The sequence below is a fragment of the Schistocerca nitens genome, chromosome 1, assembly GCF_023898315.1.
Source record: "Schistocerca nitens isolate TAMUIC-IGC-003100 chromosome 1, iqSchNite1.1, whole genome shotgun sequence".
In the NCBI taxonomy this organism is placed as follows: domain Eukaryota; kingdom Metazoa; phylum Arthropoda; class Insecta; order Orthoptera; family Acrididae; genus Schistocerca; species Schistocerca nitens.
The window spans coordinates 1,252,832,292-1,252,904,380 of record NC_064614.1 but is presented as its reverse complement, the minus strand read 5'-3'; positions in this window follow the sequence as shown (position 1 = coordinate 1,252,904,380).

Here is a 72,089-nt window from a genome sequence, read left to right as displayed (position 1 = left end):
TGCTCACATGGTAGACGCTCATTCCATATTACACTCCTGGAAATTGAAATAAGAACACCGTGAATTCATTCTCCCGGGAAGGGGAAACTTTATTGACACATTCCTGGGGTCAGATACATCACATGATCACACTGACAGAACCACAGGCACATAGACACAGGCAACAGAGCATGCACAATGTCGGCACTAGTACAGTGTATATCCACCTTTCGCAGCAATTCAGGCTGCTATTCTCCCATGGAGACGATCGTAGAGATGCTGGATGTAGTCCTGTGGAACGGCTTGCCATGCCATTTCCACCTGGCGCCTCAGTTGGACCAGCGTTCGTGCTGGACGTGCAGACCGCGTGAGACGACGCTTCATCCAGTCCCAAACATGCTCAATGGGGGAGAGATCCGGAGATCTTGCTGGCCAGGGTAGTTGACTTACACCTTCTAGAGCACGTTGGGTGGCACGGGATACATGCGGACGTGCATTGTCCCGGTGGAACAGCAAGTTCCCTTGCCGGTCTAGGAATGGTAGAACGATGGGTTCGATGACGGTTTGGATGTACCGTGCACTATTCAGTGTCCCCTCGACGATCACCAGTGGTGTACGGCCAGTGTAGGAGATCGCTCCCCACACCATGATGCCGGGTGTTGGCCCTGTGTGCCTCAGTCGTATGCAGTCCTGATTGTGGCGCTTACCTGCACGGCGCCAAACACGCATACGACCATCATTGGCACCAAGGCAGAAGCGACTCTCATCGCTGAAGACGACACGTCTCCATTCGTCCCTCCATTCGCGCCTGTCGCGACACCACTGGAGGCGGGCTGCACGATGTTGGGGCGTGAGCGGAAGACGGCCTAACGGTGTGCGGGACCGTAGCCCAGCTTCATGGAGACGGTTGCGAATGGTCCTCGCCGATACCCCAGGAGCAACAGTGTCCCTAATTTGCTGGGAAGTGGCGGTGCGGTCCCCTACGGCACTGCGTAGGATCCTACGGTCTTGGCGTGCATCCGTGCGTCGCTGCGGTCCGGTCCCAGGTCGACGGGCACGTGCACCTTCCGCCGACCACTGGCGACAACATCGATGTACTGTGGAGACCTCACGCCCCACGTGTTGAGCAATTCGGCGGTACGTCCACCCGGCCTCCCGCATGCCCACTATACGCCCTCGCTCAATGTCCGTCAGCTGCACATACGGTTCACGTCCACGCTGTCGCGGCATGCTACCAGTGTTAAAGACTGCGATGGAGCTCCGTATGCCACGGCAAACTGGCTGACACTGACGACGGCGGTGCACAAATGCTGCGCAGCTAGCGCCATTCGACGGCCAACACCGCGGTTCCTGGTGTGTCCGCTGTGCCGTGCGTGTGATCATTGCTTGTACAGCCCTCTCGCAGTGTCCGGAGCAAGTATGGTGGGTCTGACACACCGGTGTCAATGTGTTCTTTTTTCCATTTCCAGGAGTGTATTTTGACTATCAAATTGACTTGATCTGACTAGGGTTGTCTGATTTTCATAAATACATCATTTAATATCAGCTGCAAGAAGAAAATAAAAAAAATTAAAGCACAAACAATTATTAAATTCTGAACACGAAGTCTAAGATATTATCTCACCCTTCTTGTCAATTTTTTTATATACATGTGGAGGAGAAAAAGTGACAACAGAGCGACAAGGGAGGGGACTCAAGCACAACGAAGAGACAGGGATCACAGGGGAAATTAACACCCTGACGGTTAAACACAAGAAAAAGCATATTCACAAATGCGTTCGGTATCGTGGCAACCCGCTGCCATTTCCAATGCGCAGTTGTCAGATAATGGTGAAAAACAGGGAGATCTGGGTCACTCACGCCTTCAACGACACAGTGAACAAAGTTTTCGCCTGAGGAAAAAAGGACATGTTCGGATGTAGGAAAAATGTCGTCTGGAAAGGCGATTCCAGGCCTTCGAGTAAGGAAAGCTAATCGACTGTGGACCCAGAGCCAATGATGCCGTCTGCAAGCAACAAGCCTGTGAAGTAAGGTTTCCGTTTGACGACATGCGCCACACTGATCAGTCGGACGAAGGCCAATACGGAAAAGACGATCACCAGTAGATATCAGACGATGAATAACCTTATACCACATTGAATCAATCTCCATCGGCAGTATAGGAAGACTAAGGGAAGGCCAGATCGTTTTCCAAGACGTTGACGGCGAAGCAAGTTCAACAGAAGAAAGGGTACATGGTGCACCCCAAGGTGTTGGAAACATTATGGTAGTAGTATGTCTCATAAGAAGTATATCAGCACCTAGGATACCGATAACTACAAAGTGTTCACGAATGTGCCGCAATTTAGGATTAATGCGTCCAACATCGAGGGGTAAGACTGACCGGTCGGAGTCGGGAAAGCAAACGAGAGGTAACTGAATGCGGAGCCCGAGTGCAGGTTAACACATTGCTGTGGGCAAATAAGATGGATGTCTTCACTTTGATATCGGAAAGACCCAATCCTCCAAGCTTTCGAGGGCTGACCACTACTTCATACCCGACACGAAAGATATGACGGCGCCACAGGAATCGACCAGACAGCTGTTTCCGTCTACGGGCCATCATCGCGGGAAGACCTGCCCAACGTAATATACTTTACTGAAGTAACTTGAGAAGGAGGCTATGGGAACGACGTTCATGTTCAAGGATAGCCCCGTGAACACGACTCGTAACCTCACGCCAATTTAGTGTCGCCATTTCGATCGTACTGCGATCCACTAAGGTCACTTAGGTCTTATGGCAGTAGACGACCGTCACACAAGGAATGACGACATGTTCGAAGCCTCTCAACGGTAGGAACGTGCGTTTACGATCATTAATGCGAGCACCAGCAAGACTACAAAATTAATGGTTCAAATGGTTCAAATGGCTCTGAGCACTATGGGACTCAACTGCGGAGGTCATTAGTCCCCTAGAACCTGGAACTAGTTAAACCTAACTAACCTAAGGACAACACAAACATCCATGCCCGAGGCAGGATTTGAACCTGCGACCGTAGCGGTCTCGCGGTTCCAGACTGCAGCGCCTTTAACCGCACGGCCACTTCGGCCGGCACAAAATTAATCCAAGATATCTTTAAGCCTTGGTATGTCCGTATGAACGGACCGAAAAAAGTTCCCCCAGTATAGTCTAGCCTCGCAATTGCGTGGTGAGGCGGTGAAGTAAGGGCTCTAGGAACAAGACAGAGTGACATGGATAAGAGGCTTCGCTGGGGTAAACCCGTCGGATTGATCTCCAGAAGGGGAGGGAGGGGTGTATGTTCACAATGACACTGATACCGGTAAATTTGGTTCAGCCCTTTAATTACTTATAAGACTAACAAGGGCAACATGTGCAGAACGAACTTTTCTTAGTCATTAGTTTTTCCATTGGCTTGCACCTGTCCTTCATACTTCCCTGGCGAGTAATAAGATTCATATCTACGCTATTTCTAAACTCAGTTTCTTCTACAAATTATTTTACGTATTTTGCGCTCTGCTGTTTTTCCCCTGTACTATTCCTTCTAGGGTCAAGTTATTTGTAGAAGACGTAATAGATGTTCCACTAACCCGTGCTTACTCTTTTGTAATGTCTGTTTTCACCCACTGTAATTTTAAAACGGTAGTCAGTAAGGGGAGATCATGTAGGGTGACATGATTAACAATTTATTTCACTCTTCAAAAGAAATTAGAAAATTAGAAAGTTTTAAAGAATGGTTTTTGGTGTACCTACGCCACAAATAAGCAGATTTAACGTATAACAGAAGTGACATCGTAGAGTATTACGTGGAAGATACCAGTAGCCTACATTTTCTCGAATGCTGGTTTGTCAAATAACACGTGGGTTTTTCTTTTGTTTTTTGCCGTAATCTCACGACAACCATTAAAATTTCCAGTGTCTGAGCTAATGATATTTATATTAGTTTTCTGAAGCTGTTGGTAACAGAAAATTTAAGTAGCATACCCATGACGTTGTTGTTATATCTGAAAAATAAACGCACGGAACAACTCTTAAGATTAATTTCTTGTAACATGGGTCTGCAGCTTCCACCAATGAAGTCGTTTTGTTGCTACTGTTAGTATGTTGTTTTACTTTTTCATTTTAAAATATTTTTGATTGATAAATTTACAAGAATGTGTTTGCAATTACAGAAAAAGTTTAGAAAAGTTGTGAACCCGAGGGAGAAAATAAATAACTTGCTTCGATGAGGCTATATCTGGTAATTCTACAGGCATTTGCTTAGAGTTCAGTGTCAAAGTACGCGGAAATTACCGCCCACGGTAATTGCGATGCTGCTTTCACCATTAAAGGGCTTGCAGAATATGAGCGAAGCCTTTCATCTCTTATCACAGCTTTTCGCGAATATAGACGGCAGTTTTTGTAACACTACAACTAGCAGCGCTGTGACGTCAGTAAGCTGCGACGGACGTCATAAAATAATATAGATAAATCTCGCTAGTCAGCAACTTCAATATTCAGCAACACTTCCAGTCTTTGAGCTACCTTTCATGACTGAAAATTGTCAGATTTGGTTATATCACTGTTATGCAGCCATCGTTAACAGAGTTTATAAAGGATCACTAGAAATTTTCTCTCGTCGAATCAAAAAATGTAAGCTGCGAAACTGCCCGTACGATTGGTATGTAATTTGCAGCACATAAGAAGAGAAAACAGAGTGGGACTATTTTCACCACTTTTTGTAACATATTGGTTGAAATAAGCCTGCATGATAGCTCTGACTTTTCACTCAGGGGACTGGCCACCCTCTTTCAAAAATAAAAAAAAAATGAATGAATTTTCCGTCGGTGATGTTCAGGAGGAATCATGTGACATTCACACAAAGCAGTTGACAGAAAACGACGACGAAACTGAGAGATAACGAAAGGAAAAAAATCCGATTAGCAGCAAGTATGATTATTTTGGTTTCATCATTGGTCGAAGGTTCTCAAAATTTCTTTGTGTTTGTAATGTCGGCATATTGTAGAATATTTTGTATATGTTCGAATATCTGCTGCCTGTACGTTGGTGTCAGTAATAAATGTGTTTTCAGCACTTCGACGATCCTGCCTTCGCATTCTGAACTGACTGATTACGACGTGACATTCTTATGGGGGGATATCGGATTCTTTAGTATACAATATGTAGAAGAGCCAAGAGGGAACAATGAGAGTGGACGACCATGAACTAAATGCTCGGATTAAAAAGTGTGTAAGACCGGGATGTAGTCTTTCGCCCCTACTTTTCAATCTGTACGTCGAAGAAACAGTTATGAAAATGAAAGAATCGTTCCGGATTGGGATTAAAATTAAAGGTGAAACGATATCAGCTACACGATTCGCTGATGACATTGCTATCCAAAGTGAAAGTGAAGAAAAATTAAAAGATCTTCTGAATGGAATGTACAGTGTAACGACTACAGAATATCGATCGAGAATAAATCGAAGTAGCAGAAATGAGAACAGCGAGGAACTTAATGTCAGGACTGATGATGACGAAGCCAGACGGAGGAAAGAGGACATCAAAAGGATACTAGCTCTGATAAAAAGGGCATTAATGGTAAAGAGAAGTCTACTAGTATCAAACATAGCCTTCAATTTGAGGGAGAAATTTCTATGTACGTTTGGAGCAGAGCTTTATGTGGTACTGAAATATTGACTATGGGAAAACAACAGAAGAGAATCGAAGCAATTGGGATGTGGTGTCACAGACAAATGTGAAAATTCGGTGTACTGATAAGGTAAGGAATGAGAAGGTTCTGCGCAGAATCCGAAAGGAAAGGAATATATGGAAAACATTGTCAAAGCATAGAATGATATAACATATGCTAAGATATTGTGGAATGACTTTCATGATACTAGAGGAGCTTTAGAGGTCAAAAACTGTAGAGGAAGACAGACTGGAATACATCGAACAAATAAGTGAGGATGTAGGTTGCAAGTACTGCTCTGAGATGAAGAGGTTGGCACAGGAGAGGAATTGTAACGGGCCGCATCAAGCAATTCAGAAGACTGATGACTGAAATAAATCGGTTTCTTTAAATCATCTTAGTCACCGTGGCGTCAACAGTCCAACGTAAAAAGCATTGCCCACATGGAAAGATAACGTACGACAAGCAGTACATCATGCCCAAAGTCCGTATATTCAGGAGACCAGTGGATTCTGAAACAGGTAAGTCAGTTGAAAATCAGGCAGCCACGAGAGTTTTCCGGAGACGTTGATGAAGATCCGAAGATATAGCTGAAGGAAATAGATCGAGCCACCAAATACTATTGGTGGAATGACTAGAAGTGTGCAGTAAATGCCTTCCAGTGTTTCGAGAAGAATGAAGGTAACGCCGAAAGCTGGGACAAATGTCAAGCCGAGCCGAAGAAAATATTTGACAACCAGCAGAACGTCGGCTTAGCGGAAGAGCAATTGAAGAGTAGGGCCCAGCATCATCGGGAAACGACAAACTCTTACCTAAATACTGTTTGTCCTACGCCACGTTTTGATCCGAACATCGAATGTGCCGACAAGATCTCAAGCTTCTTGAAGAGAGTCACAAATACAATCAATCAAGGTTTTTTGGTAAAAGATGTCATTGTAAGAAATTAATTCATGAAGTAGTGTTACGAAGAAATGCAGTAGAAGACAGTCGGACAGGAGAAGTTTAACCGACTCCATAATGTGATCATTTTGGCAGTCGTGAAGACAGCCATCTCTGTCACATGGTAGGTAGTAAGGGATTAGGTAACTGCAGTTTGTGGCACCCGGAAATGTCGGTCCGAGTACACACGAGGGAGAAGCCTTTAATGTCGACGCAACGTGCCAGGAATTAGTAGAGAATCTTGAATAAGAAATGTATCCTTCAGCAGCAATGTCCTCCACCAATTGACTGTGCCGTGAAGAATGTACTCAGACTTCTCGGACAACGTCGTAGCCGTGAAACGAAAACCCAACATCCGAGCAACGCCGTTAAACCAACTCCTTCGCCAAGTATAGCGCCTCACAAATAGACGTTTGGAAGACAGTAGAAACACATCGGCGTGTTGCCCTCTGTGGACGCCCTGGATACGTTGTACGCTACTGCAGAGAAAGGAGAAGAGTTACCTAAGACGTCAACCACGAAAACAATCGTAGCTGTGGAAGATGTGACTGACGAAGATGTTATAGCACGCATGCGTAACAGAGATTGTCCTGGGCAGTTGTTTGTAGTTGCTGACGTTGTTCTCCCACCTTCATCAACAAGAGGAGGTCCTGTCGTCAATCTAGTCGCTCAGATAAAATATCAAAATTTTGTCGCCTGCAAAAAGCTACTCAGACTTACAAAATAAATCCACGCATCAGAGACCATTACAAACATCAAGGGTAGTCAAGCAGAACTTTGTATTTCTGTCACGAGAGATTGTATCTCATCCCTAAAGCTATGAGCAAAGAAACGGCTGAACCAGTCCGGGATTGACAACTCAGTGTAATCGACGAAGTAGTATGGTCCATTACTGCTAGAAACAACACAGTGGAAGAAGCTACTATCATAATGCGAGTAGAATCATCCCGGACCAAGGAACAACGTGGCAGTACGTTAGGTCTCTTGTGCCAACTGATGCTTTCAAATTGGAGTTGAGAAAAAGCGTACCAGATTTTCCATGGTAAAGCACTGTAACAAGACTGAGGATCATGCACCAATTAGCCACCAATCGTAAATAGTGCCGCCGGTTGAATACAGTTCCAAGACGACATCCTCTGGTGTTCGTGAAGATGAAGAATGGAACGTCGTTTTGACGACAGTCGACAACTTAAGAAAATCACAACAAAATATCTACTCATACCCTCGCACTGTTGATACCCTAGACCGCTTCAACAGTGAGAACTGTTTCTCAACTGTTGACACCACGACAGGCAAATCGGAATTGACAAGGCTCACCGAGAAAAGCCTGCCTTAGAGCGTATTACGGGCAACCTGATACGGCACCTTGAATGGTAGACGTGTCCTCGCTATCTGGATGACACAGACGTTCTTAAATCGTCTTCGAGAAAACGGAGAAGCCCCATAACAACTATGTTAAAATATTATAAATAATGTAGTAAACAGTCGCGGAAACATAATTTATTTTATCTTGTTGCAAATATACACTCCTGGAAATTGAAATAAGAACACCGTGAATTCATTGTCCCAGGAAGGGGAAACTTTATTGACACATTCCTGGGGTCAGATACATCACATGATCACACTGACAGAACCACAGGCACATAGACACAGGCAACAGAGCATGCACAATGTCGGCACTAGTACAGTGTATATCCACCTTTCGCAGCAATGCAGGCTGCTATTCTCCCATGGAGACGATCGTAGAGATGCTGGATGTAGTCCTGTGGAACGGCTTGCCATGCCATTTCCACCTGGCGCCTCAGCTGGACCAGCGTTCGTGCTGGACGTGCAGACCGCGTGAGACGACGCTTCATCCAGTCCCAAACATGCTCAATGGGGGACAGATCCGGAGATCTTGCTGGCCAGGGTAGTTGACTTACACCTTCTAGAGCACGTTGGATGGCACGGGATACATGCGGACGTGCATTGTCCTGTTGGAACAGTAAGTTCCCTTGCCCGTCTAGGAATGGTAGAACGATGGGTTCGATGACGGTTTGGATGTACCGTACACTATTCAGTGTCCCCTCGACGATCACCAGTGGTGTACGGCCAGTGTAGGAGATCGCTCCCCACACCATGATGCCGGGTGTTGGCCCTGTGTGCCTCGTTCGTATGCAGTCCTGATTGTGGCGCTCACCTGCACGGCGCCAAACACGCATACGACCATCATTGGCACCAAGGCAGAAGCGACTCTCATCGCTGAAGACGACACGTCTCCATTCGTCCCTCCATTCACGCCTGTCGCGACACCACTGGAGGCGGGCTGCACGATGTTGGGGCGTGAGCGGAAGAAGGCCTAACGGTGTGGGGGACCGTAGCCCAGCTTCATGGAGACGGTTGCGAATGGTCCTCGCCGATACCCCAGGAGCAACAGTGTCCCTAATTTGCTGGGAAGTGGCGGTGCGGTCCCCTACGGCACTGCGTAGGATCCTACGGTCTTGGCGTGCATCCGTGCGTCGCTGCGGTTCGGTCCAAGGTCGACGGGCACGTGCACCTTCCGCCGACCACTGGCGACAACATCGATGTACTGTGGAGACCTCACGCCCCACGTGTTGAGCAATTCGGCGGTACGTCCACCCGGCCTCCCGCATGCCCACTATAAGCCCTCGCTCAAAGTCTGTCAAATGCACATACGGTTCACGTCCACGCTGTCGCGGCATGCTACCAGTGTTAAAGACTGCGATGGAGCTCCGTATGCCACGGCAAACTGGCTGACACTGACGGCGGCAGTGCACAAATGCTGCGCAGCTAGCGCCATTCGACGGCCAACACCGCGGTTCCTGGTGTGTCCGCTGTGCCGTGCGTGTGATCATTGCTTGTACAGCCCTCTCGCAGTGTCCGGAGCAAGTATGGTGGGTCTGACACACCGGTGTCAATGTGTTCTTTTTTCCATTTCCAGGAGTGTATTTTGACTATCAAATTGACTTGATCTGACTAGGGTTGTCTGATTTTCATAAATACATCATTTAATATCAGCTGCAAGAAGAAAATAAAAAAAATTAAAGCACAAACAATTATTAAATTCTGAACACGAAGTCTAAGATATTATCTCACCCTTCTTGTCAATTTTTTTATATACATGTGGAGGAGAAAAAGTGACAACAGAGCGACAAGGGAGGGGACTCAAGCACAACGAAGAGACAGGGATCACAGGGGAAATTAACACCCTGACGGTTAAACACAAGAAAAAGCATATTCACAAATGCGTTCGGTATCGTGGCAACCCGCTGCCATTTCCAATGCGCAGTTGTCAGATAATGGTGAAAAACAGGGAGATCTGGGTCACTCACGCCTTCAACGACACAGTGAACAAAGTTTTCGCCTGAGGAAAAAAGGACATGTTCGGATGTAGGAAAAATGTCGTCTGGAAAGGCGATTCCAGGCCTTCGAGTAAGGAAAGCTAATCGACTGTGGACCCAGAGCCAATGATGCCGTCTGCAAGCAACAAGCCTGTGAAGTAAGGTTTCCGTTTGACGACATGCGCCACACTGATCAGTCGGACGAAGGCCAATACGGAAAAGACGATCACCAGTAGATATCAGACGATGAATAACCTTATACCACATTGAATCAATCTCCATCGGCAGTATAGGAAGACTAAGGGAAGGCCAGATCGTTTTCCAAGACGTTGACGGCGAAGCAAGTTCAACAGAAGAAAGGGTACATGGTGCACCCCAAGGTGTTGGAAACATTATGGTAGTAGTATGTCTCATAAGAAGTATATCAGCACCTAGGATACCGATAACTACAAAGTGTTCACGAATGTGCCGCAATTTAGGATTAATGCGTCCAACATCGAGGGGTAAGACTGACCGGTCGGAGTCGGGAAAGTAAACGAGAGGTAACTGAATGCGGAGCCCGAGTGCAGGTTAACACATTGCTGTGGGCAAATAAGATGGATGTCTTCACTTTGATATCGGAAAGACCCAATCCTCCAAGCTTTCGAGGGCTGACCACTACTTCATACCCGACACGAAAGATATGACGGCGCCACAGGAATCGACCAGACAGCTGTTTCCGTCTACGGGCCATCATCGCGGGAAGACCTGCCCAACGTAATATACTTTACTGAAGTAACTTGAGAAGGAGGCTATGGGAACGACGTTCATGTTCAAGGATAGCCCCGTGAACACGACTCGTAACCTCACGCCAATTTAGTGTCGCCATTTCGATCGTACTGCGATCCACTAAGGTCACTTAGGTCTTATGGCAGTAGACGACCGTCACACAAGGAATGACGACATGATCGAAGCCTCTCAACGGTAGGAACGTGCGTTTACGATCATTAATGCGAGCACCAGCAAGACTACAAAATTAATGGTTCAAATGGTTCAAATGGCTCTGAGCACTATGGGACTCAACTGCGGAGGTCATTAGTCCCCTAGAACCTGGAACTAGTTAAACCTAACTAACCTAAGGACAACACAAACATCCATGCCCGAGGCAGGATTTGAACCTGCGACCGTAGCGGTCTCGCGGTTCCAGACTGCAGCGCCTTTAACCGCACGGCCACTTCGGCCGGCACAAAATTAATCCAAGATATCTTTAAGCCTTGGTATGTCCGTATGAACGGACCGAAAAAAGTTCCCCCAGTATAGTCTAGCCTCGCAATTGCGTGGTGAGGCGGTGAAGTAAGGGCTCTAGGAACAAGACAGAGTGACATGGATAAGAGGCTTCGCTGGGGTAAACCCGTCGGATTGATCTCCAGAAGGGGAGGGAGGGGTGTATGTTCACAATGACACTGATACCGGTAAATTTGGTTCAGCCCTTTAATTACTTATAAGACTAACAAGGGCAACATGTGCAGAACGAACTTTTCTTAGTCATTAGTTTTTCCATTGGCTTGCACCTGTCCTTCATACTTCCCTGGCGAGTAATAAGATTCATATCTACGCTATTTCTAAACTCAGTTTCTTCTACAAATTATTTTACGTATTTTGCGCTCTGCTGTTTTTCCCCTGTACTATTCCTTCTAGGGTCAAGTTATTTGTAGAAGACGTAATAGATGTTCCACTAACCCGTGCTTACTCTTTTGTAATGTCTGTTTTCACCCACTGTAATTTTAAAACGGTAGTCAGTAAGGGGAGATCATGTAGGGTGACATGATTAACAATTTATTTCACTCTTCAAAAGAAATTAGAAAATTAGAAAGTTTTAAAGAATGGTTTTTGGTGTACCTACGCCACAAATAAGCAGATTTAACGTATAACAGAAGTGACATCGTAGAGTATTACGTGGAAGATACCAGTAGCCTACATTTTCTCGAATGCTGGTTTGTCAAATAACACGTGGGTTTTTCTTTTGTTTTTTGCCGTAATCTCACGACAACCATTAAAATTTCCAGTGTCTGAGCTAATGATATTTATATTAGTTTTCTGAAGCTGTTGGTAACAGAAAATTTAAGTAGCATACCCATGACGTTGTTGTTATATCTGAAAAATAAACGCACGGAACAACTCTTAAGATTAATTTCTTGTAACATGGGTCTGCAGCTTCCACCAATGAAGTCGTTTTGTTGCTACTGTTAGTATGTTGTTTTACTTTTTCATTTTAAAATATTTTTGATTGATAAATTTACAAGAATGTGTTTGCAATTACAGAAAAAGTTTAGAAAAGTTGTGAACCCGAGGGAGAAAATAAATAACTTGCTTCGATGAGGCTATATCTGGTAATTCTACAGGCATTTGCTTAGAGTTCAGTGTCAAAGTACGCGGAAATTACCGCCCACGGTAATTGCGATGCTGCTTTCACCATTAAAGGGCTTGCAGAATATGAGCGAAGCCTTTCATCTCTTATCACAGCTTTTCGCGAATATAGACGGCAGTTTTTGTAACACTACAACTAGCAGCGCTGTGACGTCAGTAAGCTGCGACGGACGTCATAAAATAATATAGATAAATCTCGCTAGTCAGCAACTTCAATATTCAGCAACACTTCCAGTCTTTGAGCTACCTTTCATGACTGAAAATTGTCAGATTTGGTTATATCACTGTTATGCAGCCATCGTTAACAGAGTTTATAAAGGATCACTAGAAATTTTCTCTCGTCGAATCAAAAAATGTAAGCTGCGAAACTGCCCGTACGATTGGTATGTAATTTGCAGCACATAAGAAGAGAAAACAGAGTGGGACTATTTTCACCACTTTTTGTAACATATTGGTTGAAATAAGCCTGCATGATAGCTCTGACTTTTCACTCAGGGGACTGGCCACCCTCTTTCAAAAATAAAAAAAAAATGAATGAATTTTCCGTCGGTGATGTTCAGGAGGAATCATGTGACATTCACACAAAGCAGTTGACAGAAAACGACGACGAAACTGAGAGATAACGAAAGGAAAAAAATCCGATTAGCAGCAAGTATGATTATTTTGGTTTCATCATTGGTCGAAGGTTCTCAAAATTTCTTTGTGTTTGTAATGTCGGCATATTGTAGAATATTTTGTATATGTTCGAATATCTGCTGCCTGTACGTTGGTGTCAGTAATAAATGTGTTTTCAGCACTTCGACGATCCTGCCTTCGCATTCTGAACTGACTGATTACGACGTGACATTCTTATGGGGGGATATCGGATTCTTTAGTATACAATATGTAGAAGAGCCAAGAGGGAACAATGAGAGTGGACGACCATGAACTAAATGCTCGGATTAAAAAGTGTGTAAGACCGGGATGTAGTCTTTCGCCCCTACTTTTCAATCTGTACGTCGAAGAAACAGTTATGAAAATGAAAGAATCGTTCCGGATTGGGATTAAAATTAAAGGTGAAACGATATCAGCTACACGATTCGCTGATGACATTGCTATCCAAAGTGAAAGTGAAGAAAAATTAAAAGATCTTCTGAATGGAATGTACAGTGTAACGACTACAGAATATCGATCGAGAATAAATCGAAGTAGCAGAAATGAGAACAGCGAGGAACTTAATGTCAGGACTGATGATGACGAAGCCAGACGGAGGAAAGAGGACATCAAAAGGATACTAGCTCTGATAAAAAGGGCATTAATGGTAAAGAGAAGTCTACTAGTATCAAACATAGCCTTCAATTTGAGGGAGAAATTTCTATGTACGTTTGGAGCAGAGCTTTATGTGGTACTGAAATATTGACTATGGGAAAACAACAGAAGAGAATCGAAGCAATTGGGATGTGGTGTCACAGACAAATGTGAAAATTCGGTGTACTGATAAGGTAAGGAATGAGAAGGTTCTGCGCAGAATCCGAAAGGAAAGGAATATATGGAAAACATTGTCAAAGCATAGAATGATATAACATATGCTAAGATATTGTGGAATGACTTTCATGATACTAGAGGAGCTTTAGAGGTCAAAAACTGTAGAGGAAGACAGACTGGAATACATCGAACAAATAAGTGAGGATGTAGGTTGCAAGTACTGCTCTGAGATGAAGAGGTTGGCACAGGAGAGGAATTGTAACGGGCCGCATCAAGCAATTCAGAAGACTGATGACTGAAATAAATCGGTTTCTTTAAATCATCTTAGTCACCGTGGCGTCAACAGTCCAACGTAAAAAGCATTGCCCACATGGAAAGATAACGTACGACAAGCAGTACATCATGCCCAAAGTCCGTATATTCAGGAGACCAGTGGATTCTGAAACAGGTAAGTCAGTTGAAAATCAGGCAGCCACGAGAGTTTTCCGGAGACGTTGATGAAGATCCGAAGATATAGCTGAAGGAAATAGATCGAGCCACCAAATACTATTGGTGGAATGACTAGAAGTGTGCAGTAAATGCCTTCCAGTGTTTCGAGAAGAATGAAGGTAACGCCGAAAGCTGGGACAAATGTCAAGCCGAGCCGAAGAAAATATTTGACAACCAGCAGAACGTCGGCTTAGCGGAAGAGCAATTGAAGAGTAGGGCCCAGCATCATCGGGAAACGACAAACTCTTACCTAAATACTGTTTGTCCTACGCCACGTTTTGATCCGAACATCGAATGTGCCGACAAGATCTCAAGCTTCTTGAAGAGAGTCACAAATACAATCAATCAAGGTTTTTTGGTAAAAGATGTCATTGTAAGAAATTAATTCATGAAGTAGTGTTACGAAGAAATGCAGTAGAAGACAGTCGGACAGGAGAAGTTTAACCGACTCCATAATGTGATCATTTTGGCAGTCGTGAAGACAGCCATCTCTGTCACATGGTAGGTAGTAAGGGATTAGGTAACTGCAGTTTGTGGCACCCGGAAATGTCGGTCCGAGTACACACGAGGGAGAAGCCTTTAATGTCGACGCAACGTGCCAGGAATTAGTAGAGAATCTTGAATAAGAAATGTATCCTTCAGCAGCAATGTCCTCCACCAATTGACTGTGCCGTGAAGAATGTACTCAGACTTCTCGGACAACGTCGTAGCCGTGAAACGAAAACCCAACATCCGAGCAACGCCGTTAAACCAACTCCTTCGCCAAGTATAGCGCCTCACAAATAGACGTTTGGAAGACAGTAGAAACACATCGGCGTGTTGCCCTCTGTGGACGCCCTGGATACGTTGTACGCTACTGCAGAGAAAGGAGAAGAGTTACCTAAGACGTCAACCACGAAAACAATCGTAGCTGTGGAAGATGTGACTGACGAAGATGTTATAGCACGCATGCGTAACAGAGATTGTCCTGGGCAGTTGTTTGTAGTTGCTGACGTTGTTCTCCCACCTTCATCAACAAGAGGAGGTCCTGTCGTCAATCTAGTCGCTCAGATAAAATATCAAAATTTTGTCGCCTGCAAAAAGCTACTCAGACTTACAAAATAAATCCACGCATCAGAGACCATTACAAACATCAAGGGTAGTCAAGCAGAACTTTGTATTTCTGTCACGAGAGATTGTATCTCATCCCTAAAGCTATGAGCAAAGAAACGGCTGAACCAGTCCGGGATTGACAACTCAGTGTAATCGACGAAGTAGTATGGTCCATTACTGCTAGAAACAACACAGTGGAAGAAGCTACTATCATAATGCGAGTAGAATCATCCCGGACCAAGGAACAACGTGGCAGTACGTTAGGTCTCTTGTGCCAACTGATGCTTTCAAATTGGAGTTGAGAAAAAGCGTACCAGATTTTCCATGGTAAAGCACTGTAACAAGACTGAGGATCATGCACCAATTAGCCACCAATCGTAAATAGTGCCGCCGGTTGAATACAGTTCCAAGACGACATCCTCTGGTGTTCGTGAAGATGAAGAATGGAACGTCGTTTTGACGACAGTCGACAACTTAAGAAAATCACAACAAAATATCTACTCATACCCTCGCACTGTTGATACCCTAGACCGCTTCAACAGTGAGAACTGTTTCTCAACTGTTGACACCACGACAGGCAAATCGGAATTGACAAGGCTCACCGAGAAAAGCCTGCCTTAGAGCGTATTACGGGCAACCTGATACGGCACCTTGAATGGTAGACGTGTCCTCGCTATCTGGATGACACAGACGTTCTTAAATCGTCTTCGAGAAAACGGAGAAGCCCCATAACAACTATGTTAAAATATTATAAATAATGTAGTAAACAGTCGCGGAAACATAATTTATTTTATCTTGTTGCAAATATACACTCCTGGAAATTGAAATAAGAACACCGTGAATTCATTGTCCCAGGAAGGGGAAACTTTATTGACACATTCCTGGGGTCAGATACATCACATGATCACACTGACAGAACCACAGGCACATAGACACAGGCAACAGAGCATGCACAATGTCGGCACTAGTACAGTGTATATCCACCTTTCGCAGCAATGCAGGCTGCTATTCTCCCATGGAGACGATCGTAGAGATGCTGGATGTAGTCCTGTGGAACGGCTTGCCATGCCATTTCCACCTGGCGCCTCAGCTGGACCAGCGTTCGTGCTGGACGTGCAGACCGCGTGAGACGACGCTTCATCCAGTCCCAAACATGCTCAATGGGGGACAGATCCGGAGATCTTGCTGGCCAGGGTAGTTGACTTACACCTTCTAGAGCACGTTGGATGGCACGGGATACATGCGGACGTGCATTGTCCTGTTGGAACAGTAAGTTCCCTTGCCCGTCTAGGAATGGTAGAACGATGGGTTCGATGACGGTTTGGATGTACCGTACACTATTCAGTGTCCCCTCGACGATCACCAGTGGTGTACGGCCAGTGTAGGAGATCGCTCCCCACACCATGATGCCGGGTGTTGGCCCTGTGTGCCTCGTTCGTATGCAGTCCTGATTGTGGCGCTCACCTGCACGGCGCCAAACACGCATACGACCATCATTGGCACCAAGGCAGAAGCGACTCTCATCGCTGAAGACGACACGTCTCCATTCGTCCCTCCATTCACGCCTGTCGCGACACCACTGGAGGCGGGCTGCACGATGTTGGGGCGTGAGCGGAAGAAGGCCTAACGGTGTGGGGGACCGTAGCCCAGCTTCATGGAGACGGTTGCGAATGGTCCTCGCCGATACCCCAGGAGCAACAGTGTCCCTAATTTGCTGGGAAGTGGCGGTGCGGTCCCCTACGGCACTGCGTAGGATCCTACGGTCTTGGCGTGCATCCGTGCGTCGCTGCGGTTCGGTCCAAGGTCGACGGGCACGTGCACCTTCCGCCGACCACTGGCGACAACATCGATGTACTGTGGAGACCTCACGCCCCACGTGTTGAGCAATTCGGCGGTACGTCCACCCGGCCTCCCGCATGCCCACTATAAGCCCTCGCTCAAAGTCTGTCAAATGCACATACGGTTCACGTCCACGCTGTCGCGGCATGCTACCAGTGTTAAAGACTGCGATGGAGCTCCGTATGCCACGGCAAACTGGCTGACACTGACGGCGGCAGTGCACAAATGCTGCGCAGCTAGCGCCATTCGACGGCCAACACCGCGGTTCCTGGTGTGTCCGCTGTGCCGTGCGTGTGATCATTGCTTGTACAGCCCTCTCGCAGTGTCCGGAGCAAGTATGGTGGGTCTGACACACCGGTGTCAATGTGTTCTTTTTTCCATTTCCAGGAGTGTATTTCGATTCATATTAGTCATCATCGGTGCTAAAACAAATACAAGAGAGAAGGCATAAACAACTGCTTTAACAAACGAAAGAAACTGACAATAAAACATAAATACATCAATTACAACATATAAGAATGTCTGAAATTAAAATTCAGAGCCATACCATTTTTCTAACTAATAAATGCCATAACTGGAAGTACTGTCTTTGGCAGATTTCAATCATCAAGGCACACATCATAGGCCAACACGACAACTTGAGGTGGTGCCACGTTGCAATAAGCACCCTCTATGTAAATACAACAGTAATATTGTACAAGAATTAAGGAATGTATCAGGTTACAAAACATTAAACAGTGATGAGAATTGATAATACAAATTCAAAGAATTAAAAGTGAAAATGTCTGAACATTGTGTGTCAGATGATACTAACAAATTAAATACTTCAAACTACGATCGTCAAATTTGTAAAAAGAAGTAAACTCGATAAAAATATTACATTCACTATAATTTAAGAAATGAAACTTATGTCATAATTACGAAACCGAATAGTCGTATCAGTGGCCATTTGCCGTTCTACGTACGAACAAAAAGTGCATCAAAAGGCACATTTATGTTATTTCTAATAGATGACGCTATGTTACTGAATGAATGTTCAAATCCAAAGTGGACAGAGTTCAGGTAAAAATTTCAGTACGAGATCAACAATCTTATTACTTAAATAATGCGATTAACAAAGTGTTGTGCATACAAAGAACCATATTTGTGGATAACGACTTTAGGTCTACCATGCGAACTATAGCCTCATGAGAAATATAAGGGCTCATGGCACAAATGTTCATCAGAATGGTAATAACAGTTTAGGTGTGAAAATTGGCAATTACATCAGGTTCCACAAAAAACATATTTCTTAAAAGTTAATACATGTAAGGAGGTACAAAACCATTTGTAAAACAAATAGTTTAAAATTGTAGAATAAATAGACGTCACTCTTTATAAGGTGACATAAATAATGATCAGGAAGAGAACAACACAACTTACCGAAATATACCGTTCTAATGTGAACAAATATTAAACAATCTTGTGACCACAGATCATCTGTTCAATGCCGCAAACTTACATTGTAATGACCAAAAATATTCGTTGAGACAAGGATTAGCTACGTAAGTTTGCCCGAAGTAAATAAAGGCCACCATATATCGAGTAAAGTGCTACTGATAACGACATGTCAACGATTAGAAGATGGAAAAACAGTAACGACATAATCTGTTAATCTACGCCTTTTGCGAACTAGACCAAGCCACTGAGGCCATGTACAGGGAAAAAGTATAGTTATTGATGAGCCAACATCATTTCTACAACAGTAGATTGCGCTGCAAGGGAATGGAACTATTAAGTATTTTGTGAATATTTTACCTTAGTAAGTGGATGAAAAGTTATTATTTTTTTCATTGCTGGTAGAATGGATAAAATCATGCTCGATTACATACGCTCGATAAGCAGACAAACGCTACTATTTGTGAAGAAACAGAGAAAAGGAACACGGGATATACGGAGTAAATATCAAGATTAAGTGGTGGGAGGATGTTATAAATGTTATTCGTATTGATAACCCGCAGCGTCTCCCCCTCCCCCTTCCACCGTCAGGCAGCTGTTAAGATAACAGCTCCCAGCAATGAGCGGCCCTCACCATCACCATCTAGTTGCCACTTATGGCATGTAACGGTTAGGTGGTTAGAAAAATGGTATGACTTTGAATTTTAATTTCAGACATCTCTATATGTTGTAATTCAAGTAAATGTTTTATTGTCAATTTTTTTCGTTTGTTAAAGCAGTTGTTGTTAATCCCCTCTCTCTTGTATTTGTTTTAACACCGAAGATGACTAATGCCAGTCGAAATCGATTTGCAACAAGATAAATAAATGACACTTCCGCGAGTGATTGCTACATTCTTTACAATTTTACATTCCACGGTTGCTGTTGGTCTCTATAAGGTTTTCTTTCTGTGCATCCATATGTTAAAATGTGTTCACACCGCAGGAATCTGCCTGGATCCGAACTAGGTGCCTCTTTGACTCTCAAGAAACAAAAATCGTGTGAGACCTGGCAAACAGCAATGGTGTCTGTTACAGCCAGAGTGAATAACAGCAATAGCAAATTTTCTTACACCTCAGAACATTTGTGGTGTGAAGAGTTTTCTCAGAAAGTGCTCATGCGACGTGGAATTCAGAAAGGAATTCTGTCAGGGCAAGTCGCTCTGAAGAACAACCGCAGGGAGATGCCCAATTTTCTTTGAAAGAGAAGCTAGAAAAGTTTTCCCTTCTCCTTGAAGAGGCACTAACATCTTCTACATTCCAAGAGTAGTATGACGAGAAGGCCATGACACAACTTCACACCTAAGCAAGCAGTTATGGGACGGGTGCAGTTCTGGTCAAAGACAGAGATGAACTAGTTTACATACGATAAAGAAGCGTTTTCAGTTGCTTTGTTCACCAACAAGTTCTGGTGGTGTTTCTTTGACAAATCACTCATTACGATGGAGCACCATTCCTTTGCCTGCTGACATGCTTGAAGCCTCCGCCGAGAACAATGGCGACATGGGCACTGAGGCTTTGCGAGTAGGACATCACAGTTGCAAACAAAAGCAAAGGCAAACTTGAGGACGCAGACTACATTTCAAGGTATCCTTTGACGCAACACAAATGTTGAAATGTGTGTGAACTTAAAATAACTTTAACTTGTGCTAACAACAACAACAACAACACCCATGCCCAAGGGAGGACTTGAACCTCCGGCGGAAGGGGCCGCGCAATCCGTGACATGGCTCCTCTAACCGTGCGGCCACTCCCTGCGGCTGACGCAACACAGCAGCGTGTGTGAAATCTATGCCATCGCTGCATTAAATGTCATTGATACTGAACAGAGGGGAGATACAGCGTTGCTGAAAACCATAAACGCCTTGAAGGAGTAGGAGCAACTGATAAAAAAAATCCCTTTAATAAACAGAACATTGTACACTCCTGGAAATGGAAAAAAGAACACATTGACACCGGTGTGTCAGACCCACCATACTTGCTCCGGACACTGCGAGAGAGCTGTACAAGCAATGATCACACGCACGGCACAGCGGACACACCAGGAACCGCGGTGTTGGCCGTCGAATGGCGCTAGCTGCGCAGCATTTGTGCACCGCCGCCGTCAGTGTCAGCCAGTTTGCCGTGGCATACGGAGCTCCATCGCAGTCTTTAACACTGGTAGCATGCCGCGACAGCGTGGACGTGAACCGTATGTGCAGCTGACGGACTTTGAGCGAGGGCGTATAGTGGGCATGCGGGAGGCCGGGTGGACGTACCGCCGAATTGCTCAACACGTGGGGCGTGAGGTCTCCACAGTACATCGATGTTGTCGCCAGTGGTCGGCGGAAGGTGCACGTGCCCGTCGACCTGGGACCGGACCGCATCGACGCACGGATGCACGCCAAGACCGTAGGATCCTACGCAGTGCCGTAGGGGACCGCACCGCCACTTCCCAGCAAATTAGGGACACTGTTGGTCCTGGGGTATCGGCGAGGACCATTCGCAACCGTCTCCATGAAGCTGGGCTACGGTCCCGCACACCGTTAGGCCGTCTTCCGTTCACGCCCCAACATCGTGCAGCCCGCCTCCAGTGGTGTCGCGACAGGCGTGAATGGAGGGACGAATGGAGACGTGTCGTCTTCAGCGATGAGAGTCGCTTCTGCCTTGGTGCCAATGATGGTCGTATGCGTGTTTGGCGCCGTGCAGGTAAGCGCCACAATCAGGACTGCATACGACTGAGGCACACAGGGCCAACACCCGGCATCATGGTGTGGGGAGCGATCTCCTACACTGGCCGTACACCACTGGTGATCGTCGAGGGGACACTGAATAGTGCACGGTACATCCAAACAGTCATCGAACCCATCGTTCTACCATTCCTAGACCGGCAAGGGAACTTGCTGTTCCAACAGGACAATGCACGTCCGCATGTATCCCGTGCCACCCAACGTGCTCTAGAAGGTGTAAGTCAACTACCCTGGCCAGCAAGATCTCCGGATGTGTCCCCCATTGAGCATGTTTGGGACTGGATGAAGCGTCGTCTCACGCGGTCTGCACGTCCAGCACGAACGCTGGTCCAACTGAGGCGCCAGGTGGAAATGGCATGGCAAGCCGTTCCACAGGACTACATCCAGCATCTCTACGATCGTCTCCATGGGAGAATAGCAGCCTGCATTGCTGCGAAAGGTGGATATACACTGTACTAGTGCCGACATTGTGCTTCCTCTGTTGCCTGTGTCTATGTGCCTGTGTTGCTGTCAGTGTGATCATGTGATGTATCTGACCCCAGGAATGTGTCAATAAAGCTTCTCCTTCCTGGGACAATGAATTCACGGTGTTCTTATTTCAATTTCCAGGAGTGTATAAGAAGATATATAATGATGTGGGGTGGAAATGGTTGCTCGTCTCCCATACCGTCTAAAATCAGCTGTCATGCAGTTTTTCCAAGGTACTTCAATATGTGGTTAGGCAACGGCCTTCCCGTGAGATCACCGAAGTTGAGCGTTGTTGGGGGTTGTCGGCACTTGGATGGGTGACCATCCAGGCTGCCATGCGCTGTGGCCATTTTTCGGGGTGCACTCAACCTCGTGCTGCCAATTGAGGACCTATTCGACCGAATAGTAGGGGCTTCGGTAAAGAATGCCATCATAACGACTGGGAGAGCGGTGTGCTGATCCCACGCCCCTCCTAACCGCATCCTCCCTGAGAATGCGGATGGTCCCGGTAGGCCACTCGTCGCCTGAAGACAGTGCTTTTTTTTTATTTACTTCAATATGTTGTTACCTGGGATCCGCGAAGCCGCTAGACAGAATCCGAGGCAATTATTATTTGCCACATCTCTACCGATGCGTTAGACACCATACGAGTCACTGTAAAGAATACCAGCAACAGATGCAAGTGCAGCAGTAGCCTCCAGGGCATCTGATACCAATTCCGTCTGCAGCAGCGTAATTTTATCAGATTGGAAATAAAGCTGTTTCGGAGGTTACCGAAGTCGAAACACAGGAATCGATGGATAATAATCTGTACTAATTACGTCATCTGCCACGCTGTCACAAAAACTGTACCGACTGTCGAAGCTCCGCAAATTCATACTTCCTTATAGCTGACATACGTTTGAAGCACAGCATACCCCGCGATGATATCTGTGATCTTAGAAAAGTTTGCCCGTCGAGGCTGGTATCAGACGTAATTGTAACTTAGGACACCAAGTACCGGATGATAATAGTCTACTACCCAAACAGGAATATCCTCACGCAACGCTTTAGTAAGACATTCACAGGTTTACTCTCGGTTTACGTTGATGTCTTATAGAGATACTTGACTATAATAGTGCGAGTCGTGACATTCACGATACAGGACATTACAGGCGTCACACCTTTCTTTGTGCTCCATGGTCACGAGGACTATGCGACAATGGATGCACTCTCCCTGTTCCCACAGGATGATTGGGTGACGGCGTGTAACACCTCATCACGCGGACGGAAAAATCAAGGCAGAGGGCCTGGATAAGTCTCTGGACGCGCAGGACGAGGACACAGAGCGCTATAAAGTCAAGCACTGGGACCAGCGAGACACGGGACTTGGTGTAGACTTTCATGCGTGTGCGCCTTTAGGAAAACCACTACTTTCGTCAGTTTCGTATCTTTTGTTGCTTTTCGGACATCATATACAATGTGGATGATTATGATCCCTTATCAAGAAGCCAAAAGCGCAGGGAAGTCGTCCATGATCTCCGTTTGAAGCTCTGCCACATACTTGATGCAGAGATCGATGAGCCCAGCTTCTCATGCAAGCAAACTAAAGGCCCGCTCCACCCCTATCTTCTTGAGATCTCCCTTATATCTCTCACCTTCTTTAACTAAAATGTTCACATTTATTCTATACCGATGATTCATGGCTGTACGTAATGTCTTTTGTTTTCTATCAACATTATTTCACATATCACGTTTCGTCAAATTTTGCTATCTTTCTACTAATCGGCTTCGTAAGGGCGTCAGCCACCTTTCTCTGTCCTGGTCACTCGTAGCATTTAATGTATTTGTCATGCTCGCGAGCTGTCGATTATCGCGTAGTCTGTGCGCGCCGGCCTTTCCGGTCGGTTCTTTTCCCCCAGGTGCTCAGTGGTCAATCGGCTATCGCCTGTGTTTGGCCGCCTACGTGTCTGTGGAGTTTCACCAAGTTTCTTAACATTTACCTCGTTCTGTTTTTCAGCAACTTTTGGGTACTCTATTCCTCTGTATCTGTTCTCCCCAACCTATCTTTAATGACTTCTATTACTTAGTGTTTTTTTTAGGTTCCCCTCTTCTAAGGTGGTTTTTATCTGATCTGTTTTTCTGCCTGCATATCGTCGTATGCTAATGCCATAGGAGTCTAGTCCGCATTACGTTACTCTCCCAATGATGTGTTTGTTTGTGTCATATTCCCAATTTCTTCGGGAAATCGACGGCTCTTTAAATGTGATACTCTGACACAACTCTCGTTGATATGTTAGTGAAACGTCTTACTTGAAGTAACTATAAAGTATTCCAAATTTGGTGGCAAAGCACTTCAACGGATTGCATTTATAACGACTGAAGTGACAATAATATAGTCACTGAGACGCATTGACGGTCTTAGCATAGGCCAACATTAACGCCAAATTCTCGACGTTTTAATACGGCTGGAACATCCCTCAGTTATACCATCACGTAATTAATAAGAAACTCCTATCTCTCGTTGTAGGTGATAGGCCACCTGGTATTGCCTACAAAACACAGGTGATGCATTGCAGATTGGGACTGTGACTCTGTATTGCGTCACCATAGTCACTGCTAACGACTCATAATGATTATACAGGCCTTGAAATTCAAACATTAATTCTTCCATTCCTTCTAAATACTTCACCTTCTCACGCAGCGCTCTTACACTGGCAACTTGCTTACGACTAGAATCTGAATTCGTCCTTCCAGACCAACTTCACGTAGAACGTGTGAAACGGCGACCAACAATCCCTTAGGCAAATTTATGCATTAATTCCTAAAATTATCAATACTGGAGGGAACAACGTGCCCACTGCCTATTTCCTACGCTCTCACAATTATCTTGCACACAAAATTCCGAGCCTTATCTAACTCACTGTTGTCCCCTAATGGCTTCTACACAAAACACTTTCCCGAGCAGATCCTTTCCCACGCTAATCCGCAGCAGTTTCCTTGTGCCTTACAGAACTATATCATGCAGACTGGTCCTGTGTGATACCGCACGCAGCCTAATCGGTTCATCTTTCAAAAGAGACATGTCTCTCTAGACGGAACAATATTCCAACATGTTCTGCCACTCGTTGCCCGAGGTTGAATTTATTCTTACACAGTATATGTAGCCCTAGAATCGCGTGGTACCCATAACCTAAACAGGGCAAAACTTAAATATTTACCCGGAACTGCTTTGCAACCACCCGTATCTCACCTCGTCAGATGCAATAATGCCCATCATTACCCCCCTCCCCCCAACAACACGTAAACTATAGCGAGGGCGGTTTAACCGCCTCCTCTCCACGAAGTCCAAACTTATTATAGACACTTACGTACCCGTGTCTAAAAAAAATACGTTTCCTTCTGTCCATAATGCCATTCAAACGACATCAATTGTCTGAAAACGTTTATTTAGCATTAAATTTACTGCGGGGCGACTCTTGGTGGACGTGGACCGATATTGTCTTTTAACAGTTGACTAATTCTATTTCGCTCGTTACTATGAAGCCCATTACTATGTCTACAGTCCCGTTCTCGGTGTGCTACTTCCTTACCGTCAGCACACTGTGGCTCACGCACAGTCTCTTCGTGTGTGGCCTAAACGTCCACAGCGGTAGCATTTGACGTCGGTGGAAAAGACATTTCTCCCATCACAGACTCGAGTTACCACGTCTGTTTCTTACAAAGCCATTGTTCGGCTTATGGCTCCAGATAAGCCCCTCGAAAATTCTGCGTCTACTTTGCTCCAAACACTTAGAGGCAGGCTCCTTAAAAATCCGCTCTCGGCACGGCTTCCTCGCGTGGATCCTATATTTGCCGTCATCGCCCGTTCTCTCATAGATACTAAAATTTATTTTTCGTGCTCTAGACAGATTCCTGTTGCTTCCGAACCATACCATGTAACTGCTAGTGATAGCACCTACAACTAATCTTCTCGTTGTGGCACCACACCTGTCCCCAACGCCTCGAATGTCTGAGCATTTCACAAATATTCATAGTGCATTACATAAACTTTGCATCTCCAGTTAAAATTAATTTGACCATTTACAATATTTCGTACGTCAAACAACCCAACACTGCAGCTGCCAACAGATTATCTAGAATTGCTAATACATTCTACCACAAAAATAACGCGCTCCGCTAAGGACCTAACCAAACAGAACGGATATCGGTGTATGTGATGGAAATGGCAAACAAATAATTACCATTACAAAAACTGGATGATTTGTTCAAAAGAAGAGCCTCACAAATTGAGCCAGTTAACAGCGCGATGGCATATCATGATGGACAACAACACAGGGCGTACAAGCATGAAAAATCGTCCATGAATCGCTGTGTTGTGACGGTGATGCGGATGACAACCAAACAAGTCTCGCAACAAAAATAAATGACAACACAGATTCCTGGTTGCTGGGCGACTGTCCGGGGCGTCTGTAGACACGTCTTTACAGGTCATCGGGGTTCACTTCGAAGCGGAAGTCATGACTGAAGACGGTTATATTTCAGCGAATGAGAATCCAGACCGAAGACGTCTCTGGAAATGCCCTGGACAACAATGGGGTACCAACCTGACCGTAACCCATCTGGTTAGCTTGACCGCCACACTTAAAGCACAGCGGTAACTCAAATATATTTTACCATCTGTTTTGTTATCCTTCATGAGAAGCCATCTTGGGCTTACATCTCAGCAAGATAATGCCCGCCCTCACACGACGAATTCCTACTACTTGTCTTCATACTTGAAAAAAGAGACAGCATTGGTCGTATATTTTTACTATTGCAGAATCGATTTTGCTGTCTCTTTTTTCAAGTATACCTGTTATCTGGTCGTTGTGCACAAGACAACATGGAGTCGCCAATCAATAACTTGTCTTCATGCTTATCGAAGCCCACCTTGGCCAGCAAGGTTACCAGGTCTCTCACTAATTGAAAACGTTTGGGTCATTATAGGCAGGCCCTCCACATATCTCTGAATTTTGACCATCTAACGTGCCAGTTGGATAGAAAGTGGCAGATATTCTTCAGGAGGAAATAATACAAATCTGTCAATCAGTGCCACGCCGAATAACTGCTTGCTTAAGAGCCAGATAAGAACCGACGTTTTACCGACTGGCCCAGTTCGTGAAGCCCTTTCTTTTTAATAAATAATCCAATTTTTTCTGAAATGGTACCCAAACAGTACCCATTTCTTTGTCTTTATATGTAGATCAGATGTACCGATTTCCATCCGAACTGGACAAATTCGTGGTGCGTCGTAGAGAGTAGATTGCGACGGACCAGACGAGGCTCTATTCTCCTACACGGCATTCAACTGATCATGCAGGTCTATACTATACGTCCTCACCTGAACTAGCTGATCTAATGAAAGCAGAGCCACTACCATAGCTGTAACCACCTACGCTTTTGACCCAGTCACTGTGAAACCTTTACCTATCGCACTAGAACAAACATTAGGATAAACACAATCAAAGGACACGTAATTTCAGCACAACCGTAGCACTTATTCCTGCAGATAAATTTCTCTGTGTAAGTTGATCATGGTTACTACCCAGTATATTTTATATCGAACTATAGGTGGCGATTTGGACATGCACCTTGTTGAAAATAAGTCACACTGCTTAAATCAACTGGGTCCAAAACAGGAAGGACCATAGGCTAAGTTTGCTATAGACACCATTAAATCGTTGTCTGACGATGTTCTCAGAGTCTACACTACAAAACAGTAACTGAAGATGAAATTGCAAACCAGCTGGCTCACCAGTGTATTATACATAAACCATCAAAGAGAAATTGCCTACATTAAGCCTACTGTCCTGATGACGATTATTTATACTGCACATGACGTTAATCAGAGTCATTTCTCAGTTCTGCCGCCACTCACTTCAGTTTGGGATGGTCAGAGTGTGATTGACCTCGTAACAGGCTATGATGACGGTGCAAGACGGTTGACTGTAGAGCAGGTATCGGCGACCTGTTCCACAGCTTCCGTGGAATCATAGAGGCAGAAGGAACGACGACAAGATTCAGTCAACAGAATGCATACAATCGAAGCAGTCAGTGTCCCCATGGCGTTTGATGACTCCAGGTTGGCAGTACTTGCTTAGCTAAGCACGCAGCAGTGGAAGGCTGCCACCAGTACAGCAGGTCGCTGGGTCAGACAGGTGGCTGCAGTGAAGAAGTGGAGGTAGTACCTCAGCAGGTGCACAATTAAGACAGACTTGCAGACGCAGAAATGTAGTGACAGTAGACTATAGTATAAGACACACGCAAATACGGTGAGTAGCTAGCAACCGGCAGTGGACCTGCTGCAGAAGGCACTCAGGTGTCGACTGCGAAACGCGGAAGGCGCCCCCGAGTCAGACCATGTCAGCCAGCTGAAGGCTCCAGATGAAAAGCTGAACTGTCAGCTCCCAGCAGCAGCAGCAGCAGGACAAAGCGTGTCCCATAGACAGCTACTGGAGACAGCGACCAGCGTCTAGCGTCATGTGTTGGTTGAGCTATTTACCATACCCGTAGGATACTAAAAGTTCGATCTACAGTGACTACCGGTAAGGAAAGGTCCCCATATGACCATGAAAAGTTAAGAAACAATATGTCACACATCTGAAGCATCCTATTTAAAGAAAACCATTGGTCGTTACCCAATTCACTATAAAAGTAAGGCTGCCACACTGCATGTGGATATACACTCCTGGAAATTAAAATAAGAACACCGTGAATTCATTGTCCCAGGAAGGGGAAACTTTATTGACACATTCCTGGGGTCAGATACATCACATGATCACACTGACAGAACCACAGGCACATAGACACAGGCAACAGAGCATGCACAATGTCGGCACTAGTACAGTGTATATCCACCTTTCGCAGCAATGCAGGCTGCTATTCTTCCCATGGAGACGATCGTAGAGATGCTGGATGTAGTCCTGTGGAACGGCTTGCCATGCCATTTCCACCTGGCGCCTCAGTTGGACCAGCGTTCGTGCTGGACGTGCAGACCGCGTGAGACGACGCTTCATCCAGTCCCAAACATGCTCAATGGGGGACAGATCCGGAGATCTTGCTGGCCAGGGTAGTTGACTTACACCTTCTAGAGCACGTTGGGTGGCACGGGATACATGCGGACGTGCATTGTCCTGTTGGAACAGCAAGTTCCCTTGCCGGTCTAGGAATGGTAGAACGATGGGTTCGATGGCGGTTTGGATGTACCGTGCACTATTCAGTGTCCCCTCGACGATCACCAGTGGTGTACGGCCAGTGTAGGAGATCGCTCCCCACACCATGATGCCGGGTGTTGGCCCTGTGTGCCTCGGTCGTATGCAGTCCTGATTGTGGCGCTCACCTGCACGGCGCCAAACACGCATACGACCATCATTGGCACCAAGGCAGAAGCGACTCTCATCGCTGAAGACGACACGTCTCCATTCGTCCCCCCATTCACGCCTGTCGCGACACCACTGGAGGCGGGCTGCACGATGTTGGGGCGTGAGCGGAAGACGGCCTAACGGTGTGCGGGACCGTAGCCCAGCTTCATGGAGACGGTTGCGAATGGTCCTCGCCGATACCCCAGGAGCAACAGTGTCCCTAATTTGCTGGGAAGTGGCGGTGCGGTCCCCTACGGCACTGCGTAGGATCCTACGGTCTTGGCGAGCATCCGTGCGTCGCTGCGGTCCGGTCCCAGGTCGACGGGCACGTGCACCTTTCGCCGACCACTGGCGACAACATCGATGTACTGTGGAGACCTCACGCCCCACGTGTTGAGCAATTCGGCGGTACGTCCACCCGGCCTCCCGCATGCCCACTATACGCCCTCGCTCAAAGTCCGTCAGCTGCACATACGGTTCACGTCCACGCTGTCGCGGCATGCTACCAGTGTTAAAGACTGCGATGGCGCTCCGTATGCCACGGCAAACTGGCTGACACTAACGGCGGCGGTGCACAAATGCAGCGCAGCTAGCGCCATTCGACGGCCAACACCGCGGTTCCTGGTGTGTCCGCTGTGCCGTGCGTGTGATCATTGCTTGTACAGCCCTCTCGCAGTGTCCGGAGCAAGTATGGTGGGTCTGACACACCGGTGTCAATGTGTTCTTTTTTCCATTTCCAGGAGTGTATTAATGAAAGGGTTCATATAACTCCAAAAGAAAGTAGCAGTCCCTATAACAATTTGGTTTATTAACATAAAATGTCAAAAAGGAATTACAGACTGAATTAAGTATGCACACATTTAATAAATGGACAAAAGCTTTGTAATTATGAAATATAGCTTTGGCACAGGTGGGTGGACACATGAAACAATGTGAAATTACATCGTGGATACTGCCAATGACGTGGTCAGTAGTTAAAATAAAGAACCCAGAATAACAAATACGAACAAGAGTAGAATCGACAAAGCTTGTTGGTGCGTTGTAGCTATGCAATTAAACTCTGATGAAAGTTAACTAGCACATCGTCCTCGGTTCTATGGCTGCATTTCCAGGTCGTTCGCTCCACGCTGAAACAGTATGAATGCGGGAGACGGCGGCACTAACGGCAGGAAATATTGACTCCAGCAGTACACTCTTCTAGAATGGAGACATTCCTCTCTGTGATGCCTTCCCAGCAATAGTCTACTATTTGATGCCGCAGCAGCAAGTGTCCTTTGATTTACTCTTCATAATGAGGCTGCATCTGCCAGCGTAGGAATCTAGCAGGCCAATTGCAGCAGACCTCACGTGTTCTGAACAATAAGAAATTCAAAAATAAGTTTAACAATCTCTTACTCATAAAGAAGTTGTCATGGTTAGCCACTAATGACCTGGCTTATGGAGGAATGCAGAAAATTTCTCCCATTCCATAACAGGCATCTAATCCCGAGCAACTAATTGGTTTGGTATGTGGATACCTATGGGAAAGCACACCTACAACAGAAATAATTATTGTGAGCCAAACAGTCTCTCTTAGTAGGATTTTAAACGAACATTCTTCCGTGGTATGGCCTATTATGTGCTCTCCCACCTAAGCATGGAGTTAAGATTTTACCTTTCCTAAAATAATTTCTCCTGGTGTCTCGGAAAAAGCGGTTTTACTACAGGAAGTGGTCAATATCATGTTGATGTAAGACTATTGTGATAAAAATGCCCAACGGGCGTGTGCTAAGTATGCTGTTAGGTATCCTGGGCGACATCATCCAAGTGTCGGGACCGTTCGTCGGATAGTTACATTATTTAACGTAGTGATCAGCATCATGTTAATCGTAAACCACGACCTGCAACAAATGATGATGCCTAACTAGGTATTTTAGCTGCTCTCGCGGCTAATCTGCTCATCACTAGCAGCCAAATTGCGTGAGAATCGGGAATCTAAAAAACGCCGGTGTTGAGAATGCCACATCAACATCGATTGCGCCCGTACCATATTTCTATGCACCAGTAATTTCATGACTACGGCTTTGAACGTCATGTACAGATCTGCCACTGGGCACAAGTTATATTTAGCGACGAAGCGTCATTCACCAACAGCGGTAACGTACACCGGCATAATATACGCTACTTGGCAACGGAAAATCCACGATGGCAGCGACAAGTGGAACATCAGCGACCTTGGCGGGTTAATGTATGGTGCGGCATTATGGGAGGAAGGATAAATGGCCCCATATCATGGATGACAATCTAAATGGTGCAATGTATGCTGATTTCCTACGTAATGTTCTACCCATGTTACTACAAGATGTTCCCCTGCATGACAGAATGGCGATGTACTTCAAACATGATGGGTGTCCGGCACATAGCTCGCGTGCGGTTGAAGCGGTATTGAATAGCATATTTCACGACAGGTGGATAAGTCGTCGAGGTACCATACCATGGTCCGCACGTTCACCGGATCTGACGTTTTCGTATTTCTCTCTGGAGGGAAAGTTGAAGGATATTTGCTATCATGATCCACCGACAATGCGTCACCGCACTGTCAATGCATGTGCTAACATTACGGAAGGCAAACTACTCGCTGTTGAGAGGAATGTCGTTACACATACTGCCAAACGCATTGAGGTTGATGGACATCATTTTGAGCATTTATTGCATTAATGTGGTATTTACAGGTAATCACGCTGTATCAGCATGCATTCTCAGAAACAAGTTCACAAAGGTACAGCTATCACTTTGGAGCAACCGAAATAAAATATTCAGACGTACCCACGTTCTGTATTTTAATTTAAAAAACCTACCTGTTATCAACTGTTCGTCTAAAATTGTGAGCCATATGCTTGTGACTATTACAGCGCCATCTATCACAAAGCGAAAAAAGTGGTCCAAATAAACATTCATATTTCTTTACGTAGTACACGAATATGTAATAAAAAATGGGGGTTCCTATTTTAAACAAAAACGCAGTTGATATCCGTTTGACCTACGGCAGCGCCATCTAGCGGGCCAACTATAGCGCCATCTGGTTTCCCCTTCAATCTAGACAATTTCGTTCTTAGTAGTTTTTTCGTTTCACTCTTATTTCGTGAGATAATTGGCCCAGTCACGATCAATGGGCCATCCTGTATATGCTTGTTGGGAGACAGCTATGTTCGAAACTTTTTTATACACAGGGTGAGTCACCTAACGTTACCGCTGAATATATTTCGTAAACCACATCAAATACTGACGAATCGATTCCACAGACCGAGCGTGAGGAGAGGGGCTAGCGTAATTGGTTAATACAAACCATAAAAAAATGCACGGAAGTATGTTTTTTAACACAAACCTACGTTTTTTTAAAATGGAACCCAGTTAGTTTTGTTAGTACATCTGAACATATGAACAAATACGTAATCAGTGCCGTTTGTTGCACTGTAAAATGTTAAAAGTTGACGCTTGAGTACCACTCCTCCACTGTTCGATCGTGTGTATCGGAGAGCACCAAATTACGTAGGGATCCAAAGGGAACGGTGATGGACCTTAGGTGCAGAAGAGACTGGAACAGCACATTACGTGCACATGCTAACATCTTTTTATTGGTCTTTTTCACTGACACACATGTACATTACCATGAGGAGTGAGGTACACGTACACACGTGGTTTCCGTTTTCAATTACGGAGTGGAATTGAGTATGTCCCGACATGTCAGGCCAATAGATGTTCAATGTGGTGGCCATCATTTGCTGCACACAACAGCAATCTCTGGCGTAATGAATGTCGTACACGCCGCAGTACATCTGGTGTAACGTCGCCGCAGGCTGCCACAATACGTTGTTTCATATCCTTTGGGGTTGTAGGCACATCACGGTACACATTCTCCTTTAACGTACCCCACAGAAAGAAGTCCATCAGTGTAAGATCAGGAGAACGGGCTGGCCAATTTATGCGTCCTCCACGTCCTATGAAACGCCCGTCGACCGTGTTCCTCCCCCCTCATTGTAATGTACATGTGCGTCAGTGAAAAGGACCAATAAAAAGGTGTTAGCATGTGCACGTAATGTGCTGTTCCAGTCGCTTCTGTACCTAAGGTCCATCACCGTTCCCTTTGGATCCCTACGTAATTCGGTGCTCTCCGATATACACGATCGAACAGCGGAGGACTGGTACTCAAGCGTCAACTTTAGGTTACAATATCTCCGGATGTAATTAACATTTTACAATGCAACAAACGGTACTGATTATGTATTCGTTTATATGTTCAGATGTGCTAACAAAACTAACGGGGTTCCATTTAAAAAAACGTAGGTTTGTGTTAAAAAACGTACTTCCGTGCATTTTTTTATGGTTTGTATTAAACAATTACACTAGCCCCTCTCCTCACGCTCGGTCTGTGGAATCGATTCGTCAGTATCTGATGTGGGTTACGAAATATATCCAGCGGTAATGTTAGGTGACTCACCTTGTATAATCAGTCGTCAATAATTTATATGTTGATGTGCTGGCTGGTACTACATATTTGTTAATTATCATTTATTTGATACGTTTTATAGACATTATGTAGGTAATCGATACGAACGAATGAAATAATGACAAAAATCAAAGACCGTAACGGTAATCTAACGAGAGTCCTTTCGTCACCTAATTATCCCTCATTAGCGTTTATGAGTGAACTGCACGTCTGACCTGGTAACAGCCTTAATTTCAGGGCAAATCTCTTTCTCGGAGTAATGCAAAGTAGGTTTTCTCGAGAATTTTTGAGAGCTGCATCGAACTGCATTGGGCTATTTATATTCGAGTATTAAACTTCATGAACAAAAAACATAAATTCAAAAAATCCTATTATTAGGTGGCCTCCTTGTCATACAGTTCACTCAGTTAAGTGATTTCTATTGCAAGAACGAATCGGCTGAAAAATCTGAATACTGGTTGCTCTTGAAAACAAAAAAAAAATTATTATTCAGATAACAACGATCAAACCTATTAACCGCAATTTTGATATTAGTATGACAGCTGCCCTCTTGACTAATGCAGTTGCCTCATTGGCCAGTAATTATTATAATGTCGTAACTGCAATAGAAGACAATACGGCGAAGAATGCTTCGTGTGGAAGGAGCCTGGCTTTAGTGAAAGCAATACTTCCTGTCCCTACCCACGTGATAAGATGAAAGGTGTGTGTGGCTGATTGCTTACTTCCGGCATTTCTTCAACCTGCTAAGAAACCAAGCACTTTATCAAGACTTTTGCTGGACAACAAAGCGAAACCGTAATCTAGAAACTGAGCATATTGTCACCTCGACATTGTTCAGAATTAACAAAGTTCTCAACCGCTCACTTGAGTGAAATGTAACGATCAACAGCGAGTGTGCTCAGCAGCTTCTCTCACAATTGCTCAGTCGATTTATTATTTAACGTCAGGCTAGGGTGGGCCAGTAATTCCACAAAGCTGGTGGATGAGCTTTCAACGTGCTTAATTCAAGGACTCCCGATAGCCCAAGAGTACTGAATACGTAACTCTTATAAATATGACGACTAGATGTGCTTTGGCTCCTCAAAGCGAGCATCATGTATATTTTCAGAAAGGATTTTAAAAAAATACTGGGCTATGTCTGGGACTATTCAGTGACTGTGGCATAAAATACTGAACACGTCCTACCTAAAAGCCTAAATCAAGTCTGCATCGGTTCATCGGCTGCTTTTCTTTCCTTATGAAGAGGCTACATTTCTGTGGGTATCCGTCGCCAGTATATTAAAGGACGCGGTTATGATTCTTGTTGTTTGAAGCAAATGCCATCGATATTGCTCTCTCAAACGCCTCGATAGTATATCCAGGTGAAGACAGAAGGTATGAAACTGTAACAATATATAGCATCATTGCCAGATATGTCTGATTCGTTGACCGGCCGCGGTGGCCATGCGGTTCTAGGCGCTTCAGTCCGGAACCGCGGGACTGCTACGGTCGCAGGTTCGAATCCTGCCTCGGGCATGGATGTGTGTGATGTCCTTAGGTTAGTTAGGTTTAAGTAGTCCTAAGTTCTAGGGGACTGATGACCTAAGATGTTGAGTCCCATAGTGCTCAGAGCCATTTCGTTGTCATGGCTGAAGATCTAAAGTACATTGTAGCTGGTTATGTACCATATCAGTGCAGATTGTCTGCAGTGACACTGCCAGTTGCACAAAGGCATATCTAGTTGGTCCTTCAGACATGATTTGTGGCAAATATTTTCCTGTACCCTCAGAAACGTAACTTTAAACAGACAGCAAATTTGAATTTAAGACCAAATCCATTCCTCCGATTATTTTTCCAAAGAAGCGCCGTATTGTCTCTGCGGACCTGTGTCGGTTGGTTTGGGGAGGGGACCAAACAGTGGGGTCATCGGTCACTTATCACCGAAGAATGGGGATGGAAGTCGTCGGTTACCTTTCAAAGGAACCATCCCGGGTTTGCCTGGAGGGATTTGGGGAAACCACGGAAAATCTAAATAACGATAGCCGGACGCCGGTTTGAACCGTCGTTTTCCCGAATGACAATCCAGTGTGCTAACCACTGCACCACCCCTCTCGGCGAGGACCTGCGTGGCGCAAGAGCGTTTCATCATCATCCATCAATATATAATTAAAATTCATGCTATCTCATAACATTTATCCGCCTGTAGTGGTCGTCATCAAGAGATAATCCATAGAAAGCGGAAATAACTAACTTTCGGTAAGGAAGGAAGTAAGTCATATTGTCATTGCATCAAGGTACAAAAGTAGTATAAATTAAGAAGTATGAGTTCTTATGTTAGTGACAGAAGTGAATCACGTCCGACAAATTTGTTTGACAATATTTGAACTCCAACTCCTGAGACTAACATTAGTCGAATGTTGGCACCATTACTTCCGGAATATACGCCAATTTCCAGAAAGATGGCACCGAAACTAAACTCGCTTATATATCATGCAAAAAGAATTCTGCACCCCTGTAAAGCATTCAATCTGAGTCCTTTTATTTGAATTATTTTCCACAACTTCGATCACATTTTGAGAACCGACGTAGGAGCTTAGGCGATCCTTCCCAACATTCACGTTGACTGAAACTGCAGAAATAAGAAAATATAAAAAAGGTAATAAACAATTTGGCTCTCTTTGAGCACTGCTTGTTTAGAAGAAATAGGTGTCATCAGTGTCCGTTTAAAAGCTGGCAAGTTACAGTGCTTACTATCAGCCTTATTAAAGTGGTTTTAATTTGGCACATAGGCTCAAAACTGGCGACCGAAAGTGTGTTAGTGACAGGGAATTCAGCTTATAAGGGCGTGTTTCTATGATACCTACTGACAATAACGTGGCGAAAACCCAAATCAGTACAAAATTCATAAAATGCTTTCCGTACGAGGATTGTCCAGAAAGTAATGCACCACATGTTTTCCTCCAACAATTCTATATTTTCAGTAATGAGTTGCATACACATAAGAATGGTGGTTTTTCAGCACACCCTATTTTCCCACGTAATCTCCATTCCGTTGTATGGCTGTCCTCCGCGCTAAGAAAGGGAGTGTATGCCCTGTCGGTACCAACTCTTGTCCTGTTGGCGGAGCCAATGCTTCACTGCGTGAGTTTCTTTTGCTGATTGAGAGATGCAGCGCCAACTGCTGAGTCACAATGCGTCTGTCCTTGCGCATGCCAACACCTCGCTGCTACATGTCAGGTGTGACAGCCGTGGATGGTCTCCCCGACCGCTGCCAATAGTGGAGCTCCGCCGAACCGCCTTCTGATGGATGACCTCACCCTCCGCGCCAAGCGACTAACTGATGGCAGATGCTCCATAGACTGTGTTGTGACTTAGCAAGACAGCCAAGTCACAACGAGAGGAAGCCGAAATGCACGCGTTTAATTACACGCTGACTGGCGTGAGGTCTGGAACAGGACAATATCTTGAGAATTGTTAATAAAGTACGTAGTTGATTTAATACTTAACTTTAATCCACAATTGTAGAACATCTCCCGTTACGGTACATGCTTCATAATATTAATTATCAATTGAATACGGCGCCTTGCTAGGTCGTAGCAAATGTAGCTGAAGGCTATGCTAACTATCGTCTCGGAAAATGAGAGCGTATTTGTCAGTGTGGCTTCGCTAGCAAAGTCTGCTGTACAACTGGGGCGAGTGCCAGGACGTCTCTCTAGACCTGCCGTGTGGTGGCGCTCGGTCTGCAATTACTGACAGTGGCGACACGCGGGTCCGACGTATACTAATGGACCGCGGCCGATTTAAAGGCTACCACCTAGCAAGTGTGGTGTCTGGCGGTGACACCACAGACTGTGTACAAGCGTTTGTGAATATTCCCACATTTACCTTCTCTGCAGTGAGAAATTCAATGACGGCACGTTGCTTGTAACGTAAAAGCACCTACAGACGCCATTTTGAAACTGTCCTGCAGCTATGTTATCTATCGGAAATGACGGAAACGTGGCGCGCGCGCTCAAGAGACTTCAGATAGTACATGCGTAATGTTTCGCTCTCGTAGCATTGTTTTCGGCTGAGAAAAGGAAATGCGGTACATTACTTTCTTGACAACACTCGTAAATCTCTTACATTTACAGGGTCGGACAAAGGTATGGAAACACGACATACGCAAGACATTACAATGTCTAACACTCCGTCTTCAGGCCACGAGTGGCCTACCGGGACCATCCGACCGCCGTGTCATCCTCAGTGGAGCATGCGGTTACGAGGGGCGTGGGGTCAGCACATAGCTCTCCCGGTCGTTATGATGGCATTCTTGACCGAAGCCGCTATTATTTGGTCGAGTAGCTCCTGAATTGGCATCACGAGGCTGAATGCACCCCGAAAAATGGCGACAGCGCATGGAGGCCGGGATGGTCACCCATCCAAACGCCGACCACGCCCGACAGTGCTTAACTTCAGTGATCTAACGGGAATCAGTGTATCCACTGTAGCAAGGCCGTTGCACACAATGCCTAATACAGTGTAAGAAATCAGATAGCATTCAAAACAGCTTCCAGGCGTCTGGGAATGGATAAATAAAAGTCCTGTAAGGTTTTCGAGGGAATCTTATACCAATCTTCCTGCAAAATAATGCGAAGCTCAGGTAATGATGATGAATGAGGTTAGCGATCCTGCACGCTTCTCTCCAGATCAGACTATAAAGCTTCAGCAATACTGAGATGCGGTAATTCATCCTCGAGCTTACGAAACCTGCCCTAGACTACGCGAGCTGTGAACACAGGGGCCCTGTTGTATTGAAACGCAGAATTACCATTGGGGAAGGAAAACTATACAATTGGATCGATCTGATCAGCGAAAATGATCATCTAATCCTTTGTAGTGATGCGACATTTCCGAGTAACAACGGGGCCCACGGAATACCAAGATGGTTGAACAACTTTTCACCGAAACCATGCAGTGCTTCATTACTGGGATGCACATACGACCAGAAGATAGTAACAGCATGGCACAAGACCCTTCCGACCAAATGAGTTTCTTTCATTGCTCCACTGTCTAGATCTTACGGCTTCGGTACCACGTTTTCCTGTTATGAGCATTCGCATTACTGAAGACTGGTTTTGGAATCAAAGCTCGTCCTGCAGTTCTCAATTTATGGAACCCTCTTAGTGTTGTTCTGGTGCTGACAGGGTTAGCGAGTGCGAGCTTCGGCTGTAGAGTGACTTCTTCAGCTGTCATCTACTTCCTGTACGTCACAATCTTATTCAATGAGCGTCTCTCACGAATGTTCAACACAAACTTTCTTCCGCTATGTGACTTAGAGGGTGATGTTTCTCCGCTTTTGCTGCATGCGGTATAAATCTTCGCTACGGTGGCTCTTGAGAAACGAAACGCTTCCTCTACTTTGGTTACGGAGGCACCCACTAATTTATCCGCCGTCCGCGGATAGGAAAATCTCAGAGTGTGAGCTACAGCGTTTTTATTTAAACTAAAGTCTTTCTTCAAAATTTACAAACTATTCGTGATGTAGGACTGATCCTCCAAGACTACCGATAACTAAATCAGACATTCTTCTAAACATAAACTGTCTGTAGTAATCATACAACTTCTCCAAACCAAGCCCCGGGCGTCTCGTGAAGAGCGGCGCGGAGTCCACGTTGCCGTCACCTGAGTCCGAGGACGAGTAGAGGCCCTGCGAGGATGGCTCCGGTACGCTGGCGGCGGTGGACGATGACGCGGCGGCTACGATGACACCAGTGGGCTCGCTCGGCGTGAACTGCCTCTCCAGGCTCCTGCGCCAGCCTAAGTACTGCTTGGTGCATGGATATGGCTGGCTCTATTTGCAGTCACGTGTCGAGCGGAAGGAAAGAGGTCCGCGGCTGTAGCGACCTCTTGTGGCGCCGTGGACGCCTCCTGGTGGTCTCTGGAAAGCGTCTGTGTTTCCGGGACAACCGGCCAGGCTGGCCCTTACACGGTCTGGGGCTTGCTGAACTGCAGTATAAATTAGCGTTTGTCTCCAGCCCATGATTCATGCGTGCCCCATTACCATAGCATCTTACTAATACGAGTTTTGCTTGCAACAGGATAAACACTAACAGCGGTGTAGTCTATGCTTTCCATGTGTAGCTGACTTCGCTGTACTTTCGTTAACACATCGTCCGGTAGAGTCATGTGGCTGCAGTCTTCTTAATATAGATGGGACGCCTCCCTAGGGGCCGTCAGTTCCAAACAGTAACCTCATTTTTCCGTCTTCTATTACATGTGCTCCTCTGAAGTCCATATGCCGTCATAGCACTCCGTACTGATCAACTAAATGAAAGTGTAATACCCACTTGCCCTTGTTTGCGATGTAAGCGTTCTGATGTAGAGATAAATGAAGCCAGCGACACAGCTGTCTATAATGTCAGCCTGTGGAATCAATAAAGCTTACCTTCGTATTCGTAAAACTAAGCTAATATGTTTTTTGTGAACCAAATATGTTTCGCCCTACTTATGGTACGTTTAGTGGGCCTTCACTTATTTCTTACGATACCGTGATAGTAGAATTTACATTAATTTTGAATGTGTGCACATTAGTAAATTGCTACTGTTTAAATTACGTTTAAATTTTTTATTTTCCCTTCAGTTTGCATTTTGGACTTCATTATAGCTATGCACAACATATGTACGCTCCGCTGTCGAAACGTTAGACTATGGTTGTGAAATCGCTGAAATATAGATTGAGGAAAGAAATGTTAGCGTATTTAAGCTTTGGCACCTAATCCTGCTGTGGTTATTTGCTCTCTCATTATGGAATGGCACCTTGTTGTTAGAAACAGTGCCCTCCAGGCACAAAAATTGCTGCGTACTTCACTGCTCCACACCTTCCCTGTCCAGGTTGAAGCGAACCGCACTTTAAATTCCTCACGTGGAGTCGTTTATACACGCTCCCTCGACGGATTGTCTGACGAGGAAATTCAGCACTACCTGTCTGACCAGGGCGTAACGGCTGTTCATAGAGTTATGAAAAGGGTTGACATGAACATCCAACCCGTACTGTCTTCTTGACATTTGACAAAGTTCAACTCCCATCGAAAATCAAAGCAGGCTATGAAATAATTTCCGTTCGCCCTTACGTCCCAAACCCTACGCATTGCTATCGGTGTCAGCGGTTCAATCACACCAGCCAGTCCTGTTCCAATTCGGCCAAATGTGTTACGTGTGACAAGGATGCCCATGAGGGTGCTGTGTCCACATCCATCCCCTCGTTGCATCAACTGTATGGGTGACCACGCTGCTTTCTCTCGAGATTGCCCCATTTTTAAAGACGAAAAGCTCATTCAGGAAATCAGAGTGAAGGAAAAGGTGTCGACCTTTGCTGCTTGAGAATTATTCGCCAGTCGACAGCCCACCATGCCTTAGACAGGAAAACACAGCACTGTCCTTGCCTCTCCTCGGCCAACAAAGGAGGCGGCCACGCAGACTTGTGACCTTACCCTTAGTGCCACGGTCGTCGGATCGGCCAGCGCAAAATCGCCCGTTCAACCTCACCACTTTCGCCTGCCCACTCTATGGTTCACCCTTCATCGGGTTCTACTAAATCTCGAGCCCAAAAGTCAGAAACCAACACTTCGAAAACAGAGCATGTGAAGATTTTTTACGTACCCCAACTTCACAACCATCGGTTCCTCTTTCATCTAAACATCATGTTACCAAGAAGGCTAGTAAGAAACCCAGTTCCTCTCCTTCTCCGCCAAGGCGTGTCTCATCTACAGCACCACCTGGCGGTAATCGCCCTCGGCCGTCTTCTGTGTCGCCGATCGCTGGTGGCAGGAGCTGCTCCTGAACAACCTATGGATCAGGATCTTCTGCCTTCTGCTGAATGCCATTCCATGCTGTCGGTCGCAAGCTCTGAGCAGTCGCTGAGTTGACGGCAACCTTGGTCACATTCCTCCATTTTCTGTTCACCCTATGTCCATTATCCACTGGAATATCCGCGGCCTTCGAGCCAATCGGGATGAATTGCCGATCCTCTTACGATCCTACTCGCCGGTCATCTTCTGTCTTCAGGAAACAAAGCTGCGTCCCCATGACCGCTTTGTTCTCCCCCATTTTCAGTCGATCCGATTTGATCTCCCCTCTGTTGAAGGCACTCCAGCACATAGAGGACTCATGATTTTTCTCCATGATTCTCCCCATTATCACCCAATCCCCTTAAACACTTCCTTCCCAGCCGTCGCTGTCCGTCTTTCCCTTTCTGGATATACGTTTTCACATTGTACTGTATACATTCCATCGTCCACACCAATGGCACGAGCTGATCTCCTTGGTCAGCTTCAACCCCCCCCCCCCCCCCCCCTATTTGCTGGTTGGGGACTTCAATGCCCACCACCCGCTTTGGGGATCTCCACATCCTGGTCCACGTGGCTCACTATTGCTAGACGTCTTCCACCAAGCTGATCTAGTTTGCCTCAACACTGGGGACCTTACATTTTTGTCTGCCTCCACGACAAATTTCTCTCATTTGGACCTTTCGGTCGGTACTGTTCCGCTAGCTCGGCGCTTCGAATGGTTCGCCCTTGATGATAAGGCGGCCAGTGTGGCCGAGCGGTTCTAGTCGCTACAGTCGGGAACCACGCGACCGCTACGGTCGCAGGTTCGAATCCTGCCTCGGGCATGGATGTGTGTGATGTCCTTAGGTTAGTTAGGTTTAAGTAGTTCTAAGTTCCAGGGGACTGATGACCTCAGAAGTTAAGTCCCATAGGGCTCAGAGCCAACCAGCCAGCCTTGATGATACACACTCGAATGACCACTTTCCATGTGTCCTTGGACTGCAGCCTCAACAGCCATATATGCGCCCGCGACGCTGGAAGTTTGGCGAAGCCGATTGGACACTTTTTTCGTCTCTAGCGACATTCGATGACCGTCACTTTCCTAGCGTCGACGATGAGGTCACACATATTACAGACGTTGTTCTTACAGCTGCGGAACGTTCAATCCCACGCAACTCCGCATTGCCCCGGCGCCCCCCAGTTCCTTGGTGGAACGCGGCATGCCGTGACGCAATACGTCAGCGGTGACGTGCTCTTCGCGTTTTCCGCCACAATCCTACTTTGGACAACTGTATCCGCTATAAGCAGTTCCGAGCGTGATGCCGTCGCGTCATCCGCGACAGCAAGAAGGAAAGATGGAAATTCTTTACTAGCTCATTTAACACCTTCACTCCCTCCTCGGAAGTTTGGAGTCGGATTCGACGGTTCTCAGGCGCGCCTAGTTTCTCCCCGGTCTCTGGGCTCACTGTCGCGCATGATGTATTAGTGGATCCCGTCGCAATTTCTAACTCATTGGGTCAACACTTTGCTGAGATTTCAAGCTCTTGAAATTACCCGCCAGCGTTTCTCCCGAAGAAACGTGCAGCGGAAGTGCGACCTCTTGCTTTCTCCTCTCAAAATCGCGAAAGCTACAATACTGTTTTCTCCATGCAGGAACTCCAACATGCACTCTCTTCTTCTCGCTCCTCCGCCCAAGGACCGGATGGTATCCACATCCAAATGTTGCAGTATTTGTCATACCATAGTCTGCGTTACCTCCTTCGCCTTTATAATCGAATTTGCACCGACAGAACTTTTCCCTGACGATGGCGGGAAGCTGTTCCGAAACCTGGAAAGGACAAACATCTCCCCTCTAGCTATCGCCCCATTTCTCTCACGAGTAGTGTATGTAAGGTTTTGGAGCGTATGGTGAATTGCCATTTAGCTTGGTGGGTGGACTCCCGCAGTCTTTTAACACCTGCCCAATGCGGTTTCCGAAAGCATCTTTCTGCAGTTGACCATCTTGTTGCCCTCTCCACTTATATCATGAACAATTTTCTCCGGAAACGCCAAACAGTAGCAATATTTTTTGATCTGGAGAGAGCAAACGATACCTGTTGGAGGACAGGCATCCTCCGCACACTGTTCTCTTGGGGCTTTCGCGGTCGGCTGCCCCTTATTCTTCACGAATTTATGGCAGAGCGCACATTTAGAGTGTGGATGAACACCACTCTCTCCCGTACTTTCTCCCAAGAAAACGGGGTACCCCAGGCCTCCGTGCTGAGTTTTGTACTGTTTGCCATTGCCATAAATCCGATTATGGATTGTCTCCTTCCTGATGTCTCGGGCTCCCTCTTTGTGGACGATTTTGCGATCTACTACAGCTCTCAACGGACCAGCCTTCTTGAACGACGTCTTCAAGGCTGTCTCGATCGCCTCCACTCTTGGAGCATCGAAACCGGCTTCTGTTTTTCTCCCACGAAGACCGTTTGTGTTAATTTTTGGCGATTTAAGGAGTTTCTTCCACCCTCCTTACATCTAAGACCTGTCAACCTTCCGTTTTCGGACGTCGCTAAATACTTGCGTCTTATGTTTGACAGAAAACTGTGCTGGTCCTCCCACGTTTCCTATCTTTCGGCCCGCTGTCTGCGATGCCTCAACACCCTCCGTGTCCTGAATGGTACCTCCTGGGGAGCGGACTGAGAGGTCCTTCTCCGGCTCTATCACGCCTTAGTGCGCTCGAAATTGGACTATGGAAGCATAGTTTACTCCTCTGCTCGGCCGTCTATTCTTTGGCATCTCGACTCTATCCACCACCGTGGATTACGTTTAGTGTCTGGAGCTTTTTACACCAGCCCTGTGGAAAGCCTCTATGCTGAGACTGCTGAACCTTCGCTGTCCTATCGGCGAGCTGTCCTTCTGAGTCGTTATGCTAGTCATCTGTCTTCCATGCCTGCTAATCCGTCCCATGACATTTTTTTCGACGCCTCCTTGGATGTAGGGTATGCAGGCCGCCCTTCCTCCCTACTAGTACCGGGAGTCCGCTTCCGTCAACTGCTCCATTCTCTTTCCTTCCGCTTTCCTAAGACCTTCTTGACAACTTGGGGTACAGCACCGCCTTGCCTCCGTCCCCGGATCTGCCTGCTCCGTGACCTTTGTCAATTTCCCAAGTATGGTACCCCTTCACTTGTTTATCGTCGTGTCCGCAGCTCGTGGTCGTGCGGTAGCGTTCTCGCTTCCCACGCCCGGGTTCCCGGGTTCGATTCCCGGCGGGGTCACGGATGTTCTCTGCCTCGTGATGACTGTGTGTTTTGTGCTGTCCTTAGGCTAGTTAGGTTTAAGTAGTTCTAAGATCTAAGGGACTGATGACCATAGATGTGTAGTCCCATAGTGCTCAGAGCAATTTTTTGTTTATCGTCGGGCATTTGCTGATCTATGTGCACAAATGAAGGAAGCCACATTTATTTGCACTGATGGCTCGAAAACATCGTTAGGTGTAGGGAGTGCCTATATTGTTGGCGACACCCCAAATCGATTTCGGCTTCCCGACCAGTGTTCGGTTTATACTGCGGAGCTTTACGCTGTTCTCCAGGTTGTTCACTACATCCGCCGCCATCAGCGGATACAGTATGTTATCTGCTCAGATTCTCTCAGCTCTCTCCTCAGTCTCCAAGCTCTGTACCCTGTCCACCCTCTGGTCCACCGGATTCAGGACTGTCTGCGCTTGCTCCATTTGGGGGGCGTCTCGGTGGCGTTCCTCTGGCTCCCAGGACACGTTGGTATCTGTGGCAATGAGGCGGCCGATATAGCGGCCAAGGCTGCAGTCTCTCTTCTTCGCCCAGCTATTCGATCTATTCCCTTCGCCGATCTACGGAGCGTTTTACGTCGTCGGGTTGTTCTTTTATGGCACGCACATTGGTCGACACTTCCCCATAATAAATTGCGGGACGTGAAAGCTCTTCCCTGTGCTTGGATACCTTCCTCCCGAACGCGTCGTCGGGAGGAGGTAATTTTAACTAGACCCCGGATAGGGGCACTGTCTGTTTAGCCATCGACATCTTTTAAGCGGCGATCCTCCCCCACTCTGTCCCCACTGCTCTCAGCTGTGGACGGTAAGACACCTTTTAATTGAGTGCCCCTATTTTACTCCGTTACGCGCCCGTCTACAGCTGTCGCCTGATCTATTGTCAATTTTAGCAGATGACACGCGCTCGGCCGATCGCGTTCTCGAGTTCATTAGTGCCAGTGAGATGACGTCAGTCATTTGAAGCTCTTTTTGGGGACAACCAATCCCTTTCTGTAGTTGATTTTTAAGCTTTCCTTCTGCTTTTAGTTTCTCCAATTTTTTGAGTTTCGTTACCATTGCTGCTGCCTTCCATTTTCGTTTTTTACCGTTTCTTAAGTCACAGACCGGGCGCTAATGACCATAGCAGTTTTGCACCATAAAATCAAAACAAAAAAAAAAAAACAAAAGAAAAGAAAAAGATGGGTTCAAATGGCTCTGAGCACTATGGGACTTAACATCTATGGTCATCAGTCCCCTAGAACTTAGAACTACTTAAACCTAACTAACCTAAGGACATCACACAACACCCAGTCATCACGAGGCAGAGAAAATCCCTGACCCCGCCGGGAATCGAACCCGGGAACCCGGGCGTGGGAAGCGAGAACGCTACCGCACGACCACGAGATGCGGACTAAGAAAAAGATGCTAGAAAACAACTTTGTTGCTTATCTCTCGTGTAATGTAACTTTATAAAATACTGCTGTAGATCAGAATATGCTTCTTCAGAGTGTCTGCTACTTTGTTTTGTTAGTTTGTATATTTTAACGTGATTTGTTCTTGATTTGTGCTAAGCAGTTCAGCCATTTAGTACAGTGCTTAGTCGCAAGACTGCGGCAGACGTTAAGACAATTCCGGCCGAGTCTGCAGTGGCTGGAAACTGCAAGATTCACTGCGGTACCTCACCATAACGGCTACTGACCCTCCAGTACTGGAGCCACTACCGGAGTCTACGTTTATTGCACTTATGGCGCCACTCCGGATGTAACAGGAGAAACTGTGCCATCTCATGGCAAGCCTGCAGTTTAGACCCCACCAATTAGCGTCCTCAGCGTCTCTTCCCGTCCAGCTCCCTTCGTCCACGTACCCTTCTAACAGTAATATTTCCTTCAACACTGTCACTTTCGTATTATGGGTGCTACATTCGGCTTCACTATTGTTTCAGCTCTTTTGGATGAGCAGGTTATACGTATTTTGTCAAAACAACAAGCATTACACTGCATCATCACCACCTCTAAAGAATTAGGTGCTACTGTCACATGTTCCTGTCACTGCCACTCATCTATCTCATGTACAGTCTGCGGCGATCTCTCTCTCTAGTCGGCTGATAGAAGATACTTTGCCAGAAAGTATAGTCATTTATCATTTAATCATCATCCTTCCATTTCATTTTATTCTCTATCTTATAATTAATTGAAAGATGAGCTTATTATTTCATTCCTCATATCATTTATTTTATTACGTCCCATTACGTGTCATGTACATCATCTTTGCTGATTGTGTATGTCATTTTTTTTTGTTATTGTACATTATTCGGTACCGTATACAAGAGTACGTACAGCCGTAACTTAATAGAATTTCATTTGTGCTCCTTCCTTGTTTTTTTTTTTTTTTTTTTTTTTTTCCCTCAGAGTTCTACCAGATGCTCCACAGACAATTTCATATTGATTACATTTCTTCTCAATGCCTTCATCATAGTTAAAAGTAATATCACATCCTAGGTAACGGAAGTGGAACACTTGTTCTAAAATTTTGTAATTTATTATTATCTTAGATCTGACTGAATTCTTTCTGTTGGAAGCCATTATCTTTCTCTTATTTGCAGATACAGTTAAATTGTTGTCTACAGCATTCTGGATCTATCCTTCTATTGATCTTTCTAAATGATCTGCTTCCTGTCTAATTATCTGGTCATCAGCACGTTCCTGAGTACTTTACTATATACTAGATCCTGTTCCAATTCGTAATTCCATTTCATTTTTCCACTTCTCAACTAGGTCGTCAATGTATGAATCAAATAATGTGGCTGATAGACTACACCCTTGTCGAACACCTTGAACATTAAAATTTCTTCATGTTCGGACTTCAGCATTACTCCATTATGTGAAGTAACTTTACACAAAATGCACTTAGACATATTATGACGTTAATTAGCAACTTTAACACTGGCTAAATCTTTCTTTTAGGTCTCGGAGTGCAGTGTGGTTGACGTTTTTATTTGATCCCTCATCTTTTACAATTTGTGTCAACTTTCCTTCCAGCTAGAATAGTTCTTCCAATAATCACATCGTTGTGAAACATCCTATCTTTTCGTTGGATATCGTTTGTTGCAGTCAATTTGGAGAAAATGCAATATTTCGGCCGGCCGATGTGGCCTAGCGGTTCTAGGTGCTTGTCTGCAACCACGCGACCGCTACTGTCACAGGTTCTAATCCTGCCTCGGGCATCGATGTGTGTGTGTGATGTCTTTAGGTTAGTTAGGTTTAAGTAGTTCAAAGTTCTAGGGGACTGATGACCTCAGATGTTAAGTCCCATAGTGCTCAGAGCCATTTGAACTGTCTGAACAATATTTCCGCTGTTTTCACGTCACTTGCTCCACATTCCATTTTTAGAGCTTAAATATTAACGTACGTTGGCAAAATGTTTCCCTCAACCAAGCCACGTGAAGCAATGGACCGTGGTGTCTCAAGTTCCGAGAGTGTAAATGGTGTTCCCTTTACGATTAGAATTTTCCGAGACGATACAGAAGGAGAACTATAATATTCAGTTACGGAACCTTGATGTGGAAATAACTTCGAAAGTTCACACACGACAACCTAAGAATCGCTCTTTGAACTTCCTGATACAGACTTAAGTCACATGCAGGTGCACTTTATGAATCTATGTGACGGGAATATCCACTACAAAGTGAAAGTTCTTGGAAGACATTCCACTGTATTTGAGAAAGCATTGCATTTAGAAATGACTCAGTCTCACCATAACTTACGACCTAATGATTGTCAGAAACCGTCTAAAAATTCCCATAGTTTGGATGTCGGAAAGGCGAAATCAGAAACTGTTCTTCAGGTCGCAACTGACAATCTCAGTGTATGTTCCTTAGCACCAGTCAGCTTGCACCTTGCATAGAACTACAGCCCACAAGAACGTACAGACTACTTAACCTACATCCTTGCCTAAAATATAATTGACGCAACACTCTACAAAGCAACAGAGACAATATTTTTTCAAGAGATAGGCAACGACAGTATCTTAACAATCATGATTAAGAGCGTTGTAGATAGCGTAGTACGTTTCTCAACATACATAAATATTTATTCATTTTTTTTATGTTTCTCTTATTACTTTTTTATTATTATTACCGATGTGGTGTGTCATCGCAACTGCCTGTAAATGAAAGCCTGTTTGCATTGTGCTTTATGATTCTTTGTGTTTAAGAAGAACTGTAGTACATGGCAGTTACATATACACGCTAACTGTATTACATATTTTTTTGATGTGTTACTATTTAGATTTTTATTCTCATTTTGAGGTAAGAAACAACACTTAGGTGCGCAAGTTCCATAACGTTAATACTTCGTTATGCCAACCATATTGTCGTCTTTCTATTCCACATGTGCCGTCCTGGATTCGTACGAAGCTGTCTTGGATAAAACAGGATGTCCAACGTCGGCTGTACTCATGCAGCTTGGCTTTAACAGTTTCACTATGTGATGGCTGTCTGTGTTTACTGCATGCATAGTTGCCAAAATTCACCGTGTGTTTTCGGTGGCTTTCTTTTCGTGTTATGATGTCTTTGTTGACTTCACTATCCTTTTGTACGCTACGTGCGAGCGCGTATTATTGAGTGTATTATGGCCAGCTCCGAAAAAAGAGGGAAATTTTGAGTATACGGAATCGCAGTTTTTGCTGAAGATGAATGTGGTTAACACTCTTGTTCATTGTAAGGTTCTTTGTATTTGGAAACTTTCAAATAATGCTTTCTGTTGAAATTGAAAATGGAACAGGATATGGAAATTGCTTGAATGAACAATCGTTAATGCCCTTGCTTTACTTTGGAAGACTGGAAACAAGCACTCCACCTTTCCTGAACACAGTTTCTTATGCGTCCTCTGTATTTTTTTATTTTCTTCCTGTCATCTTCATATGCAATGATTTCCTATCTTGACGTTCCTTCTGGTTTCTATACAAGCTCCTTGATATTTGGCTGAGCTTTCTATTGGTGTTCGTAAATTTAATTGGTCCGTTTTTCTTCTTCTGTATGTTATGTGTATTCTTTTTTTCTCTAGTATATTCAGCTGTTATGTGTGTGTGCGTGGTCGTACATCAACATTTAGTTATTCATATGCTGAGTTTTCTTGTTCGTTGTAACTATGTGCTCTTTTGCGTCAGTGTCTGGGGTGGAGTTTTGAGTTACCTGTGTCCTCAACTGCAAAAAAATAGAAGTAAGCTATGTGCTGAATTTGTGTTGAGCAATTGTTTTGCATAGGTGCAATACAAAGTCTGATGCAAGTCTTTTGAGTTGACGCTACTTCAGCGACTTGCGTGTCGATGGGGATGATGATATTGATGATGATGATGATGATGATGATGGATAGCCGGGAATCGAACCCGGCACCTTGGCATGACATTCCGTCGCGCTGACCACTCAGCTACCGGGATGGACAATTAAATAGATAACTTCTATTGATTTCAATTGCTTATAATAGTTCTGCTGAGTGGAATTTTAATGTCTACATTTCATGTATTCGAGAACTGTTAGTTTTTGACTTTGTGGGTAATTTGATGTGGCATCTGTACTTGTATCTGTTGCTGTCGCTTTTTTGTGAAAGCAAAAAAAGATATAGAAATAAGCACAAATTTTGCAATGTTGAAAAACTGTATTTTTTGAGTCTTTTTCCATGGCGAGTTGTGTATTTTATGTATACTGTTTGCGTGCTTGTAGTTTGTTTCCTCTAGTCTTTCGTCTATCTTCACAAATCTGTACCAGTAAACAGTCGAGTCTTTCTTTGTGATTATTATACTGACCCTGAAATTCCAATTGACTGATGAATATGTTTATCAATGTTCTTGATACTAGGGATCCCATTGGAAAGCCTTATTTCCAAGAAATGATCATTCTCAAACTGCAAGTTATTTTGTCCTGTGATTAGTTTAAGGTTTGTAGATATTTTACTAATATTACCTAAAGGTGGTTTTGTTGTATGGACACCTTAGCATCAACTGAAGGAAGAGTAAAATTTGATTGACGAAAACCCGTTAACATCCGACAGACTACCCATAGACAAAAACAGAGAAATAACTTAACCCCTCAAAGTAATCACTTCTGAAATTATTCCGAATTTAAAAAGGAATATTACTTACAAAAACTGATCCTTCAGTGAGATCCCAGTGATCTGTTTTCAACGGTAAATTGGGCTCATAACCTGGGACTTAAACTACATAAGGAACAGCCCCAAGCATTTTAACCATGTACCGGTGGGAGGAGGAAGGGGGGCCAGGTACGAGGATGGGGTTCTCGGATGTATTACCTTATCAGTGACCTTATGATAAAATCTCACCCACATTGATGCACTACTGTGGCACGTATATATGATTTAATAGTTAAAGTTCCTAGCCTTACGGAGTTCCTGGTACATCAAGGTACATGGTTCCCTTTCAAACGCCACTGCAACATAGTTATTGTAAAACTTCAGACAATTAAGTACGTCATGAAACACCTCATAGAAAATACTGTCAGTATTACAAATATCAGATCTATAAAGCACATGTGCATTGTTGCCTTACATATTCCTAAGTAATTTCTGCCATACTGGGCAGATTAGATATTTCTCTCGTATACTGTGTACTAAGGTAGCTTAAATGAACATGCAGATAGATTTACATAAGACAGGAAGACTAGGATCAAGTAGCATTTTTTTGCCATGTGTTTTTCCTCTGACAATTAGTTGCGAGTTTATGTAGTTTCCCTCTCCGTACAAGAACAGGAAGTCTGTCTGCTACTGTACAAGTGGAAGTCTTACGTATTTAACAAAAAACCGATATTCTGTGACAATTGTTGCAGTTCTGCTGTTTAATGTCGTTACTTTATATCTAAAAGCAGTTGAAATTTTACAGCGAAACCACATAGAGAGGAATATATTCCCAGAAGGAGTTGAAATCAATGGCTTTGCTAAGGCGCTACAGGAGCACATTCTCTGACGTTTCTGCAGACATTGGGAGTTTACTTTTTGCAATTTGTGGCCGGAGTCAGCACATAAAATAATGCTCCTGACGCTTATCATGTGACTCCCAGCGTCAATGAAAAGCCTTGGTTTGTTTTAAGCTAAATAATTTTCAAAGTGAAATTTTAAGTGCTCATTCGTCAGATCGGTCCTAGCTTGGTCTAGTGTTTGCATTACTTTTATCGGCATGTATTGACAGGGACAGTAAAACACGTAGTATAACCAGCACTTCAGCAGCGGCTGAGCAGCGCCGCAGATCGGCGGTAGCTGTCAGCTTAGAGCTAGGCGGCATGCGAGTCGCTGCTGAAGTGCTGGTTATACTACATGTTTTACTGTCGCTGTCAATACATGACGATAAAAGTAATACAGCACTAGACGAAACTGGGAGTGCAGAAAGCAGTGTTTTAAAATGATTTTGTTGGTAAAGAGAAACAAACCGAGGCTCTCCATTGACACTGTGCGTAGCATGCAATACTTTAACTATTTGTTTGGACTGACTCCAGCTACGCACTGGAAAAACTGAACTGCAAATATCCATCGAATCTCTGGAGAAAATTAATTACTTTTGAATACATTATGGGAGTGACAGTGGTCAGTGTGTTACAAATATTTCGCTAACAACTTAAATAATTTACATCCTTAACTTGTATTTACAGTAGAACACAAAAGTAACAATAGTGTTAATTTCCTGGACCTCACAATTGCAAACAAGAATGGAAAACATATTATTTTCATTAATGGAAAACCCACATCAACCGACGTAATAATAAATGCTAAATCATGCCATCCATTAAGATACGAAATGGAATTTCTTAAAACTATGATACGTAGGATATTGAAATTACTTCATCAACCTGATGCAATCCAGAAGGAAATTAATACATTAAAACAAATAGCACTTGGTAACAATTATAATTCCCATCAGGTTGATCTGTTATATCGAAAATTACAATCACAAAATGATGCTGTTACAAATTCCAAGAAAAGATTTATAAAAATTACATACCTGGGACCTATTTCAGATAAAATAAATTATTTAAGAATACAAGCGTGACAATAGCATTTAAAACCAATAACCCACTGCAGATGAAACTGAAACACAGAATTGGGGAATCAAATATATACCAAAAATCAAGCGTTTACAAAATACTATGTAATGATTGTGAGAAACCGTATATTGGCCAAACTGGCCGTAACTTTGTAACACCTTTTAAAGAACATACTACTGGTACTGCACGTAGCAAATCAATATTTGGTTAACATCTTGATGGATACAATCATTCAGAGGGTTGCATTTCTAACAATTTGAAAATATTACATACTGTGCCAAAAGGACTACTAATAAATATTTCAGAAGAAATTGAAATCTTTTCACTTCAAAAAAGTAAATCGTTATGTTTTAAACGAACAACTTCAATGCGAAGACAAACATTTCGTTGAGCTTTTCGATGATCTGCTTTAGAATGTTTAATCTTCTGTCCTTAGTTTTTATAATTATGAAGACTTTCAGGAAACATTTTATCTTTACTTTGTGATTTTATTTCACCATTTATTATTTTATTACTATCTGCTTTTAGAATGTTAGCTTATTTGCTTTTAGACTGGATATTGGTAAATCACATCCTTCTATTTTAGACATTACAGCTCATATTATTATAATTTTAAATTACTTAAATTTTCATTATTTTTGTTTATAAGAATGGCATGCCATGGCTTTTTTAAAAACTGTCACATGCAATTTTTTTGAAAAAAAAATGGAATCTACATAAGAACTTCATAGACAATTTTTCACAAATATGCACAACTACTTCGTATCGTATCTGTGCAGCATGTACTATTCATGTCAGCTAAAGATTATTGCAGCCTACTCACTGAAAATCGTTTCAATAAAGACATGTTGCTGCTCAATAGTAAATCGTCTGACGTGACAGTCTTTGCCATTCCACTTTCGCAACAACTTCGTTGGAAAGAAACCTGCTGCCACATCTTTGCACTGACGTTCATCCTCACCATGGCAACCACTAGTTTGCCTATCCACTTTACAACTACTTCAGTGGAAAGAAGCTTGCTGCCTCATCTTTGGAACGGCATCCAACTTGACCATTGCAACCAGTGGTTCCAAATGGTTCACTAACAAGCCTTGAGAGGGCAACCCATTTACTGTCAAAACGAAGTTCACTTATCCTACATATTTAAATGCTTTTAACGCTTCTTACTTGACAATAGCTGTTAAATAAGCTACGTTTAATGTGTTACCTTTATTTCTTTGTGTGTTATTTTTATTTCTTGACCGTGTTCTTCTAACTAAGAAATTCTACATTGTTATTCGACTTATAACTCATTGGTTAGTAATGACATCATACCTTCAGAAGTGGGTGGAGCCTCCATTATATACAGTAAGACGTGTCTGGTTTCTCCAGTAGTGATTCTCCAGCAGGAGGAGGTTCTTACTCATTGGTAATGCATCGTTTCATCGTTTTATAGCTTTATAACTTTATGTATTTTCATTAATGTATGTGGCCCTCTAATTTAAGCTTTGTATACGGCTTGTAGGTCTGAAAATGACCACACTGGTGGTCTAAACCGGTCACCGTAATAAATAAATTAAGGTCAAGACTGTTTTTGGTAGTAAATACTGGAGAAAATGCTGCTGACGGATGTTAGGAAAGACGCTCAGTAAATGCATATTCATGACGATAAAAGCGTAAAAAGGACGACCTAGGTTGTTTGCCGTTTTCGTTTTGGAACATGCTAATTTAAAGTCTTCTCCTCAAAAAGCACTGTACGTAAGCAACTACAACACGGTTACACACAGAGAAAAGGTTGCACTATTTCCCGCCCTTAGCTTACCTGACGACAATGGCGACAGAACGGGCATCTGGCCAAAAAGACAAAATAAAAATAAATTAGCTGTCTCATTAAAAATAGCGAACCGAAGGAATATATGCAAAAAAAGTGAGGCACGGCCACGATGTGCTATTAGTCCCTTGCTTGTGAACAGATATGGTGTATGGTTGACTCACATTGGTTTAGCTCTTTGATTACATTGCATTGCAGTGGCATTTGTACTCCATCCAGAAGTTTGGCATAAAACCACATGCAACATGAACAGCTTTTATGTATACCACCAGTATACTAACCCGTGAATATTATAAAGAACTCTAAAATTATCACATCATGATAGTTGTGTTTTCTATTGTACGTCTGTTATGCTGTAATGAGGGCCACCGGAAGACATTCAGTGAGCCTCACCTTTAGTGCAACTTGAAGCATTTCGTAACAGCAGCAGAGGTGGTTTTTTAGATACCTTAGAGACCACGGCATTTGCGGAGGGATCGCCGACTTCGAGTTTTTTTCTGCTACATGAATGAAGATACAATACTGAGGCAAATTATCGCTTCCTCACCGTATCTTAGTTTAACCTGGTGCCAGTAACAAGCCTCCAGTTAATGCGTTTGGCAGTAGAGGATTTACTGATGTATCTAGCCAGCCAGCTCACTGATTACAAATGAGCGCCAAGTCGAAAACGTGATAGTGCTGTAACCAGTTCTTTTAATTTTTAATAGGAGAAAATACCACTGCAGTGGACGTACATACAACACATTTTTAACAATGAGCAACGTAAACGTTAATAATAGTTGCATCGTATGGCTCAATGGCAGGATGCGTGTCTTTCAACAGCACACCACTTCGACGAATTGTATGGGCACAGTATACCCCTATCATCCAACAGGGGAAAGGGAACCTACAATGTGACGTCGAGTCAAAACCACGTGCAGTTCCTAGCGACTCTTCACATCGTTGATGGCAAGATACAGGCAGAGTGAAAAAATCCGTTGATAGCCTGGGATTGGATCGCGCGACCCCTGGGTTTCTAGGTCCATTCTAAAAAACTGGTCAACCATCAGCCCCCGACTCCTCAACGTATGATCGACCACAAGTCAATTTGAATTGCAACATGGCGTGCAAGGTCTACTACCTCACAGTATGCGACGGTTTTTATTTTTAGGAGGGAAGGGTTCTAGTGAGGGAATCCGTCTGTTTTTCCTCTTCTAACAATTTTGACAAGCGTCTGATGTCAGTCGTGCATCTGGTGAAGAGCACATAAACATTAGTGAAATCGTAAATGAAAACATTGATGCTAAACGTAACTGCAAAACAAACCACCGGGCTGTGTGTTCATGCAAGTAATAGGTATTTATTTGCGGTTACAACCTACCTCAAGTTTCAGAGTTCATTCGTATAGAAGCTAAAGTACTGTGCAATGTTAAAATTTTCTGAAGCGCTGTGCATTATAACGATTTCTACAATTTCCTTGTCTTATTACGGCAGCTAAGCTAACCTACATTGAGACCACTAAAGTCATGGATAAGCGACGCGCACATATAAGGATAACCGCGGTAACTGGTGCTCAACGTAAAAGGGCGGTGCATTGCAGAGCTGTCATATGTACTCAGCTGATTCAGGTGAAAAGGTTCGAGGCGTGATTATGGCCGCACAACGGAAATTAAGACTTAGAATGGGGAATGGTAGTTATACCTAGACGCGTGGGATATTCCATATCGAAAATTGTTAGGAAATCCAACACTGCGAGTTTCACAGCTTCAAAAGAGTGCTAAGAATATCAAAATTCACGGACTACCTATCAAAACGGACATCGCAGTGGCCGACGGTCTCGACTTGACGACTGACGGTCTCGACTTGACGACTGACGGTCTCGACTTGAGGACTGACGGTCTCGACTTGACAGTCTGACGGTCTCGCCATGACGACTGACGGTCTCGACTTGACGACTGACGGTCTCGACTTGACGACTGACGGTCTCGACTTGACGGTCTGACGGTCTCGCCATGACGACTGACGTTCTCGCCATGACGACTGACGGTCTCGACTTGACAACTGACGGTCTCGACTTGACAACTGACGGTCTCGACTTGACAACTGACGGTCTCGACTTGACGACTGACGGTCTCGACTTGGCGACTGACGGTCTCGACTTGACGACGACGGTCTCGCCATGACGACTGATGTTCTCGCCATGACGACTGACGGTCTCGCCATGACGACTGATGGTCTCGACTTGACGACTGACGGTCTCATCTTGACAGTCTGACAGTCTCGACTTGACAGTCTGACGGTCTCGACAGTCTGACGGTCTCGACTAGACGACTGAGGGCTGCGGCGTTTGCGTCGAATTGTCACTGCTAACAAACAAGCAGTAACGCGTGAAAAGACCGCAAGAATCGATTTGGGGTGTACAAGGAACATACCCGTTAGGACAGTGCTGTAAAGTTTTTCATTAACGGGCTATGGCAGCAGACGACCGACGAGAGTGCTTTTGGTAACAGCACGATGTCGCCTGCAGCGCGGTTCCTAAGTTCGTGACCAAATTGGTTGGATCCCAGGCGGGTGGAAAGCCGTAGCCTGGTGAGATGAGTACCGATTTTAGTTCCTGGGAACTGAGGGTTGGGCACGTTTGTGGCGCCGACCCCACGAAGCTATGGACGTTAGTTTTGAACAATGCACTGTCTCAGATGCTGGCGACTCTGTAATTGTGTGGACTCGGACCTCTATGCCGATTGAGCTGATCATTAAGCTCGACTATGTTTAGACCATCTGCAGCCATTCATGGACTTCATGTTCCCTACAATAATGAAAATTTAATGGAAGTCAATGTGCCCTGTCACCGGGACACACTTGTTCGCAATTGATTTGTGGGACATTCTGGACACTTCGAGCGAATGATTTGGCCCACCAAAACAGCCCGGCACGAATCCCATCGAACATTTAAGATATATAATCGAGACGTCCGTTCGTGAACAAGATTCTGCACTTATGAATTTATGTCTGTGGAGGCAGCATGCCTCAATATTTCTACTGGGGTCTTCCAAAGACTTACTGAATCCAAGTCACGTCGAGTTGCTGCATGACGCCGGTTAAGAGGAGGTCCAACGTGATATTACGAGATATCCCACTTCTGTCTTCTAAGTGTAAGTGTGTCTCTGTTATGCCGCAAAGCAGGTTATCTGAAGATGTCCGGAAGATGTAATCTGTAATGTAATTACAGAGTTATAATAACAGTAGCTGCGATGGTTTCGAAATATACCTTTAAGTATCAACAGTTATTGCAGTGTAATGGGATACAAGTGTTAATTTGTACTGAAAGACATATTTTGTGACAAAAGGAAAGGGCTACTCCAGTAAGTATTGATAATCGATGCCTGAGACCTTCAAACTACACAAAGTGTAAAAGATCCCGTGGAGAAGCATGCTGGGAACGCAAGGTGACTCCTAAAGTATAGAAGATACACGAACACGCTCACGCACACAAGTACTTACTTAAAACAGTGCAACGGATATGAAATACACTTGCACTGCTAACATTTGACAAATGGACAGTGAGTACTAATTTGTAAAGGCCGTGAACTAAATTGGATACTTGTTACTTCCCGTTTATACAATCTCTACAACTTATTGAAAGAAGTTTTGACAAAGAGATTTCAGCTTTATTTAAACATGTTCTGACATCCACATACTTCTTATTTAACAACGAATTTTTTGAACAGACGGACGGAGTTGCCATGGGTAGTCCCTTATCACGTCTAGTGGCCAATTTATTTATGGAGGACTTGGAGAAGGCGCTTGAATCTGCTGACTTGAAACCCACGGTGTTCTGGAGGTATGTTGATGACACCTTTGTAGTTTGGCCGCATGGTGAAGACAACTTGCTAGACTTCTTAAGACATCTGAATTCCCTCCACGATAAAATAAAGTTCACAATGGAAATTGAAAAGGAGGGATGCCTTCCATTCTTGTATGTTTTGGTTCGGCGCAGAGAGGATGGCATTTTGGGACATGAAGTGTATAGGAAGCCGACGCACACCGATCTGTATTTACGTCCAAATAGCTGCCACCATCCTGCCCAGACAATGAGTTCTCCGAACTTTGACTCACAGAGCACATTATTTCTGACAAAAGCAGTCTGAAAGATGAACTCTCCCACTTACAAAGAGTGTTTGAAGACAATGGGTACTCTCCACAACAAATACAGAGGGCACTGAAAATGAAACCGAAAGAGACCACAAAGAAAGCAGAAGAAGAAGATGAAACCTTTAAATCGATGGCCTTCCTGCCATATGTGGGTAGCCTCTCATCAAAAATTGGACGCATTCTCGGCAGACACAAAGTAAAAGTGATTTTTCGTCCTTCACCCAAGACAGCTGCATTCGTGGGCTCTGTCAAACATGATTTGCTGCTCCGAAAATCCGGAGTTTACAAAATTCCATGTGAATGTGGCCTTTCTTACATTGGACAAAACTCGTACTGTCCAAGAAAGATGTACAGAACACCAGAGGTACACACGACTTTTACAACCTAACAAGTCGGCAGTGGCAGAGCACGGTATTGATAATGGTCACAGTATGTCGTATGACAACGTCGAAATTTTGGCAACAACATCATCCTTTTGGGACTCGATAGTGAAGGAGGCAATTGAAATTCGCTTGACGACCAATTTAATTAATAGAGATAAGGGTTTCAATCTTGATAAATCATGGAATCCGGCACTTGCTGTAATAAACTCGCAAAGACGTCTTCACAGTGCAGCTCACAATGATATATCGATATGCCAACACAGATCAACTGCGGAGACGTAGATACAACTCGCGCATTATGCACGTCTCTGCCGCTGACCAACGTCTCTGGCGCATTTGCATCTGTGGCCGCATGCGCAGTCGCGCGGTACAACAGTATAAAGGGACGAAGCGAGCACTGGAGCGGCAGTCTTTCGGCTCGCTCTGAAGATGGCTGAACGTTATACAGCCGAAATATTAGAAGATTGAGATTTCTTGCGGCTGCACAGCCGAAATTTAATGGAATAGTTTCTCATGGTTTGCAATCTCGTTGGTGAAAAACTGATTCCACATGAACGTATAATTGTTTCAGTGATCATTCAAAGGGGTTGCAACAGTGCTTGCATCGATTAATCGAAACTGATTGGGGCACCTTTGCGTAACATATTTCAAGTATAAATATCTCGTTATACTACAAACAAATACAATGGGAAGTAATAAAAATGCCGAATGAATAGGTTAGCTACAATAGCGAGGAGCGGATCTTTCCTTGGCAAGACGCTCCAACAAGCATTCACTCCGTCGGATCTTGGAGGACACCATGGAATTTAATTTCACTGCCAGTTTGAAGCTGTAGTGCTACGGATAGGCAGTCGTGTGCTTTCTCCGGAGTTCTGTGGCGATCTCAGTCTGGCAGACAGCCGCTGGATATTGCCCACCGACTGTTATCTCCTCTCCCTTGTGAATTCACTCTTGACTTGCCCCCTTCGTCCCAGAAACGTCTTCAGAGAATATGAGACTTTTTCTTCATTTCACACAACACCGTTTTTTATATATGATGTAAACTTACATCTTGCTTATTGCGCCTTTCAGCACTGTAAAAGATAAGGTGCTTCTAGAAAAGGATAACGCAGAATAGATATGTGTAAATTCCTGTAAGTGCTTGCTGGTAAGCAGTCACACAGAGATCTAATGTCAAATCAGTTTGATGTACTCATCAGCACTCACTCTTGATTATTATTATGAAAAATCAATTTTCTTCGCATAATGGACAGGATAATAAGCTGCAGGGTAATATCAACCTTTTCTGCAAACTCAGAACAAAGTCGTTGCCTCAGAAGAACGCAGATGCAACGTTAGACCGTGACCTTTGATTGCATTCAAATTACAATTCATAGACCGCAGTGTCATTAATCGATATATTTTCTTCTTTCGTCTACGTGTAGAGCACTTACAGTATTACTCCTAAGGAATTATTTAGTTCCAAAACAATTACAACGTACTCGTATATGCTAAAGTGCTTTGTAATACACACAAATAATTACAGAATGTTTCCAGAAAAGAGGAAGAGAACAGATGAAATGCAGAGGAATCGCAACTTCAATTAGCTATCGAGTGTTGAGGCACAGAATGGTTTAGTAATGTAACGGAAGGAACAGGTGTATTGACAGAGTTTTCTAAAATGAAAGTAGCAAATACTTACAGTATTGTGAGCTGTAATACCACCATCTCGCTTTTGTGGCAACTCAGACACAGGGAGAATAATATATCAGGACTGCATACTGCCCCCCACTAGAAACGATCACATACAGAGCCATGTTACGGACGCGGAAGCCTATGATTCGACTCCAGCTGATTTCCTTTTACTCTCCGCTGAGGAAATCGGTTCCACTCGGCCTAATGGAATGAAAGATGATGATGCTTGTTCAGAAAAAAAAACTAAATCTATTGTTAGACGAAACTTTCAAAAGTTCATCAAGAACATAAATTGCCGATAATTCTGATCGTCAGATTCCCGAAAAAATGCAATGACACTGCTGATTAAAACCGAGACAGCTTTTCACTCGTGCAGGTTGATGTGTAGCTCTAACTGCTGTATGAACTACACGTCCCTGTCGGTAAGCCAGCACCATCATCCGTATTCGACTTTGCTGACGCTTGCTTGTATGGCGCTCACTTCAATGGCAGTAGGCTACAATGTTAGCTGTGAAGAGATTATCGGCACTATATGGCCGGAAACGGAATGAGTTGTTGATTCTAATGCTGATCAGCAGTTGCATTTCTGTCAATATTTTGTTTCAAGTTCGATACCTCTCGTCGGTATGTAAAGGAATGGAAATATGTAACAATGAGAGGCCATTTAGTTTCCGGTTTTATACTCTGGCGGCGCCACGACTTATTGTCCTGCACCAATCCCTCCAGTTCACGGTAGCGCCGACACTTGGGGTCTTTGTTGTGTACAGAGTGAGCAGCGTAAGGTGAAACACACATCTTGTCTCTAAATGATTTAGTCCTCTTAACTGCTATATGAACCGAGATACTGAAAATACGTACTTCTTACAATTGCATACGAAAGATCTTGAAAAGACGAGTACTGTGTTGTAACGCTTTTTAGTGTTGTCCGAGGAACTCATCTAAATATATTCAAGAAATATGGTAACACTGAAATAAAGAACGGCGCAGGCAATTGTTACAGTATATATACAGCCAAGAGAGGATCTCATACCAGGGTCTGTCATTCTATTAACATGTTAGATTGCTTACCTGTCTGCACAAAAGCTGTTCAGTTGAACGTGGGTACGTACATACATTTGAAATAGTTTTCCTAAGCGATTTATGTCGGTCGCGAAAGATACTACACACTCGAGGACTGGATCCAGTGGCACTACGTTATGTGCATCCCGACGGTTTGTAGTATCAGTGATTCAGTTGTCACGGCCGTCAGCCATCAGATAGCGCCTTCCGTTTTGACTCTGCTGCAAGTAAATGTTTTGCTGTTGGAAGGGAACACTGTCTGCGATATTTATTTTAGAATGCAATCATGCCCAGCCGGCCAGTGCATACTCCAGCTGAACAACGCCCATTTGAACCGGGTCGCATTGTATGACGCATCGACGGATTGCTGCACATGTTTGGCACAATGTTGCGGTGGGGTCTCTCTGCTTTCAGCAGTGATCAGTGCAACATTCACACGAAAGTATACCATTTTCTGGGCCGTTCCGTAAAAGGGATTCACGTCAAGATCGACGAACTGTGCGAAAAGCAGTTGCCCACCGAACAACCAAGAACCGAATCCGTTCACATGTTGCAGCTCTTTTCTGATCATGGACCATTGGGACAGTTTGCCTGCAGCAGCATTAAGATGCTGCCTCCGGTCAGGCTACCATTGATAGCACGCTGGTATAGTGAAAGAATTGACTAGGGACAGGAACGGCTCTCTTTTTCTCTTCAGTGATGAATGTACACGTATATGTAGACCTGGTGAGAGGCCTATTCTGCAGTGCACACTGGTCCCATCCCAGGCTTCATCTTGTAGAGTGACCATCAGCGACAACTAGCGGTCACATTTAGTGTTTCTGCAGGGTAAAATAACCTCGCTACATTGCCCAGGTGCTACTGTCATTTCTTTGACAACGAGGGAATGTGCATTTTCTCCTGGAAAGTGCTCGTCCGTATACAGTTGCTGTGTCGTAACATGCTCCTCATAGTGTGCAACTACTGCCCCAGCCAACAACAACAGATCTCTCACAAACTGAAGACGTATCGGACATGGTGAAGCGGGAACATACTCGTTCTACAGAGCTCGCGCGAGATGCTTGGGACAGTGTGACGTAGTATGCAATTCTGTACGAATGGTACACTGTGTGTTGAAGCAACTGTTTGGGGGTGCTTTACTGTGACATTCCGTGTGAATTAGCTAGTTCATCACTGTAGGAGTATACGATAGCAGTCACATCAGTTGTCTTTGAGGAATATATTCAGATAGCTCGCGGAATGGGAGCCAATATGACAATAAATGTTTTGTATGTAAACTGAAGCCGGATCACCGCTATCAGATGCAGCGGGACATTAAGCGGAGTCAACGTCGACAACCTGAAATGTCCACCCGGCACGGATTCGAACCCGGATTCTCCTGCTGACGACGCAGCTGCCGTAACCACTACCCCACCGGGGACACAGCGTTATCGCACCTGCACGGACTATCTCCACACGCCTCACGGCCTATACACACTCCCATCCAGCGCCACCTATCAGCAGTCCCTGTCCATCACACTCCTGTTCGAGGTGCGATAACGCAGTGTCCCGGTTGGCACAGTGGTTACCACAGCTGCCTCGTGAGCAGGAGGCCCCGGGTTTGAATCCCAGTCCGGTACACATTTCCGCGCCACCGCTGACTCTGATTTATGTCCCGCAGCATCTGATAGCATTGATCCTCCTTCAGTTTACACGTAGTGCTTCATAGCTGCTGGATCTGCGTAGCGTCTGTTTTATCGAAGGAACAGAACTGTGCATTAAAATAAAAAAAAAGTTTTAGTTGCAACAATTAGTTACATTTCATTTTCCGGCCACTTGTTTACATAGTCATCGTTCCGACTTCGATATCTGTTGTAGCGTTGTACCAGCCTTCCAATACCCTCGTTATACAAGGCAAACCCCGATGTGTTCCGCCAATTCTCTACGCTTACAGCTCCTTGCCTGTGCCATAGTCAGCAGTTCATGTGAACCGAGATGAAACTCAGTGCCAATTACGATCTGTATCGTGGGTAATTAGACACTTACCATCGAAAACGCGGGTCGAGAATCATCACTGCCTCTGCGGATTGCGGCCGAGTATTGTTAAGATAAAGGAATCGTATAAGTCAGTTCGGTTATGTGGGCAGCTTGACATCAGGCGATCTCCCTCACCAGGCCCTTATACTTCGTGGGAGACAATGTTTCCTAGACATCTTCACGTGATCGCCGTGCGCTCAGACGCGATTGACGATCATACTAGACACTGCCCAACACATATATGCAAAGCTTCATCGGATTTTTCACAGTGGTTTCCATTTCGTGACCGATCGGAACTTACTTTCGGAATGTCCCTCGTATTTACTGAAATGATAGCTGCCCTTTCACCCATACTTTACACAGTAAGCTAGGCGGAACTACGCCTTATATCAATAGCAATGGTCCACCTGCTATATTTTTAAACAACGGAGTTTGGCGCAGGAGCCCAACACGATCATGTTAAAGCTGCAGTAACCTACTTGGGGCGCCTTGAATTTCAATTTTAGCTCATTTCCTTGATACGTTAGCGGAAAGTTACAACTGCAACAAGTGTTCCAGCAATAGTACACACCGAAACATCGTGAAGAAGATCCCAGCAGAGGGGGTGGAAACAGTAATTATTTTAGAAGGAAATATGACGCGGTCCAATAACCCGGAAGATTTTAGTGACAAGATCACAAAAGCCTGCAGACTTAAACGACATTAACAAGTTATGAGATCTCAGGCTTTCCCGGCGAATGTGCTGTATCCAAGGTTCTCGGGTGTCCAGCCGGATCTGTTCGTCGAAGTTCCACGACATTTTGGCGGATAACCGTTCCGCCATCATCAGGTGGTGCTGATGATGGCGGAACGGTTATCCTCCGAAATATCGTGGAACTTCGACGAACGGATCCGGCTGGACACCCGAGAACCTTGGATACAACACTAACAAGTGTTTTACGACGCTCACCTCGCCGTTGCAAGAGGTACCGAATGACGTATAAATGTGCATATTTTTATTTACGAAAACACACAATTGATTCACTATTACTACAACATTTCAGTGTGTTCACTGTCCAACAGAATCAGGTGCCCTCATGAGTACTATTTGCCAAAAACAACGTTTTACAAAACTATCCACGAAATACCAAGGGATTTCATAAAGTACCTTACACATTGTTATGGCAGACCAAGTTACTTGACGGTGCTACACTACACCTCATAGTACACCGATACATGACATTGTATTTTGTTAAATGTTCGAACAAAGTGAAAATAACGCTCCCGATTAATTACACCACAACGTGATGAGCAAAACTTCCAGCGTCGAAATTTGGCAACCAATCACGGACATCGGCCGCTGCCGGCCGTTACCTCTAATATCAGCGCCCCTCAGCACCAGCAAGGCTTGTTAACGCCGGTCCGGGTGAGGGTTCCCTGGGACCAGCGTCCGAGAAGACACTCCGGCTCGACCAACGTCCGCATCTTCGATGCGCGCTGCCGATTGCGCCAGACCCCATCCATAGCCCTGATCCAGATGGTTTGCGCTGGCCCACAAACGCTACCCTTTCGCACGTTCGGCGTCGACAACCAGCATTTAAACGCAGAGTACGTAAAGTTCGACGCGATAGGGCCGTGCACACTGACTGCCACGTGGCAGCTGTCTCTATGAATGCGAGACGCACGAGAACGACAAACCGTAGTGCTTACGTCACACAGCAGGTGTTAAAGGTGGGATTCCTATGCCGCATTTCACGCATGCGGCAGCAGTTGTGCGTCTGACGTAGTGCTGCTGACGCATAGCTTGCGATTCCTGTAGAGCGGCGGCCGCACAGTGATTAGTTCGTCTGCTGCGTCTGTGCCGAAAGGATGAGTGAGCGCGATTTGTTGTTTTATCTAATGTTAGAAGACGTTGAAGATCAAGAAATTTAGCTTCAGCTATGTGAGGAAAATGCTGGAACACATCGGATTTACCTCACAAGGACTGAGGAAGGCTGTTCTTAACAACTCATCAATAGGCAGTTGTTAAATAGTGACCAGAAATTTAAAGAGTATTTGAGGTTGAACATAGCGCAGTTTAACTATGTTCTCGATCTCCTCAAAGAATATATCAGGAAGGATTCGTCTCCCAGATATCCATACCCTATAACACTAGATGAAAAACTAGCTTTAACATTGAGGCCTGCATAATCAAATTTGTTAATGTGTTGTTGTTTTGCCGGCCGCGGTGGTCTCGCGGTTCTAGGCGCGCAGTCCAGAACCGTGCCACTGCTACGGTCGCAGGTTCGAATCCTGCCTCGGGCATGGATGTGTGTGATGTCCTTAGGTTGGTTAGGTTTAAGTAGTTGTAAGTTCTAGGGGACTGATAACCACAGCAGTTGAGTCCCATAGTGCTCAGAACCATTTGAACCATTTTGTTGTTGTTTTATCAATAACGCACACAGTGTAAAAAATTAAAATAGCATAATACAAAAATATGAAATTAACGCTTGCCGTAACATTAAATGGGTTCGTAAGCTGGCGTTTCGGTCTCTGTGCTGTTAGATGGTGTGATGGCAGTGTTATCACAGTTGATGTCGTTGGAGTTGTTGAGTATGAGAAAGTACTCGGACATGAAAGACGCACGGAAGAGTAGTATTCAAATGAACTGCGACTCTTCAAATCAATAAGCATCTGCAAAGATCTGAATTTGGCTTCATTGATCAAATTCTGATTAAATTTTGTTATGCTGCAGGCGATACTTTCAAAAAATAGATCAATGTCATCATCACGCTTCTCTTCAGCCAGTCTTTTCAATATGGTTTCCCTCTCGGTCCACCGAGAATTCATGAACTCCATGAATTTTTTCATTTTGTCGTGACCTTTTCCTGGGTGGTCTGAACGACGCGATGTCTTACACGCCATCGGATCTTTTTTTATTTATTTTTTTGTGGTGTCACCGCCAGACACCACACTTGCTAGGTGGTAGCCTTTAAATCGGCCGCGGTCCGGTAGTATACGTCGGACCCGCGTGTCGCCACTATCAGTGATTGCAGACCGAGCGCCGCCACACGGCAGGTCTAGAGAGACTTCCTAACACTCGCCCCAGTTGGACAACCGACTTTGCTAGCGATGGTTCACTGACAAATTACGCTCTCATTTGCCGAGACGATAGTTAGCATAGCCTTCAGCTACGTCTTTTGCTACGATCTAGCAAGGAGAATTATCAGTTGCTATTGATATTGTAAAGAATGTACAGACAAGAGCTACGTTCAACATTAATGGATTAAAGTTAAATATTCCACCATCTGCATCCGTTTTTCTAAGTTCTCATTTCCTTGTTCTGTTCCAGACCTCACGCCAGCCTGCGTGAGCTTAAACGCGTGCCTTTCGGCTTCCTCTTACATTTGTGGGTTGGCCCTCTTGCCAATCCACAACATTTTGGCGACGAGGCCCCCGCGTTCTTCTTGATATTGCCCTGATTTACTTGTGTAATGGCTTCGCCACAATCTCCAGATGTACTGGGCGAATTTTATCGCTTACAGAATCAGCAGACGCAGGCCTTACTGGACGGCCTTGGACAGCTCGTCCAGGGTCAACGTGCTTTGCAAAACGATTCGGCAGCCACCGCTCCACCGCTACCGCAGCCACAACACGCTGTTGCACCAAATTTTCCTCCTTCTGATGCTGCACTGGAAAGCTGGAAGGAGTGGTCACACCCCTTTGGATTCCATCTCGCCGCCTACAGAATTAAAGGTAGTTAGCGGCAGCCTTTTCTCCTTTCCTCCGTAGGCGTCCAAACGTACTGTGTCATAGTGAAATTATTTCCCCGATGCGAAATAGCAACTCAGTCCTACGACGGAATTTTGTCTGCATTAGATGCATATTTCAAAGAATCAGTCAATGTAGTTGCAAAAAGGTATACCTTCTTTCGTACAAAACGTACAGCAGGTCAGACTAATAGGTAGCGGGTACCAACCTTGCAAGGCCTTACTAGGGATTGTGCTTTTGAGTGTCAATGTGGACTCCCTTATTCAGATACTATGGTACGTGATGCAATTGCACAGAACGTTTCTGATGTTCGTGTAAGGGAACAGATTTTGAAACTAGTCAATCCCTCCCTTCAACAATTTATGGACATATTGGATCGGCAGGACACACTTGACTTTGCTCAGGAATCATTTGAAACTTCGCCTACAGTGTGTCAGGTTAACCGGCCCGCCGGGCGCGCTGCACGGAACAGTAAACAGTCCTCGTGCCCGGCCGCGCAGCTGTCGCTGGGCTCTCAGCCACGTGTGCCGCGCAGGCAAGCAAATGCAGTGCTAAAATCATGCCCGCAGTGTGCTACTTGACATTCGCCTGAGAATTGCCCATCACGCGAAGCTATTTGCTTTTTCTGTCATAAAAAAGGGCATGTTCAGAGTGTTTGCCAGAAAAAGCTAAGATCGGACACTCACAACCATTCCAGGACCTTTGCTTCTCGCCTGAATCGGAATCGAACCAAGGATACTTCGCCCATGGAAATTCATGTAGTTCACTCCATTCCGCTCAGAGTTACTCTCTGTAACAGTGACAGTGTTCGTCCCACAAATAGTGTGCGTCGACGTCAACGGAACTCCCGTCAAGTCGCAAGTGATTTTGTACCAGTGTTAGTTCACGTTGCACGAGACAGTCGCTCTTGTCGTCAACAGGGCAATAAACTTTTTGTAGACTTGGACATTAACGGCAAAGTGATACCATTCCAGCTCGATGCCGGAGCTGCAGTTCACTGATCAATCAAGACATGCGCAAACAGCTGAGCACACCTCCGTTGCGTGCCACAAATGTTAAGCTAACTGCATATTCAGGTCACGGGCTCCCTATGTTAGGACAGTGCAGCCTTCTTGCAACGTACAAAGGGCAAACAAAACTTGTGTCTTTGTACGTCCATCGTTCTTCGTCTGCAGTGAACTTGTTTGGTTTCGAATTATTTCAGTTGTTTAACTTGTCTACAGTAAATCAGGTCCTATCAGTGAACCAGACTGTGCCTTCAGACAGTATTTCTCGTCTATGTCAAGAGTTTGCAAACATTTTTGCACCGGGCCTTGGTTGCGCTAAGAATTGTAAAACACATTTGGAACTGAAAGTAAGCGCGCAACCGAAATTTTTCAGAGCGCGCAATGTTCCCCACGCATTGCGTGATGAGGTCGCAAACATATTACACGATTTGGAATCGCAAGGTGTAATTGAACATGTGCAGGCTTCTCTCTGGACATGACCCTTAGTAATTTTGCCAAAACCTTCCGGAAAATTGGGACTTTGTGTGGACTTCAAGGCAACAGTGAATCCACAACTAGTAATTGCAACATTTCCTTTACGCCGCCCGGAAGATCTTTTTGACAAACTGTGCCCGGATAAATATTTTTCGAAGTTGGACCTAGTAGGTGCGTACTTGCAAATACCGGTGGACGAAGACTTCCAGCGCGTTTTGGTGGTTAACACTGCCATTCGGGTGTGCATCCGCCCCTGCATTCTTTCAGCAATATCTACAAACTGTTTGTGCGTCAGTCCCTACTGCAGCAAACTATCTGGACGATATTGTGATCTCCGGACAGACAGAAGAAGAACATTTAGCCAATCTCAGAACATTATTTCAGGTCTTGCGACAAAATGCTCTTCTCTTGCGGAAGGACAAATGTGTGTTTTTTGCTAGTGACTTACCCTACCTGGGACATGTAATCAATGCCCAATGCATACATCCCAGTCCCGAGCGCCTCCATGCCATACAAGACTTGCCTTCGCCGCAGAATTTGAAGCAGCTACAGAGTGTGCTGGGAAAAATTAATTATTATAACAAATATGTGCCGCACGCCTCTTCCTTTTCAGCTCCGCTTCATCGCTTACGCCGTAAAGGTGTTCTGTTCGTCTGCACGACGGAATGCGAACGCGCCTTTCGCCAGTTGAAATCGTCGTTGCTTTCCCATACTTACCTTACGCCATTCGATCCCCAGAAACCCCTTTTGTTGATGGTAGATGCATCGGATTATGGGACTGGTGCTGTACTTGCGCACAAAGATGGATCGCACGATCGTCCTATTGCCTTTGCGTCCAAATTGCTCTCGTCTGCGCAAAGAAATTATTCACAGATCGAGAAAGAAGCTTTGGCTCTCGTCTTTGGTGTTACTAAGTTTCATGATTTCTTGTATGGTCGTCATTTCACCATCATCACAGACCACAAACCTTTGACATCGCTTTTTCATCCGAACAAGCTTGTACCTCCACCTACAGCGCAGAAATTCATTGGCTGGTCTATTTTCCTCTCGCAGTACCGCTATGATATCTTGTATCGGTCCACTGCTAAGCACGGCAACGCTGATGCGTTGTCCCGTTTGCCTGTTGCTGAGGATAGAGCATTCGATTCCTCCAACCTTGCTTGCATGTACATTGATGCGGAAACCGATGACGTGGTCGAATCGTTTCCGATTGATTTTCGTCGTGTAGCTACAGCCACAGCTGCTGACCCTCTCCTTGCTACCGTTCTGCGTTTTGTTGCCACTCAATGGCCCTTGTCAAAGTCACGGATCGAGGATCCGTTGGTTCGCCGATTTTTTGCTCACAAGGAGAGACTTTTTGTACGACGTGGTGTTTTGCTGTTGCGTTCTGATAATGATCAGTCCAGGGTCGTGGTCCCACGTTCGTTACAGTCCCCTGTCTTAAGGCTTCTCCACCAAGGACATTGGGGTATAGTGCGAACGAAACAACTTGCTCGTCAGCACTGTACTTGGTTCGGAATCGATTCTGCGATTACGAATATGTGCTCCTCTTGCATGGTGTGTGCCGAACAACAATCCGCACCACCGCGGAAATTCTTTGCATGGCCAAAAGCCACTTCCTCTTGGCAACGCTTACACATCAATTTTGCTGGTCCATTTTGGAATGCTCGATGGTTGGTTGTGGTAGATTCATTCAGTAATTTTCCTTTTGTTGTCCGAATGTCTTCCACGACGCCATCTGCCACCATCCAAGCGATATCTGTTATCGTTTGCATTGAAGGTCTTCCGCAGACTATTGTTTCCTACAATGGCCCGCAATTCATGTCCGAAGAATTTCAGTCATTCTGCAAGGCCAATGGTAATCAACATCTGACAACCGCGCCGTTTTCGCCACACTCAGACGGTGCCACTGAACGATTGGTCCGGACTTTCAAGTCACAGATGTTGAAGTTAAAAGAGTCGCATTCTCCGGAGGACGCGTTATTGCTCTTTTTGTCCTCGTATCACTCTCAGCAATGAGATGGTCGCTCGCCGGCTGAGCTGCTCCACGGTCGCCATCATCGAACCTTGATGTCTTTGCTACATCCGCCGCATCAGGTTTCTGTGCAGTGGCAGACACCTGCTTTTGTCCCAGGCGACGTTGTCTACTATCGTCACTATCGAGGTTCACGACCTTGGCTCGAAGGGCGCTTTCTTCTCTGCCTCCGCCGCGCTATGTATCTGGTTTTGGGGGCCTCTGGTGAGGTGCGTCAGCTGCGCCTGTCGTCGTACAGAATCTGCCACTCGCCGTCTGCTTTCAGCGACGGTGCCGTCCGGTCAGCGCACTGGGGACCCATCTACTGGATCGCCTCAGCCCGAGGTGTTACCGACGCTGCCTTCCATTTTGCCCCATGGCGACGCGCCGCCGCCACCGCCGCCGCCGTCTGTTCTCCGGCCGGCGACACCCGCAGTGGACGCGTCGCTGCAACCGCCGGGTGCCTCCCTGGGTCAAGCGCCGCCGATCGCTTCCTGTGACCATTTGTCCTCCGCCATGGAACTCTTGCCGATCCGGACCATATGTCGTCTTCGCCCGTCGGGTGCCCAGACCTGATGGAGGTCGACCCTTCGGCCCCCCCCTGTCTCTCTACGGGCGCATACACCGCATGTTGGCGTGCACCCTGGAGTAGGTTTTCAGGCGTTTCCTAGCTCCCCTCTGACCGAATGGCAGGGTGCGGGTGGCACAGCCTCGCCTGTTGTTAGGCTCCCCACCTCCTCGCATACGTCTACATGGGGTCCTCCCCAAGGCGGCCGGAAGCCTTATAACACAACCGTAAGCCGATTTGCGGGGGAGGAATGTGGTGTCACCGCCAGACACCACACTTGCTAGGTGGTAGCCTTTAAATCGGCCGCGGTCTGGTAGTATACGTCGGACCCGCGTGTCGCCACTATCAGTGATTGCAGACCGAGCACCGC